Source organism: Muntiacus reevesi, chromosome 11, assembly GCF_963930625.1.
Source record: "Muntiacus reevesi chromosome 11, mMunRee1.1, whole genome shotgun sequence".
NCBI classification, from domain to species: domain Eukaryota; kingdom Metazoa; phylum Chordata; class Mammalia; order Artiodactyla; family Cervidae; genus Muntiacus; species Muntiacus reevesi.
Genome location: NC_089259.1, coordinates 64,505,467 through 64,572,864, shown reverse-complemented (window position 1 = coordinate 64,572,864; position 67,398 = coordinate 64,505,467). Strand labels below are relative to the sequence as shown.

The following is a 67,398-nucleotide window of genomic DNA, read 5'->3' as shown; positions in this document are numbered from 1 at the left end:
AATTGAATACTCATGACCAGGATGAAGGATAAAAACCAAAATGATAAAATAAGAATTAGAAGGCACAGGTGTGCATAACAAGGAACAGAGATGGATATAAAGCTCAGTGATGAAAAATCTGAAATTAAAATGGCTGTTTGATGTATAAACACAGCCTTATAAATAGAATATCAAAAAATGCATGCAAGAGGGGAAAAAAATGCATCCAATTGAAATTCCAGAAACCACACAACTCGTTTCTAACCCTTGATTTCTCTGAAGAACAATTCACAGCAACAAGAAGAGAAAAGCTCTTAGATGTAGAAAGCAAAACCCTTATCAGGACACATGCCCAGCATTTAGGAAACAATTTGGACACAAGGAAAAAGAATAATCTCTTTTCCCTATGATGTGACTGCAGAGAATAGATCAAAAAGCTTTGGACAGAGGAATCCAGCAGGGTTAGAAATCAGGAAGGTTTTCACATTCAGAGGGGTAGAGAAAAGAGCAGGAACTTGCTGAAAAGCAGAAGCAAGATGCAGATGATTCTACCTAAAGAAACAAAAGACCTATACATAGAAAACTATAAAACACTGATGAAAGAAATCAAAGAGGACACAAACAGTTGGAGAAACATACCGTGTTCATGGATTGGAAGAATCAATATTGTCAAAATGGCTATTCTACCCAAAGCAATCTATAGATTCAATGCAATCCCTATCAAGCTACCAACGGTATTTTTCACAGAATTAGAACAAATAATTTCACAATTTGTATGGAAATACAAAAAACCTCGAATAGCCAAAGTAATCTTGAGAAAGAAGAATGGAACTGGAGGAATCAACCTGCCTGACTTCAGACTCTACTACAAAGCCACAGTCATCAAGACAGTATGGTACTGGCACAAAGACAGAAATATAGATCAATGGAACAGAATAGAAAGCCCAGAGATAAATCCACGAACCTATGGACAGCTTATCTTTGACAAAGGAGGCAAGGATATACAATGGAAAAAAGACAATCTCTTTAACAAGTGGTGCTGGGAAAACTGGTTAACCACTTGTAAAAGAATGAAACTAGAACACTTCCTAACACCATACACAAAAATAAACTCAAAATGGATTAAAGATCTAAATGTAAGACCAGAAACTATAAAACTCCTAGAGGAGAACATAGGCAAAACACTCTCCGACATAAATCACAGCAAGATCTTCTATGACCCACCTCCCAGAATATTGGAAATAAAAGCAAAAATAAACAAATGGGACTTAATGAAAATTAAAAGCTTTTGCACAACAAAGGAAACTATAAGTAAGGTGAAAAGACAGCCCTCAGATTGGGAGAAAATAATAACAAATGAGGAAACAGACAAAGGATTAATCTCAAAAATATACAAGCAACTCCTGAAGCTCAATTCCAGAAAAATAAACGACCCAATCAAAAAATGGGCCAAAGAACTAAACAGACATTTCTCCAAAGAAGACATACAGATGGCTAACAAACACATGAAAAGATGCTCAACATCACTCATCATCAGAGAAATGCAAATCAAAACCACAATGAGGTACCATTACACCCAGTCAGGATGGCTGCTATCCAAAAGTCTACAAGTAATCAATGCTGGAGAGGGTGTGGAGAAAAGGGAACCCTCTTACACTGTTGGTGGGAATGCAAACTAGTACAGCCACTATGGAAAACAGTGTGGAGATTTCTTAAAAAACTGGAAATAGAACTGCCATATGACCCAGCAATACCACTTCTGGGCATACACACTGAGGAATCCAGATCTGAAAGAGACACGTGCACCCCAATGTTCATCGCAGCACTGTTTATAATAGCCAGGACATGGAAGCAACCTAGATGCCCATCAGCAGATGAATGGATAAGGAAGCTGTGGTACATATACACCATGGAATATTACTCAGCCGTTAAAAAGAATTCATTTGAATCAGTTCTAATGAGATGGATGAAACTGGAGCCCATTATACAGAGTGAAGTAAGTCAGAAAGATAAAGAACATTACAGTATACTAACACATATATACGGAATTTAGATAGATGGTGGCGATAACCCTATATGCAAAACAGAAAAAGAGACACAGAAATACAGAACAGACTTTTGAACTCTGGGGGAGAACGTGAGGGTGGGATGTTTTGAAAGAATAGCATGTATATTATCTATGGTGAAACGGACCACCAGCCCAGGTGGGATACATGAGTCAGGTGCTCGGGCCTGGTGCACTGGGAGGACCCTGAGGAGTCGGGTGGGGAGGGAGGTGGGAGGGGGGATCGGGATGGGGAATACATGTAACTATATGGCTGATTCATGTCAATGTATGACAAAACCCACTGAAATGTTGTAAAGTGATTGGCCTCCAACTAATAAAATAATATTAAAAAAAAAAAAAAAAAAAAAAAAAAGATGCAGATGATTGATTTCTTTGCATGACTTTCAGCAAGGGTTCTAAAATGTTTACCACCCCATTGGATTGCTTACCAGGCTCTGAACCACCACTTCCTCCTTCAAATGGAGGGTAGGCATGGCTGGCATCCTGCCTCCAAAGTTTTCCATGTCCACCCGGCATGGTCCCCTCACAGATTCTCTAAAGAATCGCACACTGAATCCTTCTTGAAAGCAAAATGGTACAACATGCTGCGATGCAAAATCAAACTATACGGAACATCTCTTTTCATTCAGAATCTTCTTAATGGTAAAAAGACAGGGTAAGATATATTGTTTTCTGATAAGGCACTTTTCTACTCCAGATTATTCTGCTCTGTGATACACAGGTGCTTCTCTTTACTGGCTTTCAGAACATTCCTTAGAATAATAGTCTTTGATCTTATTACTTTTATTGACAACGGTGGGCTTCCCTGGTGGCTCAGTGGTTAAGAACCAGACTGCCAAAGTAGGAGACGCAAGAGACGCAGGCTCAATCTTGTGGGTTGAGAAGATCCGTTGGAGGAGGAAATGGCAACCCACTCCAGTATTCTTGCCTGGAAAATTCCATGAACAGATATAGTACAGGGGGTCTCAAAGAGTCAGACATGACTGAGCACCCCGCCCCCACACACAAATGCAGAAATATATTTGTGCATGTATATATTTCTTTACCTTCTTTTTCAAACAATTTGAGATACATAAATACATAAATTCACAAAAGGATAAACTAAGAATTCTCATATCTAGGAACATGTGCTTAGATGCTCAGTCATGTCTGATCCTTTGTGACCCTATGGACTGTAACCAGCCAGACTCCTCTGTCCATGGATTCTCCAGGCAAGAATACTGGAGTGGGTTTCCTCCTCCAGGAAATCTTCCTGAACCAGGGATTGAAACCTGGGCTCCTGCATCTCCTGCATTGGGAGGCAAATTCTTTACCACTAGCACCACCTGGAAAGCCCATCTAGGAACATATGTAAGGCAAATATCAAACAAAACAATGTGTGACTCAGTTGCTGGACATGGAGCTGTGAATTTGGTTGCAAGTGTCATAAATGGCCGAGGGTAAGAAAGAAACACTATCCTAAGATTCACAGGATCTAAAAGTTAGGACAAGCTAGATGCTATGGGGAAGCACAGCTTTTCTGGATATTGAACTCTGAGAGAAATCTCTCCCCTGGTTCCTCATAAAAATGACATTGTGATGTATATTAGATGATAGAAAAACGTCTTACAAGTTTCACATGATATTTCTCCATGACATGCCTTAATGTAGGCTGATGGCTTGATACTAAAAGATAATTCAGTTAGTGTAAGGTGAGGAGGGATCCCAAATTATTTCTTTAACCAGCCTCCTGTATCAAGATGGGGATTTCTTAACTCTATTCTGACCTGCTTAGGGCTTCCACTGAGGGTAGCAATGTTAAAGCACAGACAGGAGGCGGCCACACACTGTGGCAAAGATTGGAATGATGTGGGCTCAAACAGAGGAAGCTGAGAAACAGCTGCAGCCACTGGAAGCTAGAAGAGGCGAGAAGGTTCTCCCCTCGAACCTTCGGAGGGGGCCCAGCCCTACCGATGACACCCTGAGCTTGGACTTCTGGCCTTTAGAATAGTGAGAGAATACAAACCACCCAGTTAGTAGGAATTTGTTAAGGCAGCCCGAGGAAAGTGCTAAGTCTTTTTAGTCACGTCCGACTCTTTGCAACCCTATGACCTGTAGCCCACCAGGGTCCTCTGTCCATGGGATTCTTCAAGAAGAGTACCGGAGTGGGTTGCCATGCCCTCCTCCAGGGGATCTTCCCAACTCAGAGACTGAACCCTCGTCTCTTGTGTCTCCTGCCTTGGCCAGATGGGTTCTTTACCACTAGCTGTACCTGGGAAGCCTAAGGAAACGAATACATGTGCAATATTTCAGTTGACTTGATGCCAGCATTTCCTTTGGATCCATGCTTTATCCTGACCCAGTGATTCTCACCTCAGACTGCCCATTAGAATGGCTTAGAGAGTTTAGAAAAAAGGCTGAAATCTGGGTCACACTCATAGAGATTCCACTTCAGTAGGCTTGGACTGTAGGCTGGCAACGGTGTACAGTCAGAGTTAAGTGCTGCCATTTAATTAGTCACAGCAATTTAATGTCATGAGGATGACACAGAAGTACATGGGGCTGGAACAGCTGTATAAAGTAATTTTTAACTTAGGAGTTTGCTTTGGAGCATAAGATTCTATATCTTTATGGTGAAATAGAAAGCATTCTTAGACACTGCCTGAAGCAGTTTTGCCTCAGCTATCTGCACTGACCTTATGACACTAAGAGAATCCTGTTTCCACCATGAGAGAATATGGATGCTCTGACAGGTGAACCACTGTTGCCCATTTGGATGCTTCCCAGGAGGACTGGGGAGGCATTGCCCTCTAGATTGAAGTTGGACAATGCTTAACTTTAACATAAATCAAAAGATGTCATGTGTGGGCCTTCACTCCAAATTGCCACTGTCTCTTGATAATTACATATTAGATAATTATAAATTTGCTTTCTTTTTTTTGACTTTGAAAATTCTTTTTTTTAATATTGTATATCTTTTTATTTATTTATATTAATTGGAGGCTAATTACTTTACAATATTGTAGTGGTTTTTACCATACATTAATATGAATCGGCCATGGATTTACATGTGTTCCGCATCCTGAACCCCCTCCCACCTTCTACCCCATCCCATCTCTCTGGGTCATCCTAGTGCACCAGCTCTGAGCACTTGTCTCATGCATCAAACCTGGACTGGCAATCTGCCTAACAATTGAAAATATACATGTTTCAATGCCACTCTCCCAGGTCATCCCACCCTCGCCTTCTCCTACAGAGTCCAAAAGTCTGTTCTATACATCTGTGTCTCTTTTTCTGTCTTGCATATAGGGTTATATAATTACAACTTTGAATTCCTTGTGACATGGTTTGTTCTTGTTGTTTAGTCACTAAGTTGTGTCCAACTCTTTGTGACCTCATGAACTATAGCATGCCAGGCTCCTCTGTCCTTCATTGTCTCGGAGTTTGCTGAAATTCATGTCCATTGAGTTGGTGATGCTCTCTAGCCATCTCATCCTCTACTGCCCCCTTCTCCTTTTGCCTTCAATCTTTCCCAACATCAGGGCCTTTTCCAATGTGTTGGCTCTTCGTATCAGGCGGCTTAAGTATTAGAGCTTCAGCTTTAGTATCAGGCCTTCCAATGAATTGGGAAAGGAATACATTAAAGTTCTAAATTGGGAAAGGAGTACGTCAAGGCTGTATATTGTCACCCTGCTTATTTAACTTAAATGCAGAGTACATCATGTGAAATGCTGGACTGAATGAAGCAGAAGCTGGAATCAAGACTGCTTGGAGAAATATCAATAACTTCAGATATGCAGATGACACCACCCTTATGGCAGAAAGTAAAGAAGAACTGAAGAGCCTCTTGATGAAAGTGAAAGAGCAGAGTGAAAAAGTTGGCTTAAAGTTCAACATTCAGAAAACCAAGATCATGGCCTCTGGTCCCATCACTTCATGGCAAGTAGATGGGGAAACAGTGAAAACAGTGACAGACTTAATTTTCTTGGGCTCCAAAATCACTGCATATGGTGACTGCAGCCATGAAATTAAAAGACGCTTGTTCCTTGGAAGAAAAGCTATGACAAATCTAGACAGTGTATTAAAAAGTAGAGACATTACTTTGCTGACAAATGTCCATATAGTCAAAGCTATGGCTTTTCCAGTAGTCATATATGGTTATGAGAGTTGGACCATAAAGAAAGTTGAGCACTGAAGAATGGATGCTTTTTTTTTTTTCATTTATTTTTATTAGTTGGAGGCTAATTACTTCACAACATTGCAGTGGGTTTTGTCATACATTGACATGAATCAGTCATGGAGATACATGTATTCCCCATCCCGATCCCCCCTCCCACCTCCCTCTCCACCTGATTCCTCTGGGTCTTCCCAGTGCACCAGGGCTGAGCACTTGTCTCATGCATCCCACCTGGGCTGGTGATCTGTTTCACTTTAGATAATATACATGCTGTTCTCTCAAAATATCCCACCCTTGCCTTCTCTCCCAGAGTCCAAAAGTCTGTTCTGTACATCTGTGTCTCTTTTTCTGTTTTGCATATAGGGTTATCATTACCATCTTTCTAAACTCCATATATATGTGTTAGTATGCTGTAATGTTCTTTATCTTTCTGGCTTACTTCACTCTGTATAATGGGCTCCAGTTTCATCCATCTCATTAGAACTGATTCAAATGAATTCTTTTTAATGGCTGAGTAATATTCCATGGTGTATATGTACCACAGCTTCCTTATCCAGAATAGATGCTTTTGAACTGTGGTGTTGGAAAAGATTATTGAGAGTCCCTTGGACTGCAAGGAAATCAAACCAGTCAATCCTAAAGAAAATCAATCCTGAATATTTATTGGAAGGACTGATGCTGAAGCTCCAATACTTTGGCCACTTAGAACTAACTGATATGAAGAACTGACTCATGGGAAAAGACCCTGATGCTGGGAAAGATTGAAGGCAGGAGAAGTAGGGGATGACAGAGGATGAGATGGTTGGATGGCATCACCAACTTAATGGACATGAGTGTGAGCAGGCTGTGGGAGTTGGTGATGGACAGGGAAGCTAGGCATGCTGTAGTCCATGGGGTCGCAAAGAGTCAGACATGACTGAGAGACTGAACTGAACTTCCAGTGAATAGTCATGATTGATTTCCTTTAGGATTGACTGGTTTAATATCTATTTTCAGTCCAAGGGACTCTCAGAAGTCTCCTCCAGCATCTCAATTGGAAAGCATCAATTCTTTGACATTCAGCCTTCCTTATAGTGTAACTCTCACATCCTCTGAACACTACTGCTTGAAAAACTATAGCTTTGACTATATGAACCTGTGTTGGCAAAGTAATATCTCTGCTTTTAATACTTTGTCTAGGTTTGTCATAGCTTTTCTTCCAAGAAACATGCATGACATGGTACTTTATGTATTTAAAAAGAAAAACTTGCTGCAGAGATACACTGAACAGAATGGGTGCTAAGTGACTTCAGTCGTGTCCAACCCTTTGTGATCCCAAGGACTGTAGCCCGCCAGACTCTTCTCTCCACAGGGTTCTCGAGGCAAGAATACTGAGGTGGGTTGCCATTTCCTCCTCCAGGGGATCTTCCCAGCCCAGGGATCGAACCCACTTCTCTTAAGTCTCCTGCATTGCCAGGCGGTTCTTTACCACTAAGACAACCTGGGAAGCCCTGAATAGAATAGGACGTTATTGTTTGGAGGGAAGAGGATCCTCATTGTGAGTTGTGGAACAAAGCAATTCCTTGTACGTCAGCCCTCAATAAGTGTTTCTTTATTTGTGAAGTTGTGTGACAGCCTGTAGTGATCTTTGGAAGCACGTCAGGGAGCAGTCAGGAGTGAACAGCCGTTAGCAGTGGGGTTGATCTCTGAAGGGCTTTTGACGACAAGCTCACTGCATCTATTGACTCCCTGGGAAGTCTGAGGTCACAGGCTTGGCCAGAGCACATGAGCCCAGATAATGAAGATGGTTTTGCCCTCTTGAAATAAAGCCAGACATTTTATCTACTTCATTGTGCACTCCGGGTCATGTGCTAACGATGGGGATTTGTCTAATACTAATCCCGCTAATGACGGCTTCTCCCAGCCCTTAGACAAACCCCACCAGGCCCCGTGATTTGGCAAGCCAGATAGAATAAAGGCAACACGGCATTTGGCTTTTGAACTGAGTTCAAGGCAATTAAAGTCATGGGCTAAGGAGGGAAGGAGGGGGTTCAGAAATACCAGTATAATAAGTAGCATGACTGGAGCGCTCCGTCAATTAACTCAATTAGACAAAGCCTGTTTTAACCAGGGAAGGCGGTGAGAAGCGCTCCCCTCATTAAATCTGGCTGTTAGAGGCGCTTCTGATGGAATGAAATTTGTTTTAGCGGTTTGCATCACATAAAGTCGTCTGTGTGTGTGCATGTACACACGAGCACACATGTGGGTTCTGTAATTTTTGTGGGTCTTTTTTTCAAGAGGAGGGGAACAGAAGGCAGATCCAAGATATACTCCCTAAAACGTAAATTTCCCCCAAGTCAAAAAGCGGGTGAATGCTCAAGAGCCCAAGAGTGGAAGACCAGGAGAAAGCTGGCGAGAAGCAAGGAGCGGAAGACGAGAGAGAGAGAGCTCTTCCGGTTCTAAAGCCATGAGCCCCCTTGGCTGGGGGCTTCTGCTCGGCTGCCTGGGCTGTGCGCTCCCGCCGGGGGCCCGGGCGCAGTTTCCCCGGGTCTGCATGACGGTGGGCAGCCTGCGGGCCAAGGAGTGCTGCCCACCGCTGGGCGCCGACCCCGCCAACGTCTGCGGCTCCCGGGAGGGCCGGGGCCAGTGCGCGGAGGTGCAGACCGACACCAGGCCCTGGAGCGGTCCTTACGTCCTGCGCAACCTGGACGACCGAGAGCGATGGCCCCGGAAGTTCTTCGAGCGGACCTGCAGGTGCACAGGTGAGGGCGGCCGGCGGATGTGCGCATGCGCCCAGCTGGGTGGGGCTGGCCCGCTGCTGGAGGAACCCCTTCCAAGGCAGAGATGCTCAGCCTAGGCTTTGAAAGGCAAACCAAGTTGGTCCATTGGCATTGAGTAAGGCTGATGTCCAGGTATATTCTGCACACCCGTTAGTAGATCTAGTTATGAGAACTAAAGAAATATTCCATGGACCACGCTTGGTTCTATGAACGCGTGCCAGCACACCATGGGCTTGTCTGTTGGCGAGGGAAGCTAAAGAGTCCCAGAGTCAGCTTTGAAACTCAGAGCAAGTCCTTTCAAGATGGATTCGGTGCCCTCTCCTTCTGGGATGGGTTTGCACTTGTTGAAGAGGGAGGGTGGGTGATTCTTGGCATCGGTTAGACAGACGTCGGGGGGTAGGTGTTCTGTAGTTCGAGTCTCAGCATTACTAACCATCTGAACAGGTCTCAAGCAGGATATATCTTGCTCATGAAGGTTATGACTGGCTTGTAACTTTGCCATCCTTGAGGAGATGGAAGGACAGAGCTGAAGAAGGGAGGGTAGCTTTTAGATAACAATGGCTTTTTTCACTCCTGTCTGGGTGTGATGTGAGCATTTCAGAATTTATACAGTATCCCTCTTTCAGACCTTGGTCTCTCTTATTACCTGTTTTTTTTTTTTTTGAAATCTCTGTGCACTTCTTACTTCTTTCGCTCTTCTGAGCCTTCTCAAATCCTCTTTAGTGGGGCTCCTCTCCAGTGTTCAGCAAACATGCACAGCAGTGATAAACACTCAAAGGCTGGCAGGGCATGTGAAGCGCACACACAAAAACATAAGCAGCAACTTTAGTTAAGCCCTTGGAAACTGTTTTACAGTGTCCAGCTGCCTAAGAGGTTTTCCTTTTTAATTGTGTTTTTATTGATGTTCTTATATGATGCTAGAACATAGGAGAATATAGATAATGAGCTATGTAAGGACATTAAAAAGGTAAACTAAGAGAATGTACAAAGGGCTGTGATGTTGATGTAAGAATGAGATCAGGTTTCTTTTCTAACTGAAAATTCTGAAGCTATTTTATATAGAATGGATAAACAAGGCCCTTTGTATAGCAAAGGGAACTATAGTCAATATTGTATAAGTAACCATAGTGGAAAAGGAAAAACTCTGGCTTTATAATCATTATTTTGTAGTCATATTGTTAATTCTATAATTCAAAGGATTTGTTAGTTTTGTCTTGGGGGTATTAATTGTGACAAAATGTTTGTAATAACATGTTGAATGTATACTATTCATTTTTTTCTAATCTAATTGACCACTTGCTTCTGTAGACATCTCATAGATTCTCATGGTTTTTTAATCTAATGAGATGCAGCAGGTTTCATATTACTAGTGGGACTGGAAACCACACTACACAGTGACTTCTTTGTTGGTGACTCAAAAATTCTTCTGGAAAGCTTATTTCCAGGTCAGTCAATGATAGAGTGCCACAAGTTAGAAACTTTGGGAATCTCCATATTATGGAATCCTGGCAGCAGAAGACATTAGGAACTCAGGTATAACTGTTAACTCTCCTTGTCGCTACCCATACCTGGGCTTCCCAGGTGGTTCAGAAGTGAAGAATCCACCTGCCAATGCAGGAGGTGCAGGTTCAATCCCTGGGTCAGGAAGATCCCCTGGAGAAGGAAATGGCAACCCACTCCAGTATTCTTGCCTGGAAAAACCATAAACAGAGGAGCCTGGTAGTCTACGGACCATGGGGTCCCAAAGGGTCAGACAGAACTGAGCAACTGAGCACATACACGCATATCACCATCTACGCTATCTTTCTGATCTGACTAGGAAGTTGTTTTTTTTTTTATTTTTTTAAGTGAAATGTAAGGAATCAGGGGTGGCAGAATAGAAGAGATAATTGCAGTCTCCCTGTCCTGAGAGAGTACTTATAAATATTCCCTCTAGAAGTGGCAGTAACTTCGGGTCACAGTGACCTACTTTCAAAATGTTCTCAGGAGGATGTGTGTGCTCAATCACTCATTTGTGTCCAACTGTTTGCTACCCCCATGGACTGTAGGAGTCACCAGTTTCCTCTGTCCATGGAATTTTCCAGGCAAGAATACTGGAGTGGGTTGTCCTACTTCAGGGGATCTTCTTGACCCAGGTATTGAACCCGTGTTTCCTGTGTCTCCTGCATTGACAGGTGGATTCTTCACCACTGTGCCATCTGAGCTTCTGAAGTGGACAGGTATTTAGTATATCCAGTAATCACTGTAATGTGTCATATGCCCCAAAGCAAGACATATGTTTTTCAGTTTATTCTCCCTAAAGAGTGAATTGCTTGCTTTCTTAGGCTAATTTCTTCATGATGTAGGAGGCAGTCTTCAGAAGTTAAACCTCATCTTCAGTGCCCAAAGTACCCCCTGTCCCTGCCATAACCTCAAAATTCTTTGGCAAGTAGATTCTTCTAGTGTCACCCCAAATTTATTAATGAAATGTAGATAGCAACAAGGCTGTTGATGACCTCGGAACTTTGTTAATTCCGTAGAAATATAAACACACCATTCATCTGTTAATGGACATTGAGATTGTTTCTTCATCTTGGTCATTGGGGATAATGCTGAAATGAACATGGGAATTTCAGTATCTTTGTGAGATCCTGATTAACGTTCTTTTGGATAAATACTCAGAAATTGGATTGCTGGCTTGTATGGTAGTTTTATTTTTAATTTTTTGAAGAACCTTCATACTATTTTCCACAGCAGCTGCACCATTTTGCATTTCCATCAGTAGTGTGCAAGGGTTCCAATTTCTTTGCATCCTAGTCAGATGGTATGTATTTGCAATTTAATGCTATTCAGCCCTAGAAAAGAAGGAAATTCGGCAGTATGCAGCAACATGAATGAACCTTGAGGACATTGTGCTAAGAAGATAAGTCAGCCACAGAAAGACAAATACTGGATAATTCTATGTACATGAGGCATCTGAGATAGTCGAATTCATAGAATCAAAGAACAAAATGGTAGTTACCAGGAGCTGGGAGGGAGGGGAAATAAGGATATAGTAATCAGAGCCATAAAGTTTCAGTTAATCAAGACGAATATGATCTGTACAATGTTGTATCTAGAGTCAACAGTAATGTTTTAAACAATTAAATAAATGTGTGTTAAGAGGGTAGATCTCATGTAAAGTATTCTTAGCACAATAAAATAAAAATAAAAAGAACCACCCATAGTCTCCATGATCTTGAAGTTGGTAAAGGATTTTAGCTCAATAAAAATGAATAAATACAAACTCTGATGGGAAAAAAAACCTAAATTATGTACTCAAATTCTCTAGAGAGAACTTTTGTATTCTCTGTGGGGATAATTTCAAACTGAAAAATTATTGAACTTAATTTTCAAGAAGAGCTTAATTTCAGGAGATCTTGGCATCAGAGAGTCACCTTCCAAATCTTACCTGCCAATTGGCATTCCTGAGAAAACACCAGTTGCAGCTGTGTTTTTGGACTTTTGAAAAACATGTTCACCAAATGGTTTTTGAACAATTGTCTGAGAATTTCTTGTCGTACAACTAAGTGCCTCCATCTTCCAATCTCTAAAATGGGGATAATGATGAAACCACACTTGTAAAATCCTTTTGAGCTTTGTAGATGAAAGGCCTCATGTGAGTGTAAAGTATTGTTATTAATATAATAGAATCTCTAATTAAAAGGAATAGGCTATTTAGAGCTCCTTGTAAATTCACTAATCGGTGGTCTTTAAACTTATTTAGTCTAATAGCCTTTGGAGGTTGAGCTGATGTGGTTCATGTAGGAACATGCATTGTTTTGTTGTTCTCATTCTTTTTCCATTTTTATCCTAGTCCTAAGAAGGTATAAGACTTTGTCTTTTTAAATTTCATTTTTGCTCAAGGACATACTAAATATAACAGATAGACTGATATCTAGGGACCTTTTACTTTTTCTCTCTCCATTCCCCAGTGAGATAATGCAATCTTTCCTAAAGGGTCTCCTTTTTTTTTTAAACTGGTGGATTAATGGAAAAACTCAATTCATTAAATTAATATAAGGGACTACTAGGAAATCTAAATTAAAGAAATAAACATTTTGTTTGGTAAGCTTTTATGTTACTGCATTTTTCAGTTGTCTTCAGTATTTTAACAAATTCTTTAGACCAGGTTTAGAAGCACAAATATGAAAGGGAGCTGACTGCAGAGCTGTGGGATATGTTTTCTCTGAGACATGCTGGAAAAGGGATTTTTTAAAAAGTCAAATACATTTCTAGGTAATAGGTGAGCTCAAATCCACACAAACGCTTTCTTATTAGCATTTCTGCATTGCTTTTCAGGGACAACTTTGGCTTTGTGAGCAGAGATGGCTTTGTTCAACACAGTTGTGAACCATCTTTGATCTTCTGTCAGAATGAATCATTTCATCTTCTGTCATCCATGGTGCTCAGTTAATTCTTGTTTTCACTTTTCCCATAGTTAGGCTGGTGTTGATATTTCATTGCACTCATGTTCCTCATACCATTAGATGAAGGCACCGAGCCTGATTTATATTTATATCCTCTAGCACTTAATGCCTTTTATTGAGTTATTCATGACTTCTTCATCAACCACCTAACCAGTGTTTATTTAGCACCAATTATGTTAGGTCCTTCAGATACTAAGGGGAAAACCCCAACATGATTTTTGATATGTCCAAATGTGCTGGTTGAGTAAGACAGGTATGAAAACAAATACTTAAAGACTATGAGATTTGATCAGCAGTAACTTGTAAAACTAGTACTGGTAACGCTTCATATAGAACTTACTATGTACCAGTACTGCTCTATGTTACCATGATTGCTTCCTGTAAGAACACTTTATTCCAATAGGGCAGGTTTTGAGAGGTCAAGTCCACAGTAACCAAGTGTGGCAGTTGTATGAATGTACATAAATATGTGGGTGCGCAGAGAAGGACATGTTTAATTTTGACCTTTCTTTAGCTAATAGGTACTAGTAAATTATTTGTTGAGTAAATGAATGAGGGAGATAGTTATTGATAATTTAGTTTCTAGCAACCAAAAAGAATATTGGTAGAGAAAATGCAGAGATCTTAAAACTCATGGCCTAGGTTATGAATTACTCAATTTTAATAATGAGACAGCAAAATTCAAAGACAAATTTTATTCCTTTAAATCTAGAAATGTATTGAATTTATCATTTCAAAATGTGTGCATGCTATTTCTTAGCATTTAGAAGGAAGCAATTGCTCTCCTGTTGTAGAGTTGTAACTGCATATTCACCTCTGATCATCTGGCCTTGGGGAAACAACTGGAAGTTTGGGTATTTAGTATTCTTCATGTGCATTTTGTTCAATCACTTCTCAAAAAATACTCTGCCCCTATGCCGCTGCTGAGTCACTTCAGTCACATCCAACTCTTTGCAACCCCATGGACTATATATAGTCTTCCAGGCTCCTCTGTCCAGGGGGATTCTCCAGGCAAGAATACTGGAGTGTGTTGTCATGCCCTCCTCCAGGGAATCTTCCCGACCCAGGGAAGGAACCTGCTTCTCTTATGTCTCCTGCATTGGCAGGCAGGTTTTTTTTTTTACCACTGGCACTACCTGGGAAGTCCACTCTGTTCCATTAGAAACTGTGAAAGTGGAGGGATGTATTTCAATCAAGATGTTTTAAAAATAGGTATGATTCAATTATAGTAGGTACCCCAAGGGAAAATAGATAGACTCCAAGCTCCATGAAGACCAAACTACCTTGCATAACATCTGATACTGTAGTAGCCATTGAATAAGTATTGATTAGATAATTTATATTTAATAGCTTCACCTGAGTGATCAACATAAATTTTAATGTTTAATGTAAACTGTTCAAAAAAACTTGATTTTCAGTCTTAGGACTAGTAGAATTTTTCCTTTTAACTATTATTTCAAACAATTTTTCATTTGGTGTTGAAACAGGAAAATGCAAATAAAGCTAAGTAAGGGTAGGTAAGCGGCTTCCCAGGTGGTGCTAGCGGTAAAGAACCTGCCTGCCAATGCAGAAGACCTAAGAACTGTGGGTTCTATCCCTGGGTTGGGAAGATCCCCTGGAGGAGGGCATGGCAACCCACTCCAGTACTCTTGCCTGAAGAATCCCATGGACAGAGGAGCCTGGTGGGCTACGGTCCATAGAGTCACAAAGAGTCAAACACGACTGAGGTAACTTAGCACATGTGCACACAAGGACAGGTACGATATTTTGTATATTACAAAGAGCATAGGACTACCCCCCCTCAAATTCTTCCTACTTATGATATTTTTAAGGACATTTCTTTTAACCATAGAAAAACAGCAGACTGTATTTTCTTTATACAGGACATATGCTCATTTTGTTTTCATGCTGTTGAAAAATTTTCTTTTCCTTTAGAGGTCCAAATAACCCTCTATTTTTATTTATTTGGCTGCGTAGGGTCTTAGTTGTGACTCTTCGCTGTGTCCTGTGGGATCTTTCTTTGCCGCAGTACGGACTCTCTAGTCATGCTACAGGGGCTTAGTTGCTCCTCAGCATGTGGGATCCTAGTTCCCCAAATAGGGATTGGACCTGTGCCCCCTGCATTGCAAGGAGGGTTCTCCGCCACCACGGAAGTCCCTAACCTTCTCCTTACCATGGTCAAAGTATGTTTTACTTACATCTATTTTGGTACTTGCAGTTTATCAAAATTACTTGCAGAGCCTGCTTTTCCTTCTGATTCATAAGGACAGGGAGAGAAAGAAAGAAGAAAATTGAGAATTATTGAATCCATCTGCTACATGCTTTTTATATCCTTTTTTTAATTTAAAAATTTTAAATTTCAACTTTATTGATGTATAAATGGCAAATAAAATTGTAAGATGTTTAAAGCATCCATTGTGATGATTTGGCTTTTTGCTCCTTTCATTCATTAAATGAAGATTCATTCGTCCAAGGCCCAGCATAGGCCTAGGCAGCAGGATAATTGCCTTCCAGCTGCCTGTAGCTGAGCCAGTAGATTTCTACAATTGCCACAGTTAATTCAATGAAAAAAGAAATAGGAGGTATCATGGGAGCACAGCTTGGGGGTCATCTGATCCTGATGTGTGGGATCAGGGATGACCTTGTAGAGAGCCCATTGTGCAGCTTAAAGGAGGAATAGGCAAACCAAGTGAAGAGGAAGGTAGGAAGACTGTGAGGGAAAAGTGTTCAAAATAGAAGGAAGAGCAAGTAAAAAGATCTGGGAGGAAAAGGAGGAGAGAGGAGGAGAAAGCAGGAGATAAGTTATTGCCCTCTTTTGTTTCAACACATAAACAATATTTAAGTGTTTACTTTCTAACTTATCACTACCTAAGGAATGAGAGGCTGGTCAAACCAAATGCAATGAAAGTTAAAGTCAAAGTGTAGCCATTTAGTCATGTCTGACTCTTTATGCCCCATTGACTGTAGCCCACCAGGCTCCTCTGTCCATGGGGATTCTCCAGGCAAGAATTCTGGAGTGGGATCCAGGATCCCACATCTCCAGGGGATCTTCCTGACCCAGGGATTGAACTGTGGTCTCCGGCATTGCAGGCAGATTCTTTACTGTCTGAGCCACTAGAGAAGCCCAAATGCAATAATCAAGGCTAAACAGGGAAAAGTCAACCTAAAATAATTTCAGTTTTAGATGCTAAACAGAAAGAGGCCCGGAGCTTGGTATGACTAGTACTCGGTCCCTGGGATGATAAAATGGATGAGCAGTTTGTGCAGAGATGGGCAACCCTGCAGTGATTTGCACTTTCTGACTCTAGGGCCACTAATTCACCTTTATGACCTGCCAGCCTCCATTGATTTTGTCTTAACTCTGTCTCCTTTGTAACATAAACCAGCTTTTTAAAAGTTGGATTTCACCTAAATTTCTGGAAATCAGTTTATTTATTTTGGTTCCCCCTCTAGCTTGGTATATATTCTCTTCCTTCTGTAAATCAATAACCTTCTGCATGTGCTTCAGGGGAGAGGGACCAAGCAGGGATGACATTTGAGGCTGCAGCTCTGCTCCAGGAAGGGACACCTAGCATGATCCATGAGTGGAACAGATGACAGCACTTGTCCTAGTCTCCCAAGGCTTCCATAGCAAAGGACCACAGACTGGGTGGCCCACAGAAACTCATTCTCTTGCAATTCTGAAGGCCTGACCTCCCAGAGCAAGGTGTCAGCAGGGTGTGTGTCTTGAGGTATCTCTTGTTGGCTTGTTGTGTCCTGACACCCCTCTCTGAGTCCAAATTTCCTTTTCTTAAGTGGACACCAGTCATGTTGGATTAACCACGCACACCCTTCCTGCCCCACCACAGTGCCTTCATTTTAACTTACTTTTTTTAAAGACCCTATCTCCAAAAATAGCCCCCCAAGTGCTAGGGGTTAGGACTTCAGCATATGAATTTGGTGGGGATTCAATTCAGCTCATAACACCATGGAATTTGTTTCATGTCCTGTTTCTTTGCTGGGAATATTTCTAGAAACTCTCTGGTGTTCAGTCCCCTTGGAGAGACAAACATTTCAAGCAGAATGCAAGGAAAGGCAACTGACCTTCTCTTCCGTTCTACTCCAGAAATTTCTTCCAAGCTACATAAGCTTACTTCTTCTTCTATCTTTCCCTTAATTTCTCAAATGCACTAGGAAACTTCGCCGGCTATAACTGTGGAGACTGCAGGTTTGGCTGGACCGGCCCCAGATGCGATCAGAAGAAACCATTGGTTGTCCGGCAAGATGTCCATTCCTTGACCCCTCAAGAGAGGGAGCAATTCTTGGGCGCCTTAGACCTCGCGAAGTACACTCCGCACCCCGACTACGTGATCACCACGCAACACTGGCTGGGGCTCCTGGGGCCCAATGGGACCCAACCGCAGATCGCCAACTGCAGCATTTATGATTTCTTTGTGTGGCTCCACTATTATTCCGTCAGAGATACATTATTAGGTGAGCTTCTCCCCCTTCACCTTAAGGTATCTTAGGGGCGTCCTAGATGGTTCGGTGATAAAGAATCTGCCTACTAATGCAGAAGCTGCCGGAGACTCAGGTGTTCTGAAATCGAGCTCTATTTGCAATTATCCTCACTTTTGAGGCTCCTCTTTGGGGTTAGGGTGAGTGAAGACACAGCGCTCACTTTGAATAGTAAGATTCTCATTTGGAATCTGTCCTTGTGTTTGGGCTTCCCTGGTGGCTCAGCAGTAAAGAATCTGCCTGCAATGCAGGAGACTTGGGCTCCATCCCTGGGTTGGGAAGCTCCCCTGAGGAGAGGATGGTAGCCCACTCCAGTATTCTTACCTGGAGAATCCCATGGACAGAGGAGCCTGGCGGGTTACAGTCCATAGCGTCACAAAGAGTCAGCTGCGACTGAGCACATCACAGCCCTTGTGTTTATCGCTCATTCCCCCTCCTCATTTTGTTTTGAGAACTTTAAACTTTGTTCTGCATTAAAACATTTACAAAGGGTTGCCTAGCCAACAGCAGTGACAGCAGCTTTTCCCCTCAGTGTGGGTCTTTTTAAAACTTGCCTCACAGGTAAGCATCTGTCTTTCTATATCGATAGATACGGAGGCTCTTCTGGCTATAAACCTTTATAGTTTTCCTGTCATCACTCTGAAGAATTTTTGCTTTATGAGAGGGTAGTCTCTCAAGAGGAAAAGAAAACTATAGTTTCTGGTCGCATCTAGGAATTAAATTTATATTCATGTCTGTTCATCTCTCTGAAGTTATTATGGGGACTTTGAAAAAGAACTAAAGTTAGCTCAAGTTTCTACATAACCATCAAAAGCTGTTATGAGATGGAGAAGAAGGATTGGAAAGGCAGTAAGGAGGTCATTAAATTGCCCAAAGCTTTTCACTAAAATTGGCAGTTCCAGAGGCCAGCCAAATTGGTTGGAATGTATTTTTCCTCTCTTCTGGTCTCGGCAACCATGCTTGTCATTTAATAGTTGTAACTGATTGATGGCTGAGGCAAAACCCGTGAAAGTTCCTTTTGGTTCCAAATGCTGAATTCAGACTAAGTGTAGTTGAAGTTGCTTTGTTCTACATTAATCGCTCCCTATAAATGCAGGCATTTGTAAGGAATGGGTTAGAAAAAGTCTTTTAAAATATATTTCCTTTAGATCTTAATGATCTGTTCTTCGGGATACTCTTATTTTATCTTCCTGAAGCACTGCTTAAAAATTAAATTAACTTTATAGTATAAATAATAATATAATATAATTTATAACACTGCTATAAATTAACAGGAGCTCTCAAGATGACCTGAGTTTCTCTGGATCTCTGCTGACCATCAGACTTTTGAGAGATGAAGGAGAATTTATCCTGAAAGTGCTATTTGCCTCTGAGATTGTTTTGTTGTGGTCGTTGTTTTCAGAGGAATAAATGACAAAAACAGCTGGTTGCCAAAGAGGAAATGTGGATGGGGAGATAAATTAGGAATTTGGAATTAACAGACACACACTGCTGTATATAAAATATTAATAGTTAAACAATAAGACCCTATTGTATAGCCCAGGGAACTATATTCAATATCTTGTAATAAACCACAATGAGAAAGCACATATATATATATATATATATATATATATATATATGTGCTTCCCAGGTGGTGGAGTGGTAAAGAATCTGCCAGTGTAAGAAACATAGATGCATTCCCTGAGTCAGGAAGATCCCCTGGAAAAGGAAATGGTAACCCACTCCAGTCTGCTTGCCTGGAGAATCCCATGGACAGAGGAGCCTGGGGGGCTGCAGTCCATGGGGTCCCAAAGAGTTGAATACAACTGAACGTGTGCACACACACACACACACATGCATTCAGCAAACTGAATCACTTTGCTTTCCCTGAAACATTATGAATCAGCTATTGCTTCAATAAAAATTAATTAATTAAAAAAATCCAGTTGTTTTTTGACTAAAACATCAGAGACCTCTCCAGCGCATCCCAGGTAAGGTTCACGTTAAAAAATTCTATTCTGTGACCTCTAACATGTTTCCCAATTGTTTTAGGACCAGGGCGCCCATACAAGGCTATAGATTTCTCACACCAAGGACCTGCCTTTGTTACCTGGCACCGGTACCACTTGTTATGGCTGGAAAGGGATCTCCAGGTTGGTTGAAAGTTTCTTTTAACTTTGCTATGTATTTGGGCAAGACCCGTATAAGTCTTTGCTTCCTGCATTTTCTTGTTGTTTCTGATGACATGAATTGAATGTCTGGTCATGCCCTTTGCTTTTAGCACCTTACTGGCAACGAGTCCTTCGCTTTGCCCTACTGGAATTTTGCCACAGGCAGGAACGAGTGTGACGTGTGCACAGACCAGCTGCTCGGGGCAGCAAGGCAAGACGATCCGACTCTGATTAGTCAGAACTCCCGATTCTCCAGCTGGGAGATTGTCTGTGATAGGTAATGACATGGGTACCTGCTGTGGAAATCCAAGAGACCGTGTTTCCTCATGTCTGAGAGATGGACAGTCACTTTATAATTCTGTTTCTAATGCATGTTGAATTTTGTGTATATGTTTCTGAAAGTTTTTTTCCTGTAGGAAGTAGGATTTTTAAAAATCCTGAGTCCTTTAGTAAAAAAAAAAATAGAGGTATGGAAATCACACTTATAAACTGAGTATGCTTGGCCATCACTTTGAGATCCACTGTTTTAAAATGAGAAGTATTTTCTGTATTCAACCAACATGTCTTAAGCTCCGATCATATTCTAAGCAGTTTAATAGTGCTGGGAATACATGGATGGATAAAATACAGCCTTCCTTTGGAATATCATCTTATACTTACAAAGGTAGATGCCTGGTAAACAAATTACAGTACAACGTGAGAAGTTATTTTAATAGGTGTGTGTGCAAAGCCAAGAAGAGAAGCAGGGAAAGTCTTTAGGAGGTGGAGATGATTATCCTGACACTTCAAGGAGGCACAAACCTTTCAACCAGAGGTGAGGGAGGGTGGTGTATCCTTGGTGGGGGCAACATTATCTTATAAAGCTAGAAAAGCCTCTAGAAGTTGTCTGGTATGGCTGGACCACAGGTTTCTGGGGAGTAGAGGGGAATAGGATATGCAGTGGGGAGATAGATCTTTAAAATACTAAAACTGGGTCATGTGCAGCTGGTGTGGGAACTTTTTTTTCTACCATAAGTCATACCAACATATGTTGGTTATTAAAAAAATAAAATACTAAAGTACACGCAAGCAGCCGGTAGCTCATGAAGAATTCTGTCCTCAGTGATTCCTTGAATATGTCTCTTTCCGAGCACACATCTCAGGAACAGATTCCCCAAGCAGCTCTTCTGTCTCTCTGCATTTGTTTGTTTCCTCAACCCTCCGGTGTTGAACCCTGCTGTACTAACGCCCTTGTCCTGTGTCTTTGGACTGCTCCATGGCACAGAGCATTGCCATCCACACCCCAGGCTGGGCAGGCGCGTGTTCTCGGGAATCCAGCTCACAGGGACCCCATCTTCTCCATCCTGAGCTTTTCCCACAGCCCTCCCGAGAGTGCCCATGGGGATGCAGTAAGTGCTGTGTATGTGACTCTGAGTCATTCCAGAAGGCTCCATTTCTCATAGTGTCCTGGGCTATTAGTCGCTGGTATGTGAAAAGAGATTTCTCTGATCAGATACATTTAGGGAATGCTGAGCTTAAAAAGCCTTTAGAAGTTTTAGAATGTTTCAGAGCCTTTAAGTAACTGTATTCTTATTTTTCAAGAGGGGCTTAAACTTACCTGACCCTGACACCCTTAATTTCACAGGCCATCTCACTGGAATGCTCTGGGAAAGGCAGCTTTTGAAGGCTATTTCTGCCTAGTTTTTAGGCACCAGGTTATTTCATCTTCCTGTGTGCTCTGATTATATTCTCACACACCCAGTATGATTCCCTCACTGATTAAAACCCATACAGAAATGTCTTTAAAAATTTATGTCTACCAAATGAAATACTGCTCTGATGGTGGAATTCCAGGCCGCAACAAGCACGTGGGATATAATCTTACGGGCAGGGGTCCCCAGCCTCTGGGATATAATGCCTGATGATCTGAGGTGGAGTTGATGTAATAATAATAGAAAAAAGTGCATAATAAGTATAATGCACTTGAATCATTCTGAAACTATCCCACCACCCCCACCCCCCACTCCAGTCTGTGGAAACATTGCCTTCCCTGAAATTGGTCCCTGGTACCAGAAAGGTTGGGGCCCACCTTCTCAGCCTCCATGTTTACCAAGTAACCATCCCAACCTTAGAACATTTTCTATCATGGCATTTCTCCTAATTCCTCTCCTCCATATATTATCATCTGTTTTGACTCTGACCTCTTCCATTTGTCTTCAGTTTGCCTGGAATGCTTTCCTAACTTCACTTCTGCCAAACTAGCTTAGTGAAAGTCGCACAGTCGTGTCTGACTCTTTGCGACTCCAAGAACTATACAGACTGTGGAATTCTCCAGGCCAGAATACGGGAGTGGGTAGCCTTTCCCTTCTCCAAGGGATCTTTCCAACCCAGGGATCAAACCCAGGTCTCCCACACTGCAGGCAGATTCTTTACCAGCTGAGCCACTAGAGAAGACCATGTGTGCTGGATGCTTGAATTTATCAGATCAAACTGGCTTAGCTCACTGTTAATATAGTCTACCCTGGTCTCTCTTCAGTTACTCCAAATTCAAATGCACGTATGATAGGAATCATCAACTTGCCTAGTAAACTGTCTTACTGTCTTTCCAGTGGAATAGTAATTTTCCTTGTTATTTATGTGTTGATTCATATTTCATGCATCTATGTTTTCAAAACTCCTTCATCCATAATTGCTTTTGGAAGCGGTTCTTTTACTGCATATATTTGACCCTTGTAATGTAACTATAGTAAAGTTTTACCACCACTGTGACCTTGATTGGTTTGTTGGGCTCAAAGTTATGATACTATCCATAAACTAAGAGGTATTATTTCTAATCTCCTTACACATTTTAGTTTGAATGACTACAACCGCCGAGTCACTCTGTGTAATGGAACCTATGAAGGTTTGTTGAAAAGAAATCAAGTGGGAAGAAACAGTGAGAAATTGCCAACTTTAAAAGACATACAAAACTGCCTGTCTCTCAAGAAGTTTGACAATCCTCCTTTCTTCCGGAACTCTACCCTCAGCTTCAGGTTGGTGCTCTGATATCTGTAGTTTATAGTCCTTTTTAGATTTCCATGCTTGTAGTTGTAATGAGTGGGAAGGAAAGCTAGATGTTGGGAGACATCAAAGCTCAGTAATAGGGAAGCACTTTGTAAGAAGATAGCAAGGCATAGTGTTACCTATCATTAGTTGTGTTTAGTTACTTAGTAGTGTCTGACTCTTTTCGACCCCATGGACTGCAGCATGCCAGGCGTCCCTGTCCCTCACTACCATTAAGAACTTAGTCTTTATATCTTCTAACTCTGCTATTCAAAACCACCTTTTGCATTTCTAATTTCTATACACATATAAGTACAGTCTTCAGAACCCTGGTACCTCACCTATTAAATAGAGTATTTTTAAAATATTTTCTTGTGCTCTTTCTTCTTCTTTTCTGCCTTGATGAATTATCAGTCATAGACCTTAATGTTTGGTTCTGAGATCTTAGAAGAGTAAAGAATCTGCCTGCCAATCCAAGAGACAAGGGACTCGGGTTTGGTCCCTGAGTTGGGGAGATCTCCTGGAGAAGGAAATGGCAACCCACTCCAGTATTCTTGCCTGGGGAATCCCCATGGACAGAGAAGCTTGGTAGACTATAGTCTGTGGGGTCACAAAGAGTCGGACACGACTCAATGAATGAGCACATGCACACAGACTAAATGCTACTCAGATTACAGCACAGTAACGACATTATGATACTTGAAATTTAAAGGCCAACCAGTAATTTTCTCCCTCTAAAAAGATTTTAAGAATTATGAGAAATATGTATGGCTGTGGGCTTCCCTTATAGCTCAGTTGGTAAAGAATCTGCCTTCACGGCAGGAGACCAGGGTTTGATTCCCGGGTTGGGAAGACCCCCTGGAGATGGAAATGGCAGCCCACTCCAGTATTCTTGCCTGGAGAAACCCATGGACAAAGGAGCCTGGCAGGTTACAGTCTGTGGGGGTCACAAAAGTCAGACCCGACTTAGTGACTAAACCACTATGTGTGGCTATAAATAAGATTTTTTAAAATTTTGTTTATTGTTTATTTGGTTGCACTGGGTCTTAGTTTCGCCATGTGGGATCTAGCTCCATGATCAGGAATCGAACCCAGGCCCCCCTGCTTTGGGAGCATGAAGTCTTAGCCACTGGACCATCAGGAAAGTCCCTATAAATAAGGTTTTAACAAGCTTCTTTGAAGATCCAGAAAGGAATGGTGGATAGATTCATGGTTTTCATGACTAAACCCTGCATTAACTGTTCAATTCTGAGCCCCTTGTGTTGCTCAATTGTGTCTGACTCTTTGTGACCCCATGGACTGTAGTCCACCAGGCTCCTCTGTCCACGGGATTCTCTAGGCAGTACTAGAAACTGTGTCTCCTTATGCATTTAAAAGTGTATGAACGCTCAGTTGTGTCCGCCTCTTTGCGACCCCCTTGACTATAGCCTGCCAGGCTCCTCATCCAGGGAATTTTACAGGCAAGTAATACTGGAGTGGGTTGCTATTTCCTTCTCCAGGGGATCTTCCTGACCCAGAAATCGAACCCCCGTCTCTTATGTCTCCTGCATTGGTGCTATTTCCCTACACAATCTGAAATTAGAAGACTGTTACCTAAGCTGGAAACAAAAAGAGAGCTTTCTTTGTCAGTTCCTGACTCTGGTTGCTGAAATACCGATTTCTCTCAGGAATGCCCTGGAAGGGTTTGACCAAGCAGATGGGACCCTGGACTCTCAAGTGATGAGTTTTCATAATCTGGTTCATTCCTTCCTGAACGGGACAAGCGCTTTGCCACATTCTGCTGCCAATGATCCTGTTTTTGTGGTATGTTCAAAGACTCAGACCAGATGAAAAATGTTCTAGATAATGTGCTGGATTTATTTGCTTTTCACCAAGATTAAGGTTTGGTGTGTGTTTTATTCTCTGTGTGAACCATGGGATGTATGCATATGTCAATTAATTTTAATCTACACTATACGGGTGGTTAGATAGTGTTTGAAGTCCCCTCAGCTGTGCTTTAGAGATGGTTAGCTGTGGGATGACCCTGGATGGGAGTTTACAGTCCAGAGGTGGATTCATAAATTAGCATAATAAGATTATTCGTGCGTGCGTGCTAAGTCGCTTCAGTCGTGTCCAACTCTTTGCAACCCAGTGGACTGTAGCCTGCTGGGCTCCTCTGTCCATGGGATTCTCCAGGCAAGAATACAGGAGTGGTTTGCCATACCCTCCTCCAGGGGATTTTCCCAACCCAGAGATCAAAGCCGCATCTCTTACATCTCCTGCATTGGCAGGTTGGTTCTTTACCACTAGTGCCACCTGGGAAGCCCTAATAAGGTTGTAAATTATATCATAACTTAACATGAGCATCAAGAGGAAGGATTTTTCATTGGCAGAATGAGCAGTGTTGAAGGTAAGTGATGGACTAGAAGGACTGTGCATATGCCATGACCCTGGCATGATGCCCACCTACCTGAGGTCCAAAATTCTGTTTAGTGTTGGGTCCTGGTCCCCCTCCCTTCGCAACTGCTACTGCTAAGTCACTTCAGTCGTGTCTGACTCCGTGCGACCCCAAGGACTGACTAAAAATGTGCTGCTGTTCTTGCCGTCAGAGGATCAGAAATGTGGACTATTGGTCCCCACTTCTAACAAGGTGAGGGGTTATCTGTAAATCCTCCATCGTCATCTTTGCTCTTCTGTGAGACCCTTGCCTTGTTCACTGGTTCTAATTTGATATCTCACATCACTTTCAGGCCATCATTTCAGCCATCAGCTATGCCAAACATTTTCATGTCTACCTTCTCTGCTATCTAGCTATTTATCAATACTATATGTCTCTAAATTTTTATTAAAACATGCATTTTTAATTTGTACATAACAACCCTTATTCATAAGGAAGAATGTTACAGTACTCTTTATGAAGTACTCCAAATATTATGAGACTAGCAGTCCTCTGACAAATTGAAGATGAAACCCAAACTTCTCACTCCTACCAAAGATAAATAGTGGTGATGGCTAGTAGTTTGATTTTCAGTCCTAAGTTTCAAGGATTGCCAAATCTTATCTCCTTATTTCGAGGAAACCCACGAAGTGGGCTTCTCTGGTGGCTCAGTCAGTAAAGAATCCATCTGCAATGCAGGAGACATGGGTTCGATCCCTGGATCGGGAAGATTCCCTAGGGGAGGAAATGGCAATCAATTCCAATATTCTTGCCTGGAGTATCCCATGGACAGAGGAGCCTGGCAGGCTACAGTCCTGCCTCAGCGGGGTCTCAGAGAGTGGGACATGACTCAGCAGCAGTATTTTGAGGAAACCCTACTAAGTCTGCAGGGTTTGACATTTTTCTGTCAATGACCAGATAGCACATGTTTTAGGCTTTGCATATAAGGTGGTCTCTGTTGTAGGTGTGCAGCCTTGCCGCTATAGCATGAAAGGAGCCGTAGACAATACATGAATAAGTGAGTGTGTTACCCAAAACTGGGATCATCTCTTGGTGGGTGTTTACACAGAAAACACAGCCAAGCCAAAAATCAGTTGGGAGAAGGAAGGATTTATTACTTGTAGCAAGTAAGGAGAACACTTGAGATCTTTCCCAAAGCAGTGTCTCCTGGAGGAATAGCAAAATTGGGGGAGTTTTAAGCTAAGGGTGCATGAATATTCATGAAGGGGTTTGTGCATAGGAGAATTCAGCAAGAAGTGAAGTGAAGTGAAAGTTGCTCAGTCGAGTCTGACTCCTTGCAACCCTGTGGACTATACAGGCCAGAATACTGGAGTGGGCAGCCTTTCCCTTATTCAGGGGATCTTCCCAACCAACCTAGGGATCAAATCCAGGTCTCCCACATTGCAGGTGAATTCTTTACCAGCTGAACCACCAGGGACTCAGCATAGAATTGGAGCAAAGGTTGACAGAGTCCAAGCTTTAGTTGGACTTAACTTTAGTCCAACCTTAAGTTATAAGTGAGAAAAGGTTAGCATCATCATCTCCTAGGCTCCACTCATCTAGTGATTGAGGGCTTTCAGAAGAGGGTTTAGATTCTTCAGAACAGCTCAAGAAAGTGCTTCAGGTTAATCTTTAATACTGAGACAGAATGGAGAGTCTTTACAATTGATTTGTTGTCTTTGCTATTATTACTTCTCTTGTCTGGTAACAGTCAGTTTGTTCTTTTGTTCATTTAGAATCCTTATTACTGAGGCTTGTTTAAGGGCGAACATTGTGGCCAGGCCTAGATGGCAAAATGGCTTAAGCTTAAAATGGTCTCTTTTATGTCAAAAAGTTATATTTGGTTCTTTCCTTTCAGACCATCCATCTCCTAGCTGCCTACAAGTGTGGTGTTCTAATAAAATGTTATTTACAAGAATAGTGAGCCCTGTTTACCCAGCAGGCTTTAGTTTGCCAACCCCGGCTGGAAGGGATCAATGTCTTCTGTGTAGTACAGATATCTCTTTAGTCATCTTTCTCTTCCTGCTTTAGCTGGAAGCCTGCATTATGATTTTGTGGACTTGGGATCCCATGACTTACATTAGTTCAAAGACACAAGATGTTTTATCATCTTTGTCATCATTACTTTTAATACTTTTAATATTTTAAAATTTTGTTTTCCTTGGTATAAGTTATGTACATATAAATAGACAAAAAGCCACAGCCTTTCTTTGAAGGCACAGAAGGAGTAATGTTTTGGCACCAGTTCCAGAACTCACAATTACTTTAGACTATTGACAAAGAGTTTCATGTTGAAGCCAATTCAGCTTCAACAATACTGAGAGCCAGGTGAAAGCACTTAAGTTTACAGAGTTATGGCTTCTGGAATTTCAAATTTATGCAAACATATTGCATATGACATTTATTAAATTTGTTTTTTATGAACTCTCTTCAAGCAAGAGAAACACACATTTGTATTCGATTGAAATGAGTATAAGAAGGTATGATGCTAAAATGAAGGAAATACTCTGAACCAATCTCTGAAATTCTAATTTTAAGGTAACTGAAGGAAATGCACACATTTATCATGAAAATTAAGTTTAGGTCACAGGAATGTTAAATAGTTCCATTTTCAATATCAAATTTGGGTATAACCTAGAAAAGAATAAAAGGAGGGAAACCAATAGACTGTAAAGTTAAATAGTTAACTGCCATGAAAGAAACTATGTTAGAGGATCAGTGACTTTGTGCCCAATTCCCAAAGAAAATATTCTTAACGATGTATTTGGATGTCATCCTCTTAGAAAAGGTACCTTTGGCAAGTTTTAATTCTTGGCAGGGAGATTAATAGGTTGCACAGTTAATATTTACTGAATAGCTCAAGTGTCTGTTTTTCACCTTTTACATTAAAATTCTAAATGGAATTAAGACATACCAGCAACCTTATTTGGAGAAGGCAATGGCACCCCGCTCCACTCTTGCCTGGAAAATCCCATGGACGGAGGAGCCTGGTGGGCTGCAGTCCATGGGGTCGCTAAGAGTCGGACACTATTGAACGACTTCACTTTCACTTTTCACTTTCATGCATTGGAGAAGGACATGGCAACCCACTCCAGTGTTCTTGCCTGGAGAATCCCAGGGACGGGGGAGCCTGGTGGGCTGCCGTCTGTGGGGTCGCACAGAGTTGGACATGACTGAAGCGACTTAGCAGCAAGTACAAGAAATACTCTTGACTGAAATGTATATCACATATTCTATCATGATATACTCTTATTTATTTTCTTTGTTGAAGTATACTTGATGTACAATATTGTATGTTACAAGTATACAATTTAGTGATTCCTAATCAAAATTTTTAAAATTATACAGAAGTGGGTTTCTTTTAAATATGATTTTACTTTATTTTAATTATTATTTATTTATTTTTGGAGGCTGCACCATGTGGCATGTAGGATCTTAGTTCCCTGATCAGGGTTGAAACCTGTAACCCCTGCATTGGAATCTCAGAGTTGTAACCACTCTACCATCAGGGAAGGTTTTTAAGGATTACACTCCCTTGGACTGCAAGGAGATCCAAACAGTCCATCCTAAAGGAGATCAGTCCTGGGTGTTCATTGGAAGGACTAATGTTGAAGCTGAAACTCCAATACTTCGACCACCTGATGCGAAGAGCTGACTCATTGGAAAAGACCCTGATGCTGGGAAAGATTGAGGGCAGGAGAAGAAGGGAACGACAGAGGATGAAACGGTTGGATGGCATCACCGACTCGATAGACATGGGTTTGGGTGGACTCCAGGAGTTGGTCATAGACAGGGAGCCCTGGCGTGCTGTGGTTCATGCGGTCGCAAAGAGTCGGACACGACTGAGCAACTGAACTGAACTGAACTGAATTGAACTCCACTTACAGTTATTTAAAAACATTAGTTATAGTCCCTGTGTTTTATAGTATATCCTTGTGGCTTATTTTATAAACAATAGTTTGTAGGGATGTTTTGATCTTTAACTTGCACATGCTAAATGGTTAAGTGGAGCTGAAGGGGTTCTTTTCAATTCTAAATTTTATAAGGATAAACACATACTCTATGGAAAATTAAACCTAAGAGATGAACTATATGCACTTCATTATTGATGAATTATGGAGTGGGAAATGGCAACCCACTCCAGTATTCTTGCCTGGAGAATCCCATGGAAGGAGGAGCCTGGTGGGCTATAGTCCATGGGGTTCCAAAGAATTGAACATGACTGAGCGACTAAGCACATTGATGAATTAAGTAATATAATGGCAAACCATAATATATGTACATATCGAAGATGGTTCTAGCATTGATTGGAGTTCCTCTCTCCTAGTACGTTGGAGGTTCCTTAGCCTCGAATGGCCTGGGAGTATCTCAGTTCTCATCTATAACCTCTTCTAACATCACCCTGGTCCTCTCTTTTCAATCTGTACTGTTTGCCTATGATGGATGCTGAACTTTCACATCTTCTGAAGCTGACATAATAACAACAGAACTCTCCTGGAGTCCTCTGTTTGCATCTCTTCAAAATTTAATGCTTAAACTACAAGCTTTCTTTCTCAGGGATATCACAGCTGAATTCCTAATGCTCTTGCTATTTCTTTTCTGTGCATATTATTATACCTTGTATACAATGTATATGGTATAATTATATGTATACATATGTGTATTTTGTATGCAATGCTATCATACAAAGCTATGCAGAAAGGGTGCTTTCCTCAGATAACTCTTCCAAAATGCCTCAAAAAATACCTTTCATTCTGTCTGCTCAGGATGCAGTTCGAGAGTGGGTAGAAAAGGAGAGGGAAAGAAAATTATAGTAAAATGGGAAACACCCTCTGGGCTGAGCCCTGCCCAGGAGACTCTGTTGTTATTCAAATGCCCATTTTCTCTGCTGCTTTCTTGTCTCTCACTAAATGTGCTGCCTATGGATTACTCATCTCCCTGTGGGAGAGCTTATAGTCAGCTATGTTGAAGTTGGCTGTCATGTAACTATTTCAAGCCTATTACATATGGCTTCTTTAGGTATATAAAACCAACATCTTGGCTATACATTGCTTCAAATCCTTGATAGAAGAAGGCAAGAATAAATAAATATTCTATAGCAATCTTTCTGTAGGCACAAATACTCTTCTTGTGTCAGAGATTCCACATGGCAGGAATCTGAATTTTTAGTCCCCTTAGTGAAGGCTGGCTTCCTCGGTGGCTCAGTGGTAAAGAATCTGCCGGCCAATACAGGAGACATGAGTTCGATCACTGAGTTGGCAAGATCTCCTGGAGAAGGAAATGGCAGTATTCTTGCCTGGGGAATCCCACACACAGAGGCGGCTGATAGGGTACAATCTATGAAGTCGTGAAAGAGTTGGACACAACTTAGCGACTAAATGACAGCAATGACAAGAGAAGGTTGTTAGTAACTTTATCCTCCAGTGATCTTGAGAAAGATATGCATGCTTTCCTTGTACTTTATTAAGTTTCTTTATGCCACTAAACACAATATTTGTTGATCAATTGCTTTCTTTTGCACGGTTGCATTTAAAAATTTTTACCTTGAAAGTCCATGTAATCACATTTTCTTCAATACTGCCTTGCAAGTTGAAATTTAGCATTTTTTCCCCCTTCCTATACCTATCTTTACTTTGTTGGAATATGATAGGCTAAATTTGTGTACCAAAATTTGTAACCTCATTTCTGAGGCACTCAATTATTAATGCTAAAATATAAGTATAAATCTCTATAGCAGATATAAGGCAACTGCAGTTTACTTTTACTTTGCTTTTGCTTTTATTTATGCCCTCGAATTACATTTACAGAGATAGTAGCTTATTTTCAACCTGTGTTCAACAAAGATGGGGCTTCCCTGGTGGCTCAGATGGTAAAGAATCCACCTGCAGTGTAGAAGACCTGAGTTTGATCCCTGGGTCGGAAAGATCCACTAGAGAAGGGAATGGCTGGGAAATCCCATGGACAGAGGACCCTGGCGGTCTGTAGCTCTTTGGGTCACAAGAGTCAGACATGGCTAAGTGCCTAACACTTTTCAACAAAAATACCACAGGTTTGTCAAAAGCAACTCAGGTTATTTCGTTTAGGAACAGTGTTCACAACTTTACCAAAAATACCTAGTCTCCCTGTTGCCTTGCTTCTCTTTCTAGCCTCTGGATACATTGTTGCTCACAGCATTTTGTCTCTTGCCTATTTTGCATCTCCCTTGCACGTGCTGGCCTTTTTTTTTTTTTTTTAACTACATTCTATAAATCGGTTCATCTGTATGTAGTTCCTATTAGAGCTTTTATTGGATAATGTTTAACGGCTCGTCTGAGACCTATAATCTTCTCCTTATTACTCTCCCCCTGTTCTTTCCCTCCAAATTATGAATTTCTTTAGAGTCTCATCCCCTCCCTAACTGTTTACACTTCCACACCTGGTGAATTCTGGTGCTTTCACCCAGTTATTTGCCTCTTACAGCATTGACTCTACCTCTTTCTCTGCCCTGAGATTCTCTTATCTCTTTTTTTTTAAATCACAGTTTGATATCTGACTTCAACTCAGATGGTTTCTAAAAGTTCAAGAGATATTGTGTGGCCTTTCTTAGAAAATACATTCTGATACACGCCTTTTTCTGCGTATCAGTTAGCACTTGGTTCAGCTGCTTAAAACAGAAAACCAAAATTACAGAACTCTAAACAACAAATAAAGAGGTTTATTTTTCTCCTTGTGTAAAAGAACTCCATTGGCAGGTGGTTTAGCCTTGGTAGACTATCTCTATAGTCATCATAAACTCCTTCTGTCTTTCTGCTTAACCATCCTTGGTGAGTGGTTGCTTCTCTTAGCTTTGTTTGCGGGCTGCTAAGGTAGCTGCCGCAGCTTCAGCCATCACACCCATGTTCCCGGAAGCAGTGAGGAGGAATGGAGAGGGAAAAGGGGCCCCTTTTAAGCTGAGACAACCATCTTTAACAAGATTTTCTAGAAGTCCTATCCAGTGATTTCCAGCTAAATCTCATGGATAACTTGTCACATTGCTTCACCACAAACACCAAAGAAGTTACTGAGAGAGAAGAGGAGAAAGGCCATTGGTTAAGCAATCAATACTGCGTGCTACTCTTAGACATTGCACTTCTATTGCTTGGGCTCCACACTTGAGGCAGAACTTCTGTTTGAGGCTGGCAGCCTCCTGAGACAAGATCTAGAGCATGCAGCTCTCTCTGGGAAACTTCTAACCTTATCTGGAGCTCCCAGGATTTTACAGGACGTGATATCGTTTTCAGGGACCTACACCGACAGCTAAAGCTCAGCTCCTTTTCCAGGGTTAATGCCCCTTCTCAAAGAGAACTTTTCCTGAACTCTACTTGTGAGAGACATGGATCACTCGAATTATCATGTGTTCTTTCAAAGCTGTTGCTCATTCGATAAGCTTGATGCCTTTTATTCCCTCGGGGCTTAAATTCTGTGACTCAAAGCCAAGATGTCAGAACTCAAAAAATATTGTCTCTCTGTGAAAGCCCAGGTCTTACAATTTGATGTTTTGGTTTTTAACATGTATCTTGTGTTGACCAAAATACAGTTGCAAACTAAAGTAGAGAGTTATTTTACTTGGTGGGAATGTTTAGGACTCCGAGTCCGAGAGGCAGCATCTCAGTAGCTCTGAGAAAACCGTTCCAAGGAGGCAGGAGGGGAAGTCCTTCTATACACAAGTTTGCAACAAAGGAAACAGGCAGTCTTAACATCCAAGATCAGATATCAAGTTAAGGAATTTAGCATTCTGTGTATGGGAAGATGCAAGCCTCTGGACTCATTGAATTGATCCCTTTCAGATGCACCTCAGCTATCTGGGGCCAATCTTGTTTCCTTGTTCATATTGCTTCTTGCATTCTCCCAGCTCCTCAGCAATCACCACGGGGGGTGGTGTGTGGCAGCAGTTTCAGCAGCCCTCAAGCCCATTTGGAGGCCAGAAATCGCTGAAGGTTGTGACACTTCTTGTTTATTAATATGACAGGAGATATTTTCATTTCATACTTACCATGAACTTTAAAAATCCATTCAGGAAAGAAATCCTTTCTGTAAATCACTCGATTCTTTTCACTATCCTCAGCATAGACAATTTAGGTAGAAAGCTCTCAGAGTTGCCTGAATGAGTGAGCTAGCTACAAGGAACCTCGGGTAAAATCTGAAACTATTATCTACTAAATAAGCATCAGTAGTACAAGCCAGAAAGTGAAATTGTTAATTGCTCAGTCGTGTCTGACTCTGCGAGCCCATGGACTGTAGCCTGCCAGGCTCCTCTGTCCATTCTCTAGGCAAAAATACTGGAGTGGGTTGCCTATGCCCTTTTCCAGGGAATCTTCCAAACTGAAGGATTGAACCTGAGTCTCCTGCATTGCAGGCAGATTCTTTACCATCTGAACTACCTGGGAAGCCCTACAATCCAGAAGAGCTTTAGAGGTTAGGAATTGAAGTAGTTAGGAAGTGCAAATAACTAAGAATTCAGACAGGAAAATCAGGGAAGATGCCTTAGTGCAGGGACTCTTAAGTTTATCTTGAAACAAGACTCTGAAGCCAGGAAAGAGAAAGAGCGGTATTTCAGACCGAGGGAAACAGCGTCCACTAGAAAGGAGCCTGTTTGGATGAGTTGTTGTTCAGTTGCTGTGTCGTGTCCTACTCCTTGTGACTCCATGGACTGCAGCACACCAGGCTTCCCTTTCCTTCACTCTCCTGGAGTTTGCTCAAACTCACGTCCATTGAATCGATGATGCCATCCAACCATCTCACCTTCTGTCACCCTCTTCTCCTCCTGTCCTCAATCTTTTCCAGCTTCAGGGTCTTTTCCAGTGAGTCAGCTCTTCACACCAGGTGACCGAAGGATTGGAGCTTCAGCTTCAGCATCAGTTGTTTCAGTGACTATTCAGGGTTGGTTTCCTTAAGATTGATTGGTTTGATCTCTTGTTGTCCAAGGGACTCTCAACAGACTTCTTCAGCACCACTGTTTGAAAGCATCAGTTCTTCAATGATCAAACTTCTTTATGGCAAGAATACTGGAGTGGGTTGCCATGCCCTGCTCCACGGGATCTTCCCAACCCAGGGATTGAACCCGGGTCTCCTGCATTGCAGATGGATTTGTTGCCATCTGAGTCACTAGGGAAGCCTTTGGATGAGTTGTACAAAATATAAAAGTACTTTGCGTGGCACTGTCGTCAGCCAACAGAAACTTATTAAACATCAACTCTGTCCGAGTTATAGACTAAGCCTAAAACTCCAAAGGTGAAAAGACCTTAACTCTGACTTTTAGGAGTTAGGAGTCTCATTATGGAAAACTGATAAACAAATAAGTGATAGTATAACTTCACCAGTGCTATATTGGTGGACGGATAAATGAATTCATTTAACCTGTATTTACTGAAGTAAGTATCTCCTTTCCCCCATGTGACAAGCCCTGGAGTGACAGACCCTGCAGACAAAGAGGGAAGGAAAATCAGATGGAGTCCCTGGGCTCCCTGAACTACTAGGAATGAAAGAAGACCTCTAACGGCCTGAACTGAATACTCATGTTTGTGTCCTGTTGCAAAATCAGGACTATAAATGTGAAATTTTGCTGTGAATATTTAAAAACACGTAATAATTGCTGTCTTTGAGAAGGACTTTAACAGCTTTCTTGAGAAAATAAAACAGTACTATGCACATTACAACATTTTAAGACTTTCCTTTGTTGGCCTAACACTGATAATTCAAATGAGAGGCTTATACAGTGAGCACATAGAAGGGTGGGAGAAATTTGAAGACCCGTTTTGGATGTTTTCTTTCTTTTTCTTTTTAAAAATTATCCATTTGTATTATACTATTGGTGAACACAATGTCTTCTTTCTTCCTTGTTAAAAGCAAAGCATCTGAATATTGGCTGCACTATATATCTCATCATACTTGCCTTTTTTTCTGAATGTAATAATTAACATGAATTTTTTGAAGGCCTCAAATATTCTTAAACCAGTGCTACATCTGCAACACGAACCTTACGTTGTTCACTTAACAAAGGGATTTATTGAGTGATATGCCATACAGCCTTGAAAGTGAAAAGCAAAGGGTTAGTCCTCAGTCATGTCCTACTCTTTGCCCTCATGGAGTATAGTCTGCCAGGCTCCTCTGTCCATGGAATTTTCCAGGCAGGAATATTGGAGTGGGTTGCCATTCTCTTCTCCAGGGGATCTTGCCAGTGGTTATGCCACCAAGAAGTTCTTGTTGTCAAGAAGAACCAACTTGATTTCATTTTAGAGAAAGTTCCAGTTAGATTGGTCTGATTAGCACAGACCCATCAATGTTGGCAGGGCTTCCCCAGTGACGCAGTGGTAAAAAATATGTCTGCTGGTTCTATTCCTGGATCAAGAAGATCCCCTGGAGAAGGAAATGGCAAACCACTCCGGTGTTCTTGCCTGGGAAATCCCATGGACAGAGGAGCCTGGCAGGCTACAGTCCATGGGGTCACAAAAGAGTCAGACATGACTTAGTGACTGAACACACATCCATCAGTGTTAATGCTGAATTCAATTGTCTTGCAGGTCCTTCATTCCTTCACTGATGCCATTTTTGACGAGTGGATGAAAAGATTCAATCCCCCTGCGGATGCCTGGCCTCAGGAGCTGGCACCCATTGGTCACAATCGGATGTATAACATGGTTCCTTTCTTCCCTCCGGTGACTAATGAGGAACTCTTTTTAACCGCAGACCAACTTGGCTACAGTTATGCCATTGATCTGCCAGGTAACGAATGCAACTTCTAAACGCGTGATTCATTAATCTTCTAAAGAGGCTTTCTTTTTTTTTTTCCTTTCTTTTTCTTCTAAATCAAGACCTTAAATTGAAGTGCTCAGATCTAGTTAAGTTTATTGGCAATTTTTTAGAGTATGTATAGTTACAAAATGAGCCTTTAAACTACCAATTAAACATCAGAAAAGGGACTGTTGGATGACTTGTTTTAGAAAATTGAAAGTTGTTAAGAAAACTTATTTCAGGGCAAGTATCTACAACTGCACCTGATCTGACAATTGAAAACCAGCCATGGTTTGAAATGCCTAACCAATAAAATCAAAATGCACTAGCCACAGATGGATGAGGACTAGCAGAACCTTTTAGAGATCTTTACTTAAAGGCAAAGCTGAGTTTAAGGTGAGGCAAATGCAGCACTTGCCTCAGGCACAAAGTTCAAAGTGAAGCCAAAAATTCAGTAATTGAACTAAGTAATAATATAATGCAATATCATAAAAAACCCAAATTAATACCAAAAAAAAAAAAAAAATCCATGGTGAATACAGTATCAAAAATTTAAAGCCAGGCTGTTGTTTGCTTATACCTCTGTGTTAGTTTGTAAGTAGGCCATTTATTTTTTTCCCAGTTAAACCACACCACCTTTGCCTGATGGGTTTGTAAAGATGACAATGACCTGCCAGTAGATTGGGCTGTGTGGGACTTCATGGGTACTTTTTTAAATGAACTTTTTGAAACCATGTTTTTATTCTTTTTTTAAAAATAATTTTACTCATTTATTTTTGGCTGTGCTGGGTCTTTGTTGCTTTGCGAGGGCTCTCTCTTGCTGCGGTGAGCGATGGCCACTCTTGGATGCGGTGTTCAGGCTTCTCACTGCAGTGGCTTCTCTTGTTGTGGAGTACGGGCTCTCGGTGCGTGAGCTGCAGTAGCTGTAGCTCTCTGGCTCAGGAGGTATAGCATGTGGAGTCCAGAGCATGGGCTCAGTAATCGTGGCACGTGGGCGTAGCTGCAGCGGCATGTGAAATCTTCCCGGACCAGGGATCGAACCCATGTCCCCTGCATTAGTAGGTGGATTCCCAATCACTGTACCACCAGGGAAGTCCTGAAGTCATGTTTTTAAGTTGTAGATTTTTTTATTAGCTTTTCCACTTGGTTCAAAATACAGAAAGATATTTTGATAAATGTAGGGGCATACTTTTTTTTTTTCAATTTGCCCAGGCCCCATTATAGCTCCATGTGCCATTTAAAGAACCTGCAGACAGGTTGATAAAGGAAAAGTAAAACGCTAAAAAAAAAAATCTCGTAATTTGTCAAGAAGCTGAAAAACTCACAGTCTATGTGCTGGTGGCATTTTCCCATTAATGTCTATTTTGTCTCCTCTAAATCTCAGCCTGCAAAGTAATTAAGACCATTTCTGAGGTCACATCTCTCTCTCTCTCTCTTCATGTCTTACTCCCTCCCCGCCCCCTTCTCTCTCAACTTTCAAAACCTTTTAGACCCTGGACTCTGTCCTCTGTTTTTCCTTCCTGTTCTACATCTACTGCAGTTTGTTCTCTTTACTGATTTGAAGTTTCTCTTCTTTGGGCAGCCGAGGTGAGAATATCTCTGAAACTTTTCTCATTTCTCTGGGATTGAACGTAATAATAATCAGAAAGCTTGGCGTGTGCTTCTGACCAGGCTTCCAGGTCCTCTGACATCGGTCAATTAACAGACATAACCTGAGAGTCTAAATATGCCCAGGATGCATTAACTCATGAGAAGGTACAAATCACATTCTTTTATTGGTTTAACAAAAATTTACATCCATTCTGAGGAGACATAACTATAACTCAAGATTGAAGAAGGGAGAGAGGGATTTGGGAAAGGAGCTGGGTCCTGAACTGGATTAAAGAGATGGACGGACTTCCCTGGGCGTCCCTCCCAGTGGTTGACTCCACGCTTCCAATGCAGGGGTCTCAGGTTCAAGCCCTGGTCGGGGAACTAAGATCCCACATGCTGTGCTATGTGGTCAAAAAAAGAAAAAAGTTTTTTAAAAAAAAGAGATGGTAGGTTTTAGGTAGGTTGGAGGAAAAAAAGGGGCATTTTAGATTGAAGACAGGCAGGGAACAGGACTGTGAAAGGCATGTGTAGTCCATATAGAGGACCGTGAGAAGAAAGCCTGGCTGTAGTGAAAAGCTTGAGTAATTAACTGTGAATTAAGGTTGGATCTGAGAGAAGGCCTGGTTACGAGGGACCGTAAAAGTTGGGGAGAAATCACAATAAGATCCCACTTTGTATCCATTAGGATGACTGCTACCAAGAAAGCAGAACATAACAAGTGTTGATGAGAATGTGGAGAAAATGGAATCCTCATGCATTGCTCTGTGAAAAGCAATATGGTAGTTCCTCAATAAATTAAACACAGAATTACCATGTGATCTAACAATTCTGCTTCTGGGCATAGACCCCAAAGAATTGTAAGCAAGTACTCCAACAGATATTTGTACACCTCTATTCATAGCAGCGTTATTCACAACAGGCAAAAGGTGGAAGCAGTAGGAGGGAGATGTAAGAGGGAAGGGATATATGTGTGCCTATGGCTTATTCATATTGATGTGTGGCAGAAATCAACACACTATTGTAAAGCAGTTATCCTCCAATTAAAAATAATTTTTTTAAAAAGTGGGAGCAACCCAAGTGCCCACTGGCAGATAAGCAAAATAACAACAAACAAAATATGGTCCATACATACAATGGAATATTATTCAGCCTTAAAAAGGAAGTCCTGACACATGCCGTAACATGGGTGAATCTTGAAGACACGCTAAGTTAAATAAACCAGTCACAAAAGGATAAAACCTATATGATTACACTTATATGGGGCACCTATAGTAGTCAGATGCATAGAGACGGAAAGAGTGGTTGCTTGTTGCTAGAGCGTGGGAAGGGATGGAGGTCTAGAGAATTATTATTTCAATTTTGCAGGGAAAAAAGTTCTTTGGATGAATAGTGGTGATGAATGCGCAATGATGTGAATGTATTTAATGTCACAGAACTTAAAAATGGTTAAGGTGATAAAATATATGTCATATATGTTTTGCCACAGTTAAAAAAAAGTAAGTAATTTTTTAAAAAAGCTAGGTAGAGGAGTTTGGACAATAACAAAGGCAATCATTTTTGGCTCCTGAACAAAGAAATGACAGAATAAAAACCTGTATTTTAAGAAGATGAGGATGGCAATTGTTGCAGGAAAAGACAAATTAAAATCCTTTTGGAGAAACCCCATCAGAATGAGTCAGGGTCCTCTGTGGGCCTGGAGAGAAAGGACTAGAAGGACAGTCTTACATTTAGAGAAGTATAGGGTACAGAAAAACTGTACTTCAGAAAAATTGATTTTAAGAACAACTGACCAAGGATAATTTTTAAGGAAATGACAAATAGGCATAAATACATTAGGAATGAAATCCATTAACTTTGTGGAAAAGTGCTTATAAAATATATTTGAATAGAGGATTGCATTTATCATGTGATGATTCCGATTTCATTCACAACTATTTAAATGGGTCCAAATTTCTTCTACTCTTGCTCTTGAATGACCCCTGTTATAATCTCTAGTCTCATCTGTCTTGCTCACTGATCACTCCATAAAAAAGCTAGAGACAACAGCAGAATTTCTAGACCTGACTGTTGTATATTTTGCAGTTCCCCAGATACCGTTTTAGCATGCACTTTTACAAATGAGTTTCTAACTCACAAAAGTAGTTATATACTTCCTTGGAGGGTTTATTCTGTATAAGTGTTTATCATAAGGAATTTTTAAAATGCAATAAGCTATATTCAAACAATGGAATGTCATTTTCCATTTCCACACACAAAAAAAAACCATTATGGATATGATAAATAGTTCGTAAGGAAGGAGAAAAATTTTATTCCAGAGTGCTTTTTCAACAAAAGCACACATGAAAGACAAATTGGTTTATTCTTCCCTTTTCTAAGAGTATGCAACTGATGAAAATCCCAATTGTAAGACTCTTTTCTTCTGCTTTAATTTCAGTTGAAGAAACTGCAGATTGGACCACAGTGCTCGCAGTGGTCACGGGGATGCTCGTGGTTTTGGTTGTCCTTTTTGCACTGCTGCTTTTCCTTCAATATAGAAGACTTCGAAAAGGATATACACCCTTGATGGAGACACAGCTAAGTAACAAAAGATACACCGAAGAAGCCTAGATGCTCACGCCTTGCTCTAGTGAACAGGCTGACCAAGCCGTAGTTCTGACTGACAATCTGCAAGTGAATCCTCACTGTTCTTCCTTTCGTTGAAGAGCTTTGGCATAGCCCCTTGTGTTATGGTGATGATCCCAAGTACGGAAGATGCTTCACTCTAGTTTCTGGTTTGATTGTTTATTTAACAAACAAGCTACAGTGATTGAGGGTATCTCTACTATCAAACAAAGGTAGAGCTGATGACAACTGGTGGTAACTGATAATGACTCCGCATACTGATTGATTAAGCCTCCTCGTGTTCTGACCCCCCAAAATCGATAGAGTGGACTCACTGAAATATGCAGATCAGTGAAATTTGAGAACTGGACCAGATATTGGTTACATCTTTCTTAACTCACGTGTCTTCCTTTGTGAAGGGGGGCAGAAAGGTGGCAGGTGCTACATGAGTCTCCAGGGTCTCTTTTAGGTGTAAAAATCTATGTTTTAGGTGGCTTCCTGATCATCTTCCTGAGGCTTCTTTTTTCTTCTTTTCTCTTTTTCTTTCCAGTCTTTAAAATGGCCTTGAAGATAAAAATAGGCCTTATTTTCCATATGGGAAGAAGAATGAATGAATGAATGAATGATCAGTTTGGTTCTCTTTTGTAAATTAGATGTTACAGAGTTTATAAAGGGTCTGCAGTTCTTAACAGCAGAGCTCTCACAAGAATCAATAGCTGAATAAACATTGGACCTATAGTGGTAAGTGAACAGATGAGGATTAAATTAGTTTAAATTAATCTAGTTGATTAATATACTGTTTTGAACTTATTAACGAGTACAGCATCACTCTTTTGGGGAAAGTCTGACTGGAGAAGGCTGGTGAGACTCTAAACCTGAACAGGAAACAATTTGATTAGCATTCCATTGCCCTGAAGTCTCATTTGGCTGAAAGTGAAAGTCACTCAGTCGTGTCTGACTTTATGCGACCCTATGGACTATACAGTCCATGGAATCCTCCAGGCCAGAATACTGGGGTGGGTAGCCTTTCCCTTCTCCAGGGGATCTTCCCAACCCAAGGATCAAATCCAGGTCTCCCGCATTGCAGGCAGATTCTTTACCAGCTGAGCCACGACCCCAAACCAGTTCCTTTGCTGGGTAACGTCAGATGAAAAATTGTTCAAGCATTTGACTTATTTTAAAGAGTTGACTTTAAATTCATTAATGCTGCACTGTACTAGTGGTTACTTACAAATGCTAATTGGTTAAGTCTTATCATTTAAAAGTGAACCATCCATACAAAATGTAACAATTCAGCATTAAATGGTTATGATCCACTAAGTAATCATCAGGTTATGAGAGATAAGAATGAGGCAATCTTTACGAAGATGTTTAGACTCACCAAGATGATCCCCACCTCCGAGACGTTAATGGCTCTTGAGATTTTTAAGGCAATTTCATCTGTTCATATCTGGTACCCTTGCAGTAGGAGTGAAGCCATAGGAGTGGCCCTTCTGACCACTCATTTCACCTCCTCTCTACTGGAATGGATGTGTGTGAACGAGATTAAGAAGTCTCTGTAGCCTTCTCCACATGGGAGTGCTAGAAGGTGCAAGGTTCATCACCAAGACCCCGTGTTATCCCCTGGAATAAGACTTCAGACGTGAGAGAAAAGGACAAAGCTCAATCTGAACTGAATGAAGTTGAGTGGGTCTCATAAAGTATATCTGACAGTAGGCTCAGCAGGTGAGAATTAAGACAGCCCAGGCTTCTGAACGGGGTGAAACCTTGCGTGGACCTCTAACCAGTGCCGCATGCATAGATCTCAATGCCTCCCTTTAACAGAGTTCATGGAAAATTCATCAATGAGTTATTAACATGGTCCACTCCGGAAAGTTTATGCTCTGACCTCAGAGTTGTTGGGGGACTAATTTTTACATCCTGTTTGTAAACCAAAAGAGAAATATGTTAAGATGAAGTTATAAGTGTGCATGGTAGGTACGTTCCTGAAAAGTTGTATATAAATCAATTTTACATTAAAAGCACCAGGGGAAATTACTTTTTATGGATGAACTATTATGAATAATTCTATAAAGCACATAACCACCTCTAGCTTATCTTTCCAGTATATCAGAATTTTCATACATTATCCTCTCATAAGATTTGTTTAAAAGCAAGATCTGTCTGCAGTAGAAATAAAGAGTAACCACTTATATTTAGATTCTTTTAAGTATAGTGTGTGCAACTTTTCATAAATATTATGTTTTATGATGCCTCCCTAAGAGAAATAATTTCCTAATTTTGTAGTTCATATTACAAGAGTAAAATTTTCTAGCATTTTCTAACATTACAATAAATCAATGATGACTGCCTTTCAGCAAATCTAAAGGTAGAATAAACCTGTAGAGTAAAAAGTTGCTATTTACTTGCAGTGAATACTATGCAAATGAACTTAGAAAATATCACTAAGCATTTTATGGCTATACATCTCAATCATGTGGGGAAAAATTCAACCTTGAAGAAAATGAATAGATTGGTTTATATGCTTCTCTCTGCAGTATAAGAAAACTTGTATGTATATGAATTATGATTTTAAAAGAAATGCTTTTTTGAAGATAACATTCAAAAGTGAAATCCAATAACATCTTTCCTTTGTTAATTAAATTCTCTTTTAATTATAAAATTCATTGACATAAATTTGTGATTTGCTTAGGATTTAACATTGTTAACTATAATAATCCTAGTGAAAAATTCTAATCTCACAATAAGAAGTAGAAAACTATTAAAAAGGAAAATAAAACTAAATGTTTTGCAGATTATTGTTTGTCTGTTGGTGGCTGTTGTTTTTTAATTTGTGAACATCAACTCACATCTTTTTGGCACTCAATATATACATAAGATTTTATGTATATACATAAAATACATGAGTAACTACTTCACCTTGGAAAATAAGTCCTTAAACTTGGAGGGTATTATGCTAAGTGAAATAAATCAGGCAGAGAAAGACAAATATTGTATGATTTTACTTACATGTGGAAATATATACATTAATTTATAGTGAAAGTAACAAAAAAGAAACAGACACATATATCAAGAACAAACTAGTTATGTGGGAGAGGGAAAAAGGGAGAGATAGCATAGGAGTGGGGATTAAGAAGTACAAACTCTCAGGTATAAAATAAGCTACCTGTACCTATATTGTACAGCACAAGGAATGTAGCCAGTATTTTATAATATCTATAAATGGAGTATAATAATCCAGTATAATTCTGAATCACTATATTGTACACTTGTAACTTATGTGATATTACATATTAATTATACTTCAGTTTAAAAACAAAGAAAAGAAGTCTTTAAGTAAACTGGTGTTTCTACTTTCTATTGAGTTTCTAAGCAGCTCCTACTTCCTAGCTCTCTATTTCACAGCAGGAAAATGAGCTACTACCCTTTTCCCCAGGTAGAGTTAGCTCTGATGTCCCTATAGTCTAAAGAGTGATATTGGAGAGGGAGCTGAGTAGGGAGGCCACTTGCATCATTGCCCAGGGAGCAGGCTCCTTCTAGAGGGACTATTAGCTCAGCCAACTTGTTGGAAACGCCCAGAAGAAGGAAAGTAGAGCCAATGAGGTCACGCTGACATGGTGTTCACTTCTACTTCTAGACCTGAAACTTCTAGAGGTCAGCTTGTACAGCTTTCCATACAGCTCCAATGCTATTGTATCAAAGCACTTAAAGTACTTAGGAAATGTGTGTGTGCATCTGGGCTAAGTTGCTTCAGTCTTGTCCTACTCTTTGCGACCCCACTGACTGCGACCTGTTAGGCTCCTCTGTCCATGGACTTCTCCAGGCAAGTATTCTGGAGTGGGTAGCCCTGGCCTCCTCCAGGGGATCTTCCCAACCCAGGGATCGAACGCAGGTCTCCTGAATTGCAAGCGAATTCTTTACCAAGCCTCCAGGGAAGCCCATGCTCATCCTGAGCACTCCGTAAATATTTTTCGAATGAATAAACTAGTCTTAAAGTAAAACTTTTCATTCAGGTCTCCTGGCCTGTGTTTGAACATGTACCGGATAAAACATAAGATAATAGGGTCATGTATCCCTGTTGTGAAATGAATAGCAGCTTATCTTTCAGATTGTGAGTTGTACATCTGCCAGATAGAATTTCACTCCATACAACCTAGTACAGGGGGACTAGGTTTTCAGTTGCATTTTCTTCTTGGGTGTGCCTTTTCTTCACCATTTGTTGTTGTTGTTTAGTCGCATCGTTGTGTCCAACTCTTTTGAGACCCCATGGACTGTAGCCCACAGGTTCCTCTGTCCATGGAATTCTCTAGGCAAGAATAATGGAGTGGGTAGCCACTTCCTTCTCTAAGGGATCTTCCTGACCCAGGGATCAAACTTGGGTCTCCTGCATTGCAGGAAGATTCTTTACCATCTGAGCCTCCAGGGAAGCCCTCCCCACTACTGGTAGGCCTTAATTCTACCATTTATACAGACAAGGGTGGAAAGTGTAGACCTCACCATGTCATTATTCCATCCTCTGATTTCTTAAGAGTCTTGTTTCTGCAGAAGGATTTAGTGGGCAAAATACTTAGCCCGGCAAAATCAGTTCCTTTCCTACATGGGTGGACACATTGGTGAAGTTAAAGAACCTCTCAAAGGTGACATGATACTTTACTTATAATGGCAGTTCAAGACGAAAATAACTACTGTGAATTTAATTATGCTTTGGCAGGTAGTTTAATGAAATCTTGAGAAAAAACACACAAGAAAATGTGAGCAGTAAAATAAAATCTTTGAAAATGAAACAAAACAAACAAAAACACAAGCTTCCCATTCAAGGATTGAATATGTTGTATGTTATCACTAACACTATTTTTATTAGGCAGAAACCATTAACTATCTGGCAACTTCCCAAGTGGCGCTAGTGGTAAAGAATCCACCTGTCAGTGCAGGAGACACAGAAGATCCCTAGGTCAAGAAGACCCTCTGGAGTAGGAAATGGCACCACACTCCAATATTCTTGCTTGGAAAATTCCAAGGATAGAGGAGCCTGATGGGTTATAGCCCATGGGGTTGCAAAGAGTCAGACAAGACGGGGTTAGCGCTTGCATGTGTTGGCGTCTGTGTGCGTGTGTGCGTGCACACACACACACATATTAACCTACTTGTGTTATTAGCCACATTAATTCAAGCCATAGTTCTTGGACGTAATATGACTAAATTTGATCATTTCTTCTTCAAGCCATTCTCTGCTCCTTTGGTGATTCATAACAGAGCTTAAATTTTTAGTGTCTCCCAAACATAACTGTTCTCTGTGTTTTAAATAATGCCACATACAGAGGATTAAGCTTGTCTTTCTTTATTAAAATACTAGAGGTTTCACTGCCATGGTAGACATTCTGATTGCTCATTCACTTTGGATGTTATTGAATGTTCCTGAATTTGTAATGAGCACAGCGACCAGCCTGATTAATAACAGAGTGGAATTAGGCTCACAATAAAGCAAAACCTGCCCTCTTGTGTTTTAATAGAAAATTGCACAATTTTGGTAAACTTTCCCTCTACTGTGGTTAATTGCCTGGGGTCAGAGAAAAACACAAATGCTGGAAGATTTGCCATGAATTTAGAAATCAGAACAGTTAAAGTACAATATTTAGAAGAAAATGACTTCCTGTGCAGGCAAAGTGATCATATAATTAAAAGTCTTAGACTTTCCTTTCTAATATGCTTTGAAATGTTAAATTTTCCCCAGCAAGTCATAAAAATTTAGGGGAATATTTCAGGCCACTGGGCAAAACTCTTTTATATGCTTGTCAAACACACAGAGGATATAATTTAGTTAAGTAGATTTATATCATCATACTGCAGTTAGAGATTGGGGAGATTTCTTTTTCAATTAAAAACTTATTGATGAGGGGATAGGGGGGAGGTTCAAGAGGGAGGGTGTATATATATATATATATATATATATATATATATTAGCAGAAACTAACACAACACTGTAATTATACTTCAATTTTTAAAAATAACTTATTGAGATGCTGATAAATTCCAGAAAAACTTTTTTTTTTAGAAAAAAATATTGGATCAGTGAATTGTAACCAGATATAAATATCTGAATTTGGGTTTGGGTGTGAGCAGTGTCAGAAAATGCCCATTACTGTGGAAAATTCACTTTTAAGGAGTGGATTATTGGTACGCTGGAGCCAAAAGGAAATGCTTACCTGGGTGCCTGCAGTGGCTTCTCTTACATTGCGTGAGTGCATGCTAAGTCACTTCAGTAATGTCTGACTCTTTGCGACCCCATGAACTATAGTATGCCAGGCTCCTCTGTGCATGGGATTTTCCAGGCAAGAATACTGGAGTGCGTTGCCATGCCCTCCTCCAGGGGACCGTCCCGACTCAGGAATCAAACCCGCATCTCTTAGGTCTCCTGCATTGGCAGACAATTCTTTACCACTGGGGCCACCTGGGAGGTCCTCTCTTATATTAGGTAACTGAAAAGGGACTCAAATAGTAAAGAAAACATGGTCTTTATCAAGTTTGTGTGAAGCTTTTTCTTCTAGTATGTGTACCCAGGGCAAGATTAGAATGGGGGAAATGGGCAGGACATTTGTTTACTTATTCTGAGAAGGTCTATTTTAATTTTTTGGCCATGGCGTTCAGCATGTGGCATCTTAGTTCCCTGACCAGGGATGGAACCCATGCACTTAACAGAGGAAGGGTGGTATCTTAACCACTGGACTGCCTGGGAAGTCCCCTTATTCTGAGAAGGTTTGTTTAAGTGAAAAAATTCAAATTTTCCAGCTGGCTCTATCTATTATGTATTCTCCTTCTTTGGTAGTTCTCTCTGAATGGAGTTTCAGAGCCAGTGACAGGAGCTGTTTTTAGAGACAGTAGGGAAAAGGAAAACACACACACACACACACACACACACACACACACACACACACACCTTAAAGCATAAATTGGGAGATCAAATTCAAGACACTTAGATTGCCACAGTCTTCCCTGGAGGAAAATCATTCATTTACTCCCTACTATTAAATATATTATTATGTGGCACTCTTTTCCTAAAACTCAATTTCCAATGCAGCAAATTTATTATTAACATTTCTACTTGAAGTCTCATTTTCAATATTTTTATTTGCTTCTTTGTCTTGACTATTGCCACTAATCAGCTTCAGCTCAGTTCAGTCGCTGAGTTGTGTCCGACTCTTTGCAACCCCATGGGCTGAAGCATACCAGGCCTCCATGTCCATCACCAACTCCTGGAGCCTACTTAAACGCACATCCATTGAGTCAGTGATGCCATCCAACCATCTCATCCTCTGTCTTCCCCTTCTCTTCCCACCTTCAATCTTTCCCAGGGTCTTTTCTAACGAATCAGTTCTTCGCATCAGGTGGCCAAAGTATTGGAGTTTCAGCTTCAGCATCAGTCTTTCCAAAGAATAGTCAGGACTGATTTCCTTTAGGATGGACTGGTTGGATCTCCTTGTAGTCGAAGGGACTCTCAAGAGTCTTCTCAACACCACAGTTCAAAAGCATCAGTTCTTCGGTGCTCAGCTTTCTTTATAGTCCAACTCTCACACCCATACATGACTACTGGAAAAACCATAGCTTTGACTAGATGGCCCTTTGTTGGTAAAGTAATGTCTCTGCTTTTTAATACACTGTCTAGGTTGGTAATAACTTTTCTTCCAAGAAGGAAGCGTCTTTAAATTTCAAGGCTGCAGTCACCATCTGCAGTGATTTTGGAGCCCCCAAAATAAAGTCAGCCACTGTTTCCACTGTTTCCCCATCTATTTGCCATGAAGTGATGGGACCAGATGCCATGATCTTAGTCTTCTGAATGTTGAGTTTTAAGCCAACTTTTTCACTCTCCTCTTTCACTTTCATTTACAGGCTCTTTAGTTCTTTGCTTTCTGCCATAAATGTGATGTCATCTGCATGTCTGAGGTTATTGATACTTCTTGCAATCTTGACTCCAGCTTGTGCTTATTCCTTCTTTAAAGAATATGTGTCTTTCAAAAATCTTGCAGTTCAGTGCTGAGCTGGAAGGGTGATGTGGCTGGGGCTTCGCCGGCCTCACAATGTCTGCCATTTTCAATTTTGTCTGTTGACTGTAACCTTGCTGCTTATGTGTACCTGTGTTTATATCCAACCCTTGGCATCCAGCCTCCTGGACAGAAATAAAACGGGGTTGTTGGGTATATTTTGGAAGTGTGCCAGAACTGGTGAACGGAAGAGTCCTAATGTTGCAGTGTGCCGTATTGTGATGGCCTTCAGCATCCTTTTCATACAGTAGCTTGGAAAAAGGCCAGAATTCAGTTGCCATCAGATTTAAATATGACAAAAAAGGACTTATCTTTTCTCCTTAATGGAAAGAATGGTTAACCCTTTTATCTCTGAACATTGAATGAGCTACATTTTGAGCTGCTGTTCTCTATTTTTGTTATTGGACCAATGTTCTATATAAATAATTAGAATGCAACATTTAATACTCAGAGTTTAAATAAATCTGTAACAATCAACCTCATTATTGTCACATTATTACATTCTGCATCTGTCATTCTGTTGTGCCAGATACCAGTTTTACTAGTGAGGTATCTTTAAGGCACATAGTAGAAAACAAAATTGGTAAATTATTCAAGTTCCTCTCACTGTGATTTGAAATGGTAAATCTTTAACGAATGAAAAAAAAAAAGTCTTGCAGTTCACACCAAGGAGAAATGCTCTGTTAAACCACAGGTGTTGATGTTTTGTCTCATATCTGCTTATGCAAACCAATGATCAGCCTTGGAAACAAAAATGTAATCTGAATCACAGACCACGCAGTTCTCTTTTGTACTGCTTTTAGTTCTTCAGTTGTGGCCAACACATCACTTTCAGCCTTCTCAGCTCTGAAACTTTGATTTGAGCTTCACACTTTCTTTTCCTTTCAGGCAGAATTTTACAATTCTGAGGCTCATTAACATTTTATAAACTCAAGGTTTTCTTCCTTTCTGTGCCTTTCTCTCCTCAACCACCTCTTATCAAGACACCGGCGCCTTTGTGTTTTTAACACTCTTTCTTGAGATAGTCCCAACTCTTTGATCCTGGGCTGACTTGAAATTGCTCGCTGTCAGCCACCCAGAGCAGACATCTGGTGCATCCCAGTGCTGTTGTCTGCCGGCTCCTGACAGCATTGTCGAGCCTCCCTGACAATCAAAGAGCTCTTCCAACCCAGTCACATGCAAACTTGTCCCTTCTCTGCTCCAGTTTGTCACAGCTCACATTTCTCAACTTAGCTGCACAAAGGCAGGCAGGGATGAAATCGTTCTGAGGTTGACGCTGGCTGCAATGGATATGAATTCATTGTTTTTGAAACAACAGCTACTCAGAGCATCAAATTACTGTGAACCTGCCTTGCAGCTAGATGGCAGGAAACTACCTGCTTTTCAAGGCTTCCCAGGTTGTGCTAGTGGTAAAGAACCCGCCTGCCAATGCAGGCAGAAGTGAGACAATGCCTAAGATTGCTTGGAGGGCATGGCAATTCACTCCAGTGTTCTTGTCTGGAGAAGTACATGGACAGAGGAGCCTGGTGGGCCACAATCTATGGGGCCAAAAAGAGTCAGACATGACTGGAGCGACTTAGCACGCACACACCTACTTTTTGCTTGCTGGAGAAAGGATGCTGCCTAGTGGCTTTATCACATGTGCTCATCTGTGTTGCAGGTCTCAGGGGTTAAGCACTGTGCGCTCTGGAAGTTTTGCTGAGACTTCTGGGTATGGACCTAACTACACAGAGTCAAAGGAGAAAAGACAGACTCTACAGCTCATTTCCTGTTTTATCCGTCATCTTCCCCCCAGTAGAACTTGTTCCCTTCCCACAAAAATATGCTACTTAAAAAGCCCACTACAGTATTTTTTCCCCTATTCAAACCACCAGTAAGTGATCTGACCTTAACTATCTCCCTGCATGAAATCTCTGGCAGTTGAAGATAAGGGTTCTCAGCTCCCATGAACAGCACCGTGCTTCCTGAGCCCGGTCTGAACATAATTCTGACTCTTGACCCTTGGCAGGTAACTTTTCATGCCCGTTGGCCTTGACACTGGTTCAGTGGTTAGAGAGGGCTCCCAAGGGCTGTTTTCAATGGCAAAAGGGCACTTCGGGGATGAAACGTGAACTGGCCTCGGCTGGCGTGTAAATGAAACGCGTTAAGAAAGTTATTCTATTTTTTTTAAAACTACTTTTTGTGGAAAAATACATATAACATAAAATTTGCCATTTAACCATTTTTAAGTGTACAATGGGCTTCCCAAGTGGCTCAGCAGTAAAGAAGCCATCTGCTAATGTAAGGAGATGTAGGAATTGTAGGTTTGTTCCCTGGAGAAGGAAATGGCAACGCACTTCATTATTCTTGCCTGGAGAATCCCATGGACAGAGGTGCTTGGCCAGCTGCAGTCCACAGGGTCACAAAGAGCTGGACATGACTGAGCATGACAAATGCGCAAGTGCAGAATACAGTGGCATAAATACATTCACAATGTCATATAACCATCACCCCTTCTATTTCCAGAATTTTTCATCATCCCAAGCAGAAACCCATGCCCACAAAATAATAACTCCCCAAGCCTTCTTTTTCCCACCCCCTAGAAAATTTAACAAGACCATATAACCATCACCCCTTCTATTTCCAGAATTTTTCATCATCCCAAGCAGAAACCCATGCCCACAAAATAATAACTCCCCAAGCCTTCTTTTTCCCACCCCCTAGAAAATTTAACAAGACTTTGGGAAGTCTCCATTATCTCTCTCCTAAGAACCTCAGCTCTGATATTTGGGTGGAAACCTAATGACCTTAAATTTGGCCTCACTGTGTCAGCCATGAATGCAAACCGAAGGTGGAAACATCAGACAGGGATCTTTACTGAGGATTTTAGGAAATAAAGCCAAAAGTTGTGGTCTCATCCCTAAGTGGTTTGGTGTGAAGATGTGAGGTCTGGAATTGAGCAGCCATTTTATCCCCTTGAGGAAGAATTTGAAGCAGTCAGGGAATACTCCAATTTTTTCCTTAATTTGGGCCACTTTGAGTTGGGTTTTCTCACAATATGAGAAAGCTTAACTGATAAACTTACCTTCAAGGAATTTAAAAATAAAGTGAGGAAATAGAGAAGTTCATTTATTTCTTTATTTTTGGACACCATAATCCATGCCTCCAATTGAGTAAAAAGAAATTCTTTGTTCTTTTAAGACTGTACGAGAAACCTATTAGTGCATAAAGAAGGGCCCCTCTGAGGGTAAAGGGACAGTGGAATGTAGTCATTTAAATTATATATGGTATTTAAGTTCCAGCTCAATCACTGTCACCTAATCTTTTTTAACATTTATTTTTTTTAACTGTTCTGGGCTCTAGTTCCCTCATCTGCAAAAGGACATCAATAACACTCCTCCTGCTCTGTACGCACAGAGCTTGTTGTAAGAATGAATTGAGTTCATTTATGTAACTTAGTCAGAATACTGCCTGTGAATCAGACTAGTTGGTCAAACAACAGAAGTTTATTTTTTCAGTTGTGGAGACTGGAAGTCCAAGATCAAGGTGCTGGCAGAGTTGGTTTCCTCTGAGAAAAGGTCTCTTTCCTCTGCTTGCAGACGGCCACCTTCTTGATGCCTCTTCATGCAGTCTTTCCTCTGTGTACACGCACTCCTGGTGTTTCTCTGTGTGTCTAAATATCCTCTTCTTATAAGACCACCAATCAGATTGGATTGGGGGCCACCCTACTGGTCTCACTTTAACTTACCCCTAGAAAGAACTTATCTCCAAATACGGTCACATTCTGAGGTGCGTGCATGCATGCGTGCTTCGTTGCTCAGTCATGTTCAACTCTTTGCAATCCCATGGACTGTAGCCTGCCAGGTTCATCTGTATCTGGGATTTTCCAGGCAAGAATATTGGAATAGGTTGCCATTTCCTACTTCAGGGGATCTTCCTCACTCAGGGATCTAACCTGTGTCTCCTGAATTGCAGGCAGATTCTTTACCCACTGAGCCATCAGGGAAGTCCCTGAGGTTCTGCAGGTTGAAACTTCAACATACGAATCTGGGGGACAAAATTCAACCTAAAACAGCCTGGAGCGAAGAAGTCACTGAATAAATGTTGATATTGTTTGTCAAATCTGTTCGGAATGCCGGAAGTGTAAAAGCAATGCTGCGGGTTCAGTTTCATTGATCAGAGAGGAAATTGTAGCTCCCAGCTCAAAAGTAGGCTCTGCAGAGTATGCAAAGATAGCTGAAAACTAAGCAATGCTCTGTAGGAGGAAGGCTGCTCTTTTATTCATGATGGAAGGACTCGTGTGATTTCTTGGTGGTCAGGTGGGGGTGGGAGTGTCACTGAGCCGCAGATGGTTTCCTTGGGCATGAAGACCTCTCCGCCCTGGAGACAAGGAAGGGGAAGGGGGGAGGCACACGCAGAGAGGAGCACTTCAAGGAGAGCCAGCCTGCCTGCTAAGCCCCAGAGGACACCGCTGCCTTTTTCACTTGGTGGAGAGAGAACGGGACTGTAAATGGGGTGTGAAATGTTAAATGTGAGTGAACGTTAAGCAATTGACATGGCGTTTCTGCTTCATTACCAATTTCATTTTTTTCTGCTGTGAAGCCAGAGAAAATGTTCCTGGTTTCCAGGTCTTTCTAAGAGCTGAAGAACTTTAAGAATGGACTCAGGTTGGATTTACCACTGTTATTCCTTGAATTTACCACTGTTATTCCTTGAATCCTGTCCTGTCTTTGGTTTTCAGCCCCTGGTTTGGCTTTGAAGTGGAAGAGAATCAGAGAGTCAGGAGGGGAAGGGCTGACTACCCCGTCTTTGACTGGCGCTTGAGCTGTTCCCTGCCTCACAGAACAGGCAGGAGAAAAGAAGAGATTCGGCATCTGCTCAGCCACATGCACCCCACCCCCTCTGCTTAGCACATGACTGGAAACTTGAAGGTTTCTATTTGGCATTTTAACCATCCAGAGGTCATTTCTTTCATCTTTGCATATTTTGTCTCTCCCATATCTGGGCGTTGTAGGACATATTCTTCCAAAAATTATGCATTGATAATCACAGTCTGCCTTAGGAATTGCGCTTTGGAGTTGCACATCTCAGCGAACCAATGAAAACTGTGAGCCTCTCTCACCTGCTAGGCCACAGTTCAATTTCAAGGGTTGTTAGGTGTTCCTCCCTGCAGTGTGTGTGCACTTTTCTGAGTATTTAATCTCATGCTTACTCCTTAATATTTTACAAAAATAAGTAAAGAAAAAAAATGAAGCAAAAAATGGGAGGGTGGTTCGAGAAGGAGTATACCTATGGCTGATCATGTTGAAGTTTGACAGAAAACAACAAAATTCTGTAAAGCAATTGTCCTTCAATTAAAAAATAAATTAATTAGTAAAAAAAGCAAAAAATCTTGCAGATTAGTGCTATGATAAGTTTCACAAATTTAATACATTGAGGACAAAAATGGAAGTTTGCTGAGGGTTGATGTAGCCTTGACAGAATGTAAGTGGCTCATCTCTGGGGTTAATTGTGAAGGAAAAGAACAGAGAAAATAATAAAAATTCTGGAAATTATATCATCAAAGATTGTGTGGAAATGGTGAGGTGAAGTTAAAAATTTGAGAATGTTTCACTGTCCGGAAATCTGTATCTGCTGTTGGATCTTTAACATCTTTGGAGATTGATTATCATTGGAATTAGAGTCAGCTGCTGTCAGGTGAGTGGCAAGAGGCTAATTTTAATTGCAGTCCCAAACAGACTATTCTTTTTCATCAAGCCGTTAGCCAAATCCAAATAAGGTCTATTTATCTAAACTGTTAAACCTAAGGAAGACAACTGTTACATCCCCTACCCCTACCCCTACCCTGGAGATATATATTTACTGAACAAAATTTAAGGAAATAAAGGCAAACATAATTAGGCCCTTTTATCACCCATCGATGTTCCCAGTTCAACTAACAGAAATTTGCATCCTTAGCCCTAATTAAAAAGTCCATTTCTTGGGGTCCAGCTACTACCATGTCTCTTTCGTGTTGGGTTAAATGACCACTGACCCACTAGCAAGAAACGTGGACTTCCCATCAGGGCTTCCCTTTCTTAAATGACTCAGCACTGCTTGGACTTATGCAGGCTTCAGTCTGACTTTATCTGGGAGGAAAAAGGCACTGGTAATTTATCAGGTATTTTTACTGTTACTTCTCATGACACCTCCCTACTGCCCATCCCCCGCCCTCCACCTCTCCCCTGCCCTCCCCTCCCCTTCCCTCCCCTCCCCTCCTCCTCCCTGGCTCCCGGATGATTTTGAAAATGGGTTGTAAACAGTTCACAGATTGCCCTGGTTGCCTCTGAGCTAAAGGATCTGTGTACTGCTGTCCCTTTCCCTGTAAGACAGGACCTCCTTAGGATGCTGAGGTTGGCCCAGTTCTTCCGGAGCCACACACAGGCATCTCCCGGGTACCGGTTGCCCCAGGAACATGGGATTTGGCATCTGGCTAGTCTTGTTTTTGAACTCACTGTCCCTTTCTTTGCAAAGGGAAAGGATTATTCCCGTCCAAACCTGGCAGCTTTTCCTTGGCAAACCTTAGAACTCTGCATCATGACCGGAGAGGTCAGGAAGACAGGAGGATTAAACCGCAGGAGGGCAATAAAGAAAGAACACAGGGAGACCTCTTCCCAGCTCATCAGAAACTCAGCACAGAGCCTCCTTGCCACTCCTGTGCTAACTTAAATGATTAGTATGTGAGAAGAGGGAAACAAGGCAAATCAGAAGCACTTCATATCAGTGGGTAAAACATATTTGTTATTAATCCCCATACTATGGAGGGCAGGCCGTTTTTAAGTTTAAGGGTTTAAGTTTTTGAACAGTTGCTTTAACTATGTGCATTTATGTGAACACTATCATAATCTGTTTACACATTCTGTTGTATGTCAAGAAAGGGCCACATTTTATAAAACAGTTCAGTGTTGTCACAAATAATTTTTGGTTGCAAATGACTCTAGCAAGTACATATGCTTCTTTTAGGAATCAACATGATCCTGGAAAAAGAGAGAGAGAGGGCATGGGGAGAGAGCCACAGTTGTGGGTAGGGAGACAGGAGACTGAAATCCAGCCCCAAGTCTTCCATTCACTGGCAGAGTGATTTGGGGTAACCAACCTGACCTCTCCGAGGTTCATTCTGCCAGGCTGGCATGAAGGGAGGGGATTAAATGATCTTCAAGACTCCACTGAACTAAAGAGGAGAAGATACATGATATAATCGAAAGAACACTGAACTAAGAGGCAGAAGGTTGGGTCTAAATTGTCTTTCTAACATTTATTGGTTCTAGATGTTGACCAAACTATATATATATATATATATATATATATATATATATATATATATATTCTCTGACACTCAAGTTTCTTTCACAAAACAATTATAGTGCATTTTTCATAGGTTGGTTGCAAGGATTGAGTTAGGTAACTTATGTGAAAATACTAAAAGTGGTGCTAGCGTATAGATGTTCAGCAGTCATTCACTGAATCTTCACTAGTGAACCTGAAGTTCATGGTTTGTGATTATGAAAAGGACTGGAGGACTGTTTCACTTCCATGGGATTTTTGCCTTACTTACCTTCAGAAACTCTGGCTGATAAAGGCAAATAAAATGTGAAACATAGGATAAACTATCAAAAGGTTAAAATGAACCAAAAGGAGAGAGGAATTGATAATATCTTTTATCTGGACATAATTTACTTAGACAGCAGGACATCAAATCTAGGTTGGAGTTTCTTAATAGTTAATAAAATGTAGGAATAATACATCAACATTTACAGTTAGCCATTGAAACTTTAAGAAATCATGCAACTTGTGTAGAATTTGGTTTGTAGCGTATAGTTGATCATGCCAGTCCTTACATCATTACAGAGGAAACGCTGATAACTTCAGGCAGTGTCTTCATCTGTAGTTTGATAATTTATTGTGAACTAAAAAACTCAAAGATGGAGTAAAGATTTTTATTCATCTGTTTTGTTTTGGGGTTCAGAGAGTGGGAAAATAAGATTGGTTTCAAAATAAAATGATAATAAACTGCCACTGGTGTTAGAAATAAAGAGAAAAGAATGGATACAGATTGTGTAATGTGAATGACTTCCGCAAGAGTCAAATGCACTTATATTTCCATTTAAAACTGTCAGTGTGCAATATAAAGCTTATCTAGCACATGCATTTTGTTTGTAAGACATGTTGTAGGCTCCTTGAGTTTAAGAATGCTAGACAGCGTTTCAGCTCTATGCTTAGGGACCATTAGACAGCAAAATGACCAACAAAAAAGCACAAAAATTGAACACCATGACACTAAATAGACTGCAAAAAGGATTGCTCTTGTTTTTGTTGTTGAGTTGCTAAGTCGTGTCCGACTCTTTTATGACCCCATGGATTGTAGCCCGCCAGACTTCTCTCTCTGTGGGGTTTCCCCAGCAAGAATACTGGAGAGGGTTGCCATTCCCTTCTCCAGGGGATCTTCCTGACTCAGGGATCGAACCTGCGTCTTCTGCATTGCAAGCAGATTACACTGAGCCACCAGCGATGCCCTGCAAAAATGATCTCATTTATAGTCAGGGAACTGAAATGAGAGAGCAGGGCATCATCTTGTTCGACCTCAGCTGGGATGTGTGCTCAAGGGACTCTTATTTTTCACTGCTCCATGCATATGTGTGTCTGTGGGTAACTGTAGAAGTGCCTGAGTATTGGTTCGGGACTAACAAATTTTGGCAAGTATACAAATTTGCAGATATGGAATCTGCAAATCATGAGGATTGACCATGCTGAGGAGAAAGTACAAAAACATCAGCTAGGTACTTAATTTTAGTATTTAATGTCGATTTTGCAAACACCAGAGTTTGGCCTATTTGGGGAATAAAACAGCAAGTGAAAGTGAAAAGATACACAATACAAAGTGAGTGCGTGGCATGTTGCATCCAATTCATATGAGAATGAAAATCACAGTTATAATGGCAGAGCCAACAGAGGTTTCTGTTGTTTGTGTTGCCTTTGTAGCTGTCATTAACAAGACAGTCCATAAAATCAGGTCATCTAAGTATAAGTCAATTTTTCATAGAGGTGAGAAGTGTGTACAACAGTGTCAAAGACTGTTCTAGTGTGAATTCCTGGCGTTAAATTCAGAGTTGAATAAGCACAGCAGGAACAACTCCTGGGTCATTGGCTGGAAGAGATAATAAGTTTGAGTTGCAATGCTTTTTTGGAGAGTTCTAGATTCTCTGGAAAGGAGAGTAATAGGGGCTCTGAGTCCTAGTTTGAAAATGGTGCTGGTGAATTTGAGGTTCTTGCTTCATGATGAAAGAATTCAGAGATGAGGTGATAGGTAAGAAGTGGTTTTATTTAGAGAGAAAACTCTGAAGAGGGGTCTGGCAGGCTACAGTCCATGGGGTCACAAAGAGTTGAACACAACTGAGCAATTGAACACATGTGCACACAGATTCCACAGACAGAGTGTGGACTATCTCAGGAAAGAGAGAGAGAGAACTTTGAAATATGACTGGTTCGTTTTTATGGGCTGGGTAATTTCACAGGCTGATGAGTGGGAGAATATTTTAATTATTTTTGGAAAGGAGTAGAGATTTCCAGAAATTGAGCCTGCACCCACTTTTTGGACTTTACGGTTAGACTCAGAATGGTCATGGCTCTGCTGGGTGTATCATTTAGCATGCTAATGTATTACAGTAAGCATATAATAATGCATTACAATAAGCATATAATGAGGTTCAAGGTCTGTTGGAAGTCAACTCTTGCACCATCTTGGACCTAAGTTGGTTCTGACCAGTCTTAGTCATGTCCTATGGCTATGTCATTCCTTTAAAGGTTGTGCCCTGCCCCCTTTCCCTCTTGTTTCAAAAATAGGGACTAAAAAGTAGGTTTAAGGATTTAGGTGATCACCTTCTTGTTGGGATCACCTTTTTGGGAGATTGCAAGCTGATTTGGGGGAGAAAGATTTCTGCTCCCAGATCTGTCTTTACCAGCTGTATATTGAATGAATGATGTGTTAGTCGCTCAGTCATGTCTGACTCTTTGTGACCCCATGGACTGTAGCCCACCAGGATCCTTCATCCATGGAGTTTTCTAAGCAAGAGTACTGGAGTGGGTTGCCATTTCCTTCTCCAGGGGATCTTTCAGGCCCAGGGATTGAACCCAGGTCTCCCACATTGCAGACAGATTCTTTACTGTCTGAACCACCAGCGAAGCCCCACTGAATGAACACATACCTCAGAATCACACTAGGAATTTCCTCAGGTTAACAGGGCTTGTGCTTCCTGGTGTGGTTTAATAGCTAAGTCGTGTGACCTGCCAGGCTCCTCTGTCCATGAGATTCTCCAGGCAAAGATACTGGAGTGGGCTGCCATTCCCTTCTCCAGGGGAGCTTCCCAACCCAGGAATCAAACCTGGGTCTCCTGCGTTGCAGCTAGATTCTCTACCAACTGAGCTACGAGGAATTAGGGCCACTACCGCCCCATTCATTGCCTTACATCTAGCAGTTCTTAGAATTGTATTCCCTCTGGCTCAGACGGTAAAGCGTCTGCCCATACTGGCAACCCACTCCAGTACTCTTGCCTAAAAAACTCCATGGATGGAGGACCCTGGTGGGCTACAGTTCATGGGGTCGTAAAGAGTCGGACAGGACTGAGCGACTTCACTTCACTTTAAGGAGGCGGTTCTAAAGGCCACTCCCAAAACCGCTGGACTGAATGGTAACAGAGCAGGAACAAGAGCCCCCTTGCCCTTCGCAGTTCCCTGCATCCCTCTTCTCATCCGTCTCCAGGCCTAAGGGAGAAATTTGCTGTTTGTTTTTTTTTTCCTGCCTTACTCATAGCCTTGACCCTTTCCCTTGCACACAAGCCTTTCCATATTTGGATCTTCCCATTTTGAAATAAGAAAAAACTTCTTAATAATAGGAATAAGGCACATTCGGTGGGAAATTAAGCAACTAGGGATCTAGAGGTACTTAACTCTTTTCCTTTTTTCGTGCTTTACAACAGTGATTAACTCAGCACAGACCACCCTCCACCATTTCTTATTGCTTAATTAAGAAACATCTCAGAATTTTCTCCTTATTCGTTTCAGGCAGATTAGAAGGGAAAAAAAAATATTTTAACAGATGCTAAAGAGTCTTTCCAACGATTTGAAGATTAGGAGAATGCCTTTTATAGAGCTTCCAAAGTGTTCCCTGGCTGCTTCTGCCAGAGTTGAAAAGAATTTAGTGGCTGAGTACTTAATGAAAAAGCCAAGAATTCTCTGACAAAGAACTCCTGGGCAACTATTACTCTGGCTCCAAAGATTTATTGCAAATTAAATTTTATCCTTGTCCTTTATGATCTATCTCAGGCAGGAGGTGTAACAACATGATGAAATATTCTTGTCTTACATTGTTAATAAAAGCACACGTTCATTAATATATGTGTACTGGCAGGAAATATGAAAAGGTGTGCTCTAGTTGGAAAGCTTGGATATCACATTGGCAACTTGGTAGGCAAAGGACAAGGTAAATACAATTCGAGTTTGGGGACAGGGTAATTACTGTCACCATCTGGTAACACATTCTTTATCTGAACTCAAACCTCTTATGTGTTTTAAACGCTTATGAGGCATCTTGCTAGGCAACCAACTACAGGATTAGTTTTTAAATGTTACCGGGAAAGCTTTTCAAGATTGCCTTTGTCTAGAAGCACAATATCACATCTGGCATGATCGTGATCACTGTAAAACAGAATCTTTTAATAGTATTTATTAAGCACTTTCCAAAGATGCGTAATCACCACCATGAGTTTGGTGTTCGCAGAGAGTCATTAGTCAGCTCCGGCATCAATATTTGTGGAAAAGTCAGACTCAGCGAGAAACACATAATGAATGGAGAGCAAATATAAAACACAGCATCCCTGCAGCCTACTTCTTTCCCTGATGGATGGGGACTCGGTATTTCAGCCGAGCTGCCTGGCGATTTCTGAGCACTCTCTCTCAAATACTTGGCAGGAAATATCATGAGCTAAACAAGCGAGGGGCACACAGCCGCCGAGGGGGGCCTTATGGGGGGAGGTGGTATTTACTGTAATGGCCGCGGCTTAGGAAATTGCCATATTCCACACTGGGTTAATAAAGGCTTAGGGCGAAGTGGAGAGTGAAGGGCAGTCATGCTGACAGGGAGCGTGGAGGAAATGTCAAGCACCTTCTTCTAGTTGTCGCCAAACATCAGAACTCTCCTCTCCCAGCCCCTCCCCATCCCCACCACCAGAGCAGGGCTGGGGTAGAAAAGGATGGTGATTAGGCTAATTCAGCAGCTGGGATGGGATTTTCTGATGGCCTCTAGACAATGGGGTGTTGCACACAGATTAATAAATGGAAAAATTTGATGATAAAGCTGTAATTCCATCAAGAGGTTAGATGATCTTTCATGTGGGGCAAAGCCAGTCTGGTTTATCTCGATGTCAAGACCCCCGTGAGCTTGAACGCAAACTTTGGAGTCAATATCTTGCCTCATTCGTTTCTTTAGAGTACATGGAGTTGGGGGGAGAAAAAAACTCAGATCTCCTTTTGATCAATTGTTCTAGCCTGTGTATATGTGTGCTGGGCTCAGTCATGTCTGACTGTTTGTGACCCTATGGAGCCCGCCAGGCTCCTCTGTCCTAGGGATTCTCCAGGCCAGAATATTGGGGTGGGTTGCCATTTCCTACTCCAGGGGATCTTCCTGACCCAGGGATTGAAACCAGTTCTCTTGCATCTTGTGTTGTGGATTTTTTACCGCTGTGCCATCTTATTTGAATATATATGTGCATATACACATGGCTTAAGGTATATCCTCCAAGAGCTATGCATTCTCCCCATAACCCAGGGTATGTACAGGAAATATGATCTGAAAAATCTTGGCAGAGTAAAAGCATACATGGAAATGAGATGATCACTGACTATTTTTCATGGACTGTGCCCACAGTGAAGTCCACGCTAGGTCATTATTTATAAAGGTAGCCCCCACCCTTCACACCACTGCATGGCAGAACCTGGCCTCTGTTCAATCAAAGCTGTGTACTTCCTCAAGTAACCACACTGAGTTTCCAGCTCTGAGATTTCAACATTTTTCTTTTTTCTTTCCTGCTTTCATTGACGTATAATTGACATATAGCACTGTGTAAGTTTAAGGAATGTAAGGTGTTGATCTGATACACTTAAATATTGCTAAGTGATTACTACTCTGGTGGTGGTGGTGGTTTAGTTGCTAAATCACATCTGACTCTTGTGACCCCAGGCTCCTCTGTTCATTGGATTTCCCAGGCAAGAATACCGAAGTGGGTTGCCATTTCCTTCTTCAGGGGATCTTCCTGACCCAGGGATCGAACCCGTGTCTCCTGCATTGCAGGCAGATTCTTTACTACCACCAGGATTACTACTATAGCCTTGGCTAACACCTCCATTGTCACATAATGACTGTTTTTTTTGTATGTTGAGAATATTTAAGATCTGTCTTTGCAAATTTCTAGTTTAAATACAGTATTATAAGCTATAATCACCATGCCATACACTAGATGTCTGGAAATTATTCATCTTTATAACTAGAAGTTTGATCAACATCCTTGACCTACATCTCCCCAATTGCCCCCATTGTCAGCCTCTGCTAACCCCCATTCTATTTTCTGTTTTTATGAGTTCAGCTTTTTTAAATTCCATGTATGTGATATGATACAGTCTTTTCCTTTTTCTGTCTGACTTACTTCACTTAGCATAATGTCCTCAAGGTCCATGCATGTTACTGTGAATGGCAGGATTGCCTTCTTTCTCACGGCTGAGCAATATTCCCTTGCATACATACACCATGTTTTCTTTTCCATTCAAACATTGCTGGATACGTAGGTTGTTTCCAAACATTGACTACTGTAGTGACTTCAGCATTTTCTGTATCTTCTCAATTCTACACGTATGTGACCTTGGAAGACACATTTAGCTTGTCTGTGCCAAGTTTTCTCATTTGTCTAATTAGGACAATAACAGGACCTACTCCTTTAAAAGATATCTTAGTTTTAGAATAAAATGAATTAATATATGGGAAAGGATTTGAGCAATTTCCTATTGTTACTATTGGTGTTGCTTTCATTATTCTTTTTTAAGTAGGCATTATTATTTTCTCCTTGAGGAGAGGAATATATCTTAATCAATTATAAGCCTTCCCAAATGTATATCACAGTATAAATATATTCATTGAATTTAACTCATTGGCTTTATCTTGCAAGTTTTGCATCATTTTTTTGGTATCATATTTTTAATTTTAGTAGAAACTTTCATCTTTATTCTACAGACAATGCAAACCTACACATGTATGCCCAGCTGATTTTTGAAGAATATCTTTAGGAACACATGCTCCTACAAAGCAGAGCCTAAAGAAGACTTTGAAGGGCTGACTGATTTAATCAAAGTGAGTTCCTTTTTGCCAGGGGCCTTCAGTCAAAGAGGTGTCTTTTTATATGTTGGGTATCAGCAGGTGGCACTTTTTATATCACACTTTGTTCTCTCTGGAACACATCTTCCCAGACGTTAAGGGAACGGCACATGGTTTTAGAAGTCCAAGATAGCAATCTACTGGAGAGTGTTGCAGGTAGTTTGTTAGAAATAATAATTAAATGAATAACATGTGTGAATGACTATGACTTGGAGTGAATTCCTCATTATCTTTGTGATAACTTTATACCCATTGTGTGTGTTAGTCACTCAGTTCTGTCTGACTCTTTGCCATCCCATGGATTGTAGCCCACCAGGCCCCCTCTGTCCATGGACTTCTGCAGGCAAGAGTAATGGAGTGGGTAGCCATTCCCTTCTCCAGGGGATCTTCTCTGATCCAGGGATTGAACCTGGGTCTCCCACATTACAGGCAGATTTTTTTACCATCAGAGCCCCCTAGGTTGCCCATTGCTTCCTCGCATTCTTATATGCTCTTTTGAGCAGGAGAGAAAAGTGAGGGGTACATTTAATGCACAGGAAATTATTGACACCACTTCAGTGAACATTCTGTGTCCTGTGTGCTAGGGCAGGAGAAAGATTGAGAGCTATGGGTTGAGAGTTATTCATCAAGAAATTGACCATGCACGTGAGTGAAGAAACAAAAGGAAATGATTGTGCCTGTTTGGGGACTGCTAAGATTGCAAACAGAGAAAACAGACCTCCAACTACATCCTTCCAGGAGCAGCAAATGGAATCAGAATGCAACTTCTAGGGCAACTCCAATTGTCAGTGGTTTTGCTCACTGGCACATCCAGCAAAATAACTGAAAAAGAGTAATTCACCTGGGATCAAGTTCCAAATATGGTCCATTTTGAGGTGATTAGAGGTGGGCATTTGTAAAGCTGGGATTATATAGTATAATTGATGATGTCAGAGTTATTTTTGGATTCTTGATTCTGATTACAGATATTTTTCAATAGAAGCAAGCAGGGTGAATTTAAATGGGAAGCTTAGTTGTCAGTAACATTATCCAGTACATCTTTAGTTGGTTGGATATTTTGAAAAATTGTAAGTTGTCATGTACCTTTGAGTGCAAATTGGTTTTGTGAATAACCATTATTCATAACCAGTGTGACCATGTAATTTATCAATCAGACCAGGGACACTCTCTAGAGAGTGAAAGGGGTGCTATTAATAATTACATTGGAACAACAGGTATAACTGGGACTGTCTCAAACAATTTGGGACTTTGAGACTTCTTGTTTATACCTTGTGAGTGGAGAAGAGTATTCAATCATTCAATGTACACAGTCCCTCTGGGGTTTCTTGTCTTGTCTTTTTTTAACCAGTTCTCTTTCCACAGACCCCATTGCCTCTCTACTCCATGGTGCATGGTGAAAGCCTTCATCACATTTATCACAGCAGTTATACATTGAGTTGTTTATGAGTTTGCTCTGTATTCCCACACTTATATTAGACCCTGCACTTCCTGGAAACAGGACACATGCATTTTTATCCATCTCTCTACTTATTTATTTATATCGTGGTGAAGACCACATAACATAAAATTTACCATTTTAATAATTTGTAAGTGTATATAGTACAGTACATGTACCTTCTTGTGCAACAGGTCTCAGGAGATTTTTCATCTTGCAAAACTGAACTCTTTGAACAGTGACTCCCCTGACGACTAGACCCCCACAGTCCCTGGAAATCACCATTCATATGTCTTCTTGTGGCTGCTTTATTTCACTCAGCATAAGCTCCTCCAGTTTCATCCACTTGGTAGCATATGAAAATATTTTCTTCTTCTTTTTTTTTTAAGGCTGATTAGTATTCCATTGTATATGTATACCAGATTTTCTTATCCATTCATTCATTGATGGGTGTATACGTTGCTTCTATCTCTTGGTTATTGTGAGTAATACTGCAGTGAAAGTACAAGTGCTAGTCTCTCTTCAAGGTCCAATTTTCAATTTTCTTGGGTATATACTTGAAAGTGTGCTTATGTTGAATCATGTGGTAATTCTGTATTTAGTTTTTAAAGGCATCTTTATACTCTTTTCCACAATAGTTGCACCATTTTACATTCCCACCAATAGTGCACAAAGGTTCCAATTTCTCTGCATCCTTGCTAACACTTGTGATTTCTATTTTTCTTTTCTTTTTTTGATAGTGGCCATCTTGAATGAGTCCCTGATGACTCAGACGGTAAAGAATCTACCTGCAATGCAGGAGACCTGGGTGGGATCCCCGGGTCAGGAAGATCCCCTGGAGAAGGAAATGACAATCCACTCTAGTATTCTTGCCTGGAGAATCCCATGGACAGAGGAGCCTGGTGGGCTACAGTTCATGGGTTTGCAAAGAGTCAGACATGACTAAACAAGTAACACTTTCACTTTCATCTTACCTGTTGTGAAGTATTAGCTCATGGTCATTTTGATGTGCGTTTCCTTGATGATTAATGATGTTGAGCATCTTTTCATATGCTTGTTGGCATTTCTCTGTGACTTAAGTTTTTCATTAAGTGGCATTATTTTATGTTGTCTGTAAGGTTTCATTTGAGAGGAGGCTTTCACAGTGAAGGTTCAGGATTGATTGAAATAACGTAGAAAACATCGTGTGTTGCAAATGGCAATGGCACTGGATCTCTATTCTTTCTCTTGCCTCCTTTTATCTCTTCCACTCCATCTTACCTCACTCTCCCTGCTTGTGGGCACAAGGAGGGGGAAGATTACAGGATTCCTCCAGTACAAGAAAAACTTTGGATGTAGGGGAAGTCTTTATTTATGTCTTTCCTGGAGAAATTCATTTTGCTTTCACATTTCTCATGGCTCATGCTCCCTGTTTACGAACACACTATTCAATGTAAAATTTTCTCTTTTCAGTCAAAAATAAAAGACCCCCAGGCTTAAAAACAAACACATGCACAGAATCTGGGCTTATCTTTGGTTGTAGAAATACAGCCTGAATATGCCAATTCATATGCAATAGTTCAAACAAACAAAAATCAATGAAATAATTATGGTGTTACTGGCAAGCTTTTTAATAAAGGTGTTTGGGTGAAACTTTTTTGGTGGTTTAGTTGCTCAGTCATATCTGACTCTTGCAGCTGCATGGACTGTAGCCCACCAGGCTCCTCTGTCCATGGAATTTCCCAGGCAAGAATAGTGGAGTGGATCTTCCCAATCCAGGGATCAAACACACTTCTCTAGTGTTACAGGCAGTCTCCTGCATTGCAGGTGTATTCTTTACTAACTGAGCCACCAGGTAAGCCCTGAAACTTCTTTGGCTTGATATAATTTGGGGACATCTAAGTTTTCACATGCAGGAATTCAGTACATGCTGATCCCCAGTATGTGATTCAGGATCAGAGATGAATTAGAAGACTCTTGGGGTATCATTCTACTGAGACCTGGCTTGGAGGATTTGCTTCTGTGTTCCTGTGGCTGAGCTACTGGGGGCTGGTTCTATAAATGAATGAGAGGTTGATAGGAGCCAGAATGATTCACAGGGAAGTCCTTGGGACTTGGTTGGATGGGAAGTGAGGGAGAGAAAGCAGCAGCAAGGGGTGAATAAACACAGAGAGGACTTTGGCTTCACTAGGCAGTGTCTCTGATCTGTAAAATAAGGATGATTAATTCTTATCTATTTCGTGGAGGTGTGGTGAGATTATGAAGGAAAATAAATTTGAAAGCACCCTTGAGGGTGAAATGCTTTTTGTAAATATAAGGCATTTTATGTCACGAAAGAAAAGGAAATAGAGTTTTGTAGGCCAACCTTTCCCTAACTTGATATTCACCTGTCTTTATGAAATGTCCAAAGAGTATCTTTGAAAGAGAAATAAAACCTGTGATCAGTAACCTCAATTCTCTCAGGTAAGGAAGGTGATGACATGAGGAGGAATCCAACAATAGAAGGAGCTCTAACTCCGTGAAGAAGAGAGGCACATGGTACCCACCATCTGGTCTTTATTTTAACTGAGAAAACTCTCATGAGAACTCTGATTCAGCTGGGTTTCAGTGTCATACTTTCAAGATGCAGTCAAGTTAGTCAACAAAGCAGCCAGAGTACTTGTCTGTTTGAACTGACTAATTATTGCATTGTCTTGATTCATATTTTCTGTCCACTTGACTGCCTGAATGGACAACAAATTGTAGACAAGGCTAATGCATAGGAGGGCTTCACTGGTGGCTCAGCTATAAAGAATCTGCCTGCTGATGCAGAAGACATGGGTTTGATCCCTGGGTAGGGAAGATCCCTTGGAGAAGGAAACGGCAACCCACTCCAGTATTCTTGCCTGGGGAATCCCATAGAGAGAGGAACCTAGCGGGCTATAGTCCATTTTGTCTCAAAAGAGTCAGACACAACTTAGCGACTAAACAACAACAATGATGTATAGGAAGAACCCCTATGAGTCAGGCTAAGCCCTGTGGATGACTTCCTTTCTGTAAATATGATGTTTAGGCCAATTTGACAAATAGGAGAA

At 41.1% G+C, this 67,398-nt stretch overlaps 1 protein-coding gene and 1 pseudogene across 1 annotated transcript; both read left to right on the top strand.

Moving 5' to 3' along the window:
• The first annotated feature begins 8,649 nt into the window (after positions 1 to 8,649).
• DCT (dopachrome tautomerase) lies at positions 8,650 to 40,446 on the top strand. The gene is made up of 8 exons (XM_065902147.1): positions 8,650 to 8,944; positions 17,584 to 17,883; positions 19,942 to 20,042; positions 20,171 to 20,337; positions 22,892 to 23,071; positions 24,749 to 24,884; positions 36,036 to 36,237; positions 40,268 to 40,446. Exons 1-8 carry the CDS (start codon positions 8,650 to 8,652, stop codon positions 40,444 to 40,446), a joined length of 1,560 nt encoding a protein of 519 aa, XP_065758219.1.
• Positions 40,447 to 48,512: 8,066 nt separating this feature from the next.
• Positions 48,513 to 48,727, top strand: LOC136144025 (protein kish-A pseudogene; annotated as a pseudogene).
• Positions 48,728 to 67,398: the final 18,671 nt, after the last annotated feature.

Excerpts from the sequence above, each read along its gene's own strand:
- DCT (XM_065902147.1), top strand. The coding sequence starts at position 8,650 with ATGAGCCCCCTTGGCTGGGGGCTTCTGCTCGGCTGCCTGGGCTGTGCG. Across the intron at positions 17,884-19,941 it reads CGTCAGAGATACATTATTAG|GACCAGGGCGCCCATACAAG; the intron begins GTGAGCTTCTCC and ends CAATTGTTTTAG. Across the intron at positions 20,043-20,170 it reads GGCTGGAAAGGGATCTCCAG|CACCTTACTGGCAACGAGTC; the intron begins GTTGGTTGAAAG and ends CTTTGCTTTTAG.